This window comes from Drosophila miranda, chromosome XL (genome assembly GCF_003369915.1).
Source record: "Drosophila miranda strain MSH22 chromosome XL, D.miranda_PacBio2.1, whole genome shotgun sequence".
In the NCBI taxonomy this organism is placed as follows: domain Eukaryota; kingdom Metazoa; phylum Arthropoda; class Insecta; order Diptera; family Drosophilidae; genus Drosophila; species Drosophila miranda.
In genome coordinates this window covers 19,686,829-19,757,783 of record NC_046673.1, presented here as the reverse complement: position 1 = coordinate 19,757,783, position 70,955 = coordinate 19,686,829, and the positions used below count along the sequence as shown (strand labels likewise).

The 70,955-nt window shown below is 46.0% G+C and overlaps 5 protein-coding genes and 1 non-coding gene across 9 annotated transcripts in view; 4 read left to right on the top strand and 2 right to left on the bottom strand.

Moving 5' to 3' along the window:
- Nucleotides 1-5,954: 5,954 nt before the first annotated feature.
- On the bottom strand, nt 5,955-6,435 carry LOC108152014. Its single transcript, XM_017280994.2, has one exon. It carries the CDS (start codon nt 6,333-6,335, stop codon nt 6,072-6,074), a length of 264 nt encoding a protein of 87 aa, XP_017136483.1. The 5' UTR covers nt 6,336-6,435; the 3' UTR covers nt 5,955-6,071.
- Nucleotides 6,436-8,327: 1,892 nt separating this feature from the next.
- LOC108165148 lies at nt 8,328-9,780 on the top strand. The gene is made up of 2 exons (XM_017301215.2): nt 8,328-8,622; nt 8,825-9,780. Exon 2 carries the CDS (start codon nt 8,983-8,985, stop codon nt 9,580-9,582), a length of 600 nt encoding a protein of 199 aa, XP_017156704.1. The 5' UTR covers nt 8,328-8,622; nt 8,825-8,982; the 3' UTR covers nt 9,583-9,780.
- Nucleotides 9,781-25,671: 15,891 nt separating this feature from the next.
- Nucleotides 25,672-26,959, top strand: LOC108153178 (odorant receptor 1a). Its single transcript, XM_017283027.1, has 3 exons — nt 25,672-26,156; nt 26,222-26,825; nt 26,882-26,959. Exons 1-3 carry the CDS (start codon nt 25,672-25,674, stop codon nt 26,957-26,959), a joined length of 1,167 nt encoding a protein of 388 aa, XP_017138516.1.
- A 53-nt stretch (nt 26,960-27,012) lies between these two features.
- On the bottom strand, nt 27,013-51,103 carry LOC108165098 (homeobox protein 12). Of its 4 annotated transcripts, none has more exons than XM_017301152.2 (3): nt 50,994-51,103; nt 48,925-49,230; nt 27,013-28,521 (listed from the first exon to the last, which is right to left on the bottom strand). In XM_017301152.2, exons 2-3 carry the CDS (start codon nt 49,190-49,192, stop codon nt 27,524-27,526), a joined length of 1,266 nt encoding a protein of 421 aa, XP_017156641.1. In that variant the 5' UTR covers nt 49,193-49,230; nt 50,994-51,103; the 3' UTR covers nt 27,013-27,523. The 4 variants fall into 4 exon arrangements, with proteins under 4 accessions (XP_017156641.1, XP_033252666.1, XP_017156642.1 ...); XM_033396775.1 differs by having other exon boundaries at nt 48,925-49,227; XM_017301153.2 differs by lacking the exon at nt 50,994-51,103 and adding an exon at nt 50,776-50,971.
- A 952-nt stretch (nt 51,104-52,055) lies between these two features.
- On the top strand, nt 52,056-52,127 carry Trnag-ucc. Its single transcript has one exon. It is a non-coding gene; the product is annotated as a tRNA-Gly (tRNA).
- Nucleotides 52,128-66,103: 13,976 nt separating this feature from the next.
- Nucleotides 66,104-70,955, top strand: part of LOC108165004 (nuclear pore complex protein DDB_G0274915) — a 9,864-nt gene continuing 5,012 nt past the window's right edge. The window contains exons 1-2 of the mRNA XM_017301039.2: nt 66,104-66,246; nt 66,980-67,174. Coding sequence (XP_017156528.1) covers nt 67,161-67,174 — 14 coding nt within the window. The 5' untranslated portion in view covers nt 66,104-66,246; nt 66,980-67,160. The remainder of the gene's footprint in view (nt 66,247-66,979; nt 67,175-70,955) is intronic.

Here is a 70,955-nt window from a genome sequence, read left to right as displayed (position 1 = left end):
CACTGATGGCAGCTGAGCTGATGCTGGCATTCGGGTGGTGCAGCTCTCTTGGTCCAAGTTCCAGTCCGATTCAGTGGATGGGAAAGCGCACGCCGGAATCATCTCGACATTTGTTGCCGCCAAAGTTGTTGTGGCAGCGTGTTGCCTGGGGCATACTTTGCCAAATTGTTTTGTGGAAGAATGTTCGCTGCGGGTCTTCGGAGTCTCTCCTTTCTGTTTCTCGTTCTCCCGTGGCCTCTCTTGTAGATGCATTTGAAGCTGGCACAAGCTGCTTACCATTTATCAAGTGCCTGCGACACACGCGGCGTATGATTAATGCGCCCTGGCAGCTGGAAGGGAAGAAGTTCCTTTTGGCAATTAGATTGCATTGGGATGCACGCAACAGAGAGTGAGAGCGAGAGTGATAGCAATAGGATGACGTTGACGATGTGGACGGGAATGGGAATGGGCATGGGGATGGGGATGGGGGTTAGGGGTAAATGGCCAAATGACGTACATCAATCAGGGGCAGCTATCGCGCAGCTATCAAGCGAAACTTGAATGGGATTCGCCGAGTGGAGTATGCGTGATGCTAATAGCGTGCCATAAATTGTCAAATGCGCCCCATGCTGGCGACAACAACAAAGCGATTTGTGCGTGCTGGGGCCCTGCTATGCCCCTGACCCACCTCTAATCTCTAATCTCTGGGCACCTGATCCTGATCCGACCCCATTGATTCATCATTAGTCACTTGGCCAGCATCGGGGCCTCAGCGTCAGGAGAAGCCCTGGGAAAGCAGCACGAGAAACAGCACCAGAAATAGGAGTACGAACAGAGGCAGCCACAGAGGAAGCATGCCGCAAAGTGAAAGGAAGAGGGTCGAGATACACGCATAGGATATCATTAAGGACAGGACGAGTGGGAAGTGGGGGCCGGCACCCTAATTACACATTAGCATTTAGTCCTTGCTTAACGACATTGGGACTCTGCCGTCAATGTTATCCTCTTGGCATTGGCAATTGATGCCCCAGATGCCTGATGTCGATGTCGATGTCGTGCAGCATTGAGACTACAAATGGGGGACATCTCTGGGCGCCCCTGGGGGCCTTGATCCCCTGGCAGCTGGAAACTGGGCCACATTGGTCCGAGGGCAAATGAAAATTTGCTGGGGAGGAAGCGATGGATTCAGAAAATACCAAAATACCAAGAAATAAATACGTCGAATGAAGACACTTATCTAACTGTTCGAACAGAATAATCGAAAAATGATCGGAAAATGAATCAATTACCAGGATGTATCGACTATCAAAATATATGAAAAGAGAAGCTTACTTAAGGAGTCTACATACCTTGGTGGCACCGCCAAATGGCCCCTATCCAGGCTCACTTCCACACCACTGTGCCCCACATGACGGTCCAGGACCAGGACCAGCACCAGGACACTTGTGCATTGCTCGCGGCGATGCTTATCTGATGTGTCCCAGTCCTCCGCCTCTGCGTATGCCTCTGGCTCAACGCGGACTTCTCGCACTTGTGCCTCGATTTCGCATTTGGTTTCTGTTTCAGTTTCTGCCACTTCGCTGAGGATGCCAAAGAAGAGCTGCCATCCCCACCCTGCAGTGCCGCACTGTGGCAAAAGTAAGGAAGCTTAAAGAGCTTCAAGAATGCTTGACTCAACACATTTTTCGGAAAAACTCGAACTTTTGGATGGCTGGAGTAGGGGTTTTCTCTCAGTGCAGCCGTCAATTGCTGCTCGGAAGGCAGCAGCCGGAAATGGCTTGTTTGTACGCACTCACACGCGCTCTCACAGCGCCGCCACAGATACACCTTCGAGGTAGCACTTGCACGAGTGTGTGTGTGGGTGCCACTCGGTGGGTGTTTTGCCGTGTTTTGGCCGCCTTCTGCCCTCCGGCCACCCCAAAAACTACAGTCTGGTCTCCTTTTGGTTCCTTCCCTATTTGCAAGAGAATACCCTGACAGCGGTGAGTGTTACGACTATTCCCAGATGCTTGAAAACGTGGACAAATAAGGATCTCCAATCCCGCAGATACTCTCGATCTGAACGTACAGCTGAGTCACAGAGGACTGGTAGCTATAATACATAATGGGGATTTATCTTCCAGCGAAGCTACTTTCCCATACCCCCCATACGGAGTGGAGCGGTGCGGGAGATTTGAGTAGAATGATGCCCGATGATTTTGGGGCTGATGAAGCGGTTTAGCACTGAGCACTGCTTGACCTTGTCTTGGGGCGGATAGGCTTCCACTCCGTCACATATACACACGTGGTGTGTGTGATTCTGGGGCGCCTCCTTTGGTCCAGCGTTAGTCGTGTTCCCTGTTTCGCTGAGCCACGCAGTTGGGCGTCCCCGTCTCCGTCGCCACCTTAATCGCTTTATCATCAACACCTGTAAGAACTGGCTGGCCAGAGAGGGGAGAGAATGGGCTCTGCTCTCCACAGTACGAGTGTTGCCACCAGTCATGATGATGGCCAAGTGATGTGGGAGTCCCACATGGCTCTCGAGCCAGTCGATTCCGTTTAACACTGATGGAACTGACTCTTGTTTGGGTTCCGGTTTCTCTTCATTTTTGCATTGATATGTTTACTCAGCCTTGGATGCTAGTCCATGTGTGTGTGTTTGCGTGTATCTGTGTGTGTCCTGGCATGTATCTACGTGCTTTTGTGGGCTGTGTTTGCATATTTTTTATGCGCATTTCCACGCGCCTAAAATAACGCCAAAAACCGAACAATTTCACGGAGCCAACCAAACAGAGAGGAAGAGAGATACATGATGAAAGAGATAGAAAAAGAAGTGAATTTCCAATCATCATCCTCCCCATTCAGCGCCCATCCAACCGCACAAAGTCCTGGCAATTTGGCATCTTTTATCATTTACATGTAGATCCAACACGACAGGAGGACAGGCAGGACAGGCAGGACCAGGCGCTGAAGCTATGGCCGGGTTTCAATTTTCGAGCGTCATATTTATTTAGCGACTCGCTCGCAACAACAACAAAAAAGATCCACCGAGTAGTGGCTGCCCTAGCCCCGTCCCCGTCCCCGCCCCCGCCCCGTTCCATTTTTGTTGGAGCAAACAAATCCAAGCTGATGCCACAAAACGATGCCTGACTGCAAACACAATTGGAATTTAAAAAGGCATTTGGTATTGACAATTTAGCTCCATTTCGAATGAAGGGGAGCATGGAAGAATGCCTAGAATGGCAGGAGCCTGCCAAATAAATTACGCAATTAGCCAAGAAGCAAAGACAACGACAAAGACGAAGCCCTGGGGAGATATTTCGGATGAGTGGGGAATACAAATCGCTGCCGGAGAATGTAAAACATGGCTGTAATCAGTTGGAATCGTTTAGAGAATATTGTGGAACCGAACGGTAGCGAAATCATACTCGGATTAAATGGAAAACCCACACAAAAACAATCTACAGCTGATACTCCTACATTGGCACAAAGAAGTTCGTTCATTTGGCTATCCATTTCGGGGATAAAAATGAGTTTTACCAGGGATAAAAGATAGTTAAGGAGGAGGGAGGAGGGGGGCGTCTGGTCTAGGGTCCGACAAGTGGTTTAATGTCTGATTGCGCACCATTTGCTCGTATTTGTTAATTGAGAAAAATGGTGTTTCAAAGTGGTTCTTGAAGGTTGTCTCCCATTTCCATTTCCATGTTTTCCATTTTCTCGATTCCCACGGCTTTAAAGCGAACTCAGACAAAGACGACGACGACGACGAGGATGAGGACAAACAAGGAGGCAGCAGAGACGTGACCCAGTCCTCATCCCGTGCATTTCAATATACGAGTATTTCCATGTATATTTGCCATTAGCAACTGCTTAGATTGGTTGGGGGTCAGATCAGGTCAGGTCAGGACAGGTCAGGTCGCCAGGTCGGGTCGGAAAGGGTTGCTTTGGATTGGGTTAGCTTGCGTAGGGCTTGTGTTTCGGTTTGGTGCTCGGTTTTGGGTGAGCTAGGGTTAAATAAAAGGACTGCAGGAGCAGCTCTCAGACAAAGAAAAACGAAAAGCCAAACTACACAACCTCAAGGATTTATTAAGGGAGAAGAACAGGGGTGGGGGTGGGAGCACGTGCAACTTCATTGAGCAGGAAACTCGTAAAAACCGACAGCACCCAGCACCCAAACTGAAAGATACAATTTGGGATTAAGCCTGCTCCGGGCCAAGCCATTCATGAAGCGCCACTTGAAGGCTACCTCTCTCTCTCTCGAAGTAGGGTGGCTGGGGCGAGAGGACCTTCAACCTTTTGACTGCCCGCCCGAACAGAACCCAAAGCCCCACCGGGACGCAGACCCATACCCAGACCCGAGCTCGAGCTCGAGCTCGAACCTGGGATGGACGGACGGACGGAGGGACAGACACTGTTTGATTTGCGTGCGGAACGCGTTTTGCATTTTGTTGATTTTGCAGTGGGTTACCGTTACCTGCAGTCTGCGCCAGCCACCCCACCGAACCACTCAAACCACTCCAAGAGTTGCAATAAAAATGTTGGCGCCAGAGTGTTTTCCCCCCCTGGTTACTCTCTTTCGCTCTTTATCACTGTTTGGCCTTCATGGGCTTGGCCTGACCCAATGACTTGGTCTTATTTTTGGCTTGGCCCAGACTCGCTGGCGTCGCAAGGCGCTGGTCGGTTCGTTGCACTAGCCCATGGCCTAGTATCGGTGCGTTTATCGGGGGAATACGGAATACGTGCCTCAACCCCACAAACGAGTGTTTTGATTCGAAGAATTCGCGCCAAATCCATGAGAGCTCCCCCCCCCCAATAACCAGCAGCCAGCATCTGCCCACCCATCCTCTCCGGTGCACAAGGCTGGGGCTGGCGGGGGAGCGTGGGGTCCACGCGAACGCTTTTCATGCGCACAATCACACGGAAATTATATTGAAGTTTCCCCTCCAATAAGCTCCGACACAAACTTATTCAGCCGAAAGCTTCAAGCTGAGCTTCAATGTGAAAGCTCTGACAAGCAGAAATCTCCGACAAGCCGAAAGCTTATGGTGGTACCTATCCCAGATGTGTGCTTGTAGCACTTTAATCATGCATCTTGTATCTTTCTGTTGGCAAAGCCAACGAAACTTGAATTCTTGTACGAGTATCTTTCAGTTGCGAAAGCTTAAGCCTCAATAGGAGATCGGGATACCCATCTGTTCGCTGGAACTGGAAGCTAATTGTCAGCAAATGGTAGAAGATGCTCGTGCCACAGCCGGCTCCTACGCAGAAATCTCGCCATTGATGCAACTGCAACTGCAACTGCAGATGGGAGATGGGAACCAGCTCGCCCAATGCAACTGTTGGTTATATAATACGCGTCCAGAAGAGTACGTATATGTACATAGTTGGGTGTCCTAATGGAAACTGCCGACTCACGGCAGCCGCTACGACAGGTTGAGATGCCCCATTAGCCAAGCAAGCACTGGCCCGCTACTGGAAGATGAAGCAATAGAAGTGTGCCTCACTAGAGAGACCCACCAGCGACCCACTGAACCCGTCTGGAGTTGGTGGAGATGGTGCTGGAGCTGATGCTGAAGTGGGAGTTGTGGCAGCGATTGCATGGCCACATGCCACATGCCACAAATGCCGCACATCTCGAGGATAGTATAGTGAAACGACTTCACGAATAAGGCTTCAAAATGTCAAACTTTTAGCAGAGATTCCCATTCCCATATGAACAAGTACGAAAACGAATACGAGTACGAATACCCGTATCAGAGTGTTTGAAAATATCCATTTATTTACTGATTTCCAATTAGTTTTGCAAGCTGAGCGGAGGAGAAGAGTCAGCTTATTTTTTTAAGCTTTAAGCTTATTTCTCGAAGGACACGTCTAAGTACTCGGAACTATTATAGCAATAGATCCTCAACATATAATCAATCTGGGATTAAAGTTATCTAAAAAGTGAGTCCATCACTTACAGGAAGCAGAGGCATCACCATATCAAAAACCAAATATTTTCCAGCTTTGGGGAACTTTATTCAACCAAAAAAGGGCCACGACACTTGATCAGAGATGGATTATCCGTTGCTGGATGCTTGGATGCTGGCAGCGGCTGGGTGGACGACGGAGAGCTAATGCTTACTTTCAGCTGCAGCAGTGCCTCCTGTGGATTCATCGTGCCAGTAGCCGCAGTCCAGACTGTACCAGTTATCCTTCTGCTTGACGAAGCCGTACATCCAGGCCGCCGTTAGGGTGTTGTCCACGTCCAGGCGAACCTCCTCCATCGACTTGACCTCTATCTCAGCCACGTAGGCGACCACCTCCTCGAGGACCATCGGTCGGTGGAATACATTGAAGGCCTCTAGTATGTGGTCGGAATAAAGGTAGCGCTGCATCTCAGCAACGAAGATCTGACCCAACAGCCCCGAAAGTATCAGAAATTTTGCGGTGTCACGAATGACATAGTCCGATAAAGTTACTTGGCCTGGGACTCGTTTTGAAAAAAGTCTAGAAGTCATTCGAAGGGCAAGCTGACAGCCATATAAGATATTCATTTGGCTCACGGTCTTTGCTTTTTTCTCAACCACTCCACTCCTTCCCGGATGAAGGCCAGCCATTATTCTGTTTACGTTTAAAAAAAGTATTTTATCCCCAATACAAAGAGAATTTCCCAACCTCTTTTTTTAGGGGCATTCTACTGGACAATGAACTAAGTCGCTAATATAAAGGTTTATAAATACATTTATCCAAGAACCTTGAAGAATGAGGATTCAATACCTTTCAAATATGGGGGAATCATCTTTTGAAGGAAAAGCATCTAAGCTATTCCATAATATTTCCAAAAATAGTTTCAATTCACTAAAGAACATGGATCTTCTTTATGGATTTTCTGAATATCTCAGGGTTTCAACATTATTCACTTGGTATCTGCATCCATATCCATGCATTTATCTTCCTATTTATGCATTAGCATTTATATTTATATTCATATTTGTATCTTTGTATCTGCACATCCCTCGAATGTGCATATCTCAGCATCCATCGCCATTCGCCGGCACCGTTTGATTAGAGCGCCAAACAAATTAATGACGCAAATTGGGCATACAGCAAAAAAAAAGTACAAAAAATGACCAAACACCAGATACCAGAAACAACAAATACTATACTCGTAGCAACAGCAGCCACAGTAAGTGCCATGGAAGTAGCCACTGCAGTCTAGACAAGGCACAGACCAGACCACAAACCTGGCCCGAACTGTCGAGCGTCATTTGTGGCTTAGTCAGCGATCTTGGGGGGAGCTAATAGATTTGCATGCGACTGCAGCCAATTGGCAAGCACAGTGGACACAGGACACGGGAGAGTGATGCCAAAAGTACATAGAAAGGGAAGGAGAACAAGGTTGCCAGCCGGAAAAGATGTAAGATGCACGGTGAAAATTGTTAGAGTGATTCATCCTGTCGGATATACAAATATGTAGTTTCATCTTTGCTCCGTTCGCCCCACTGTGCGGGGGGTAATTTCAATCTATCCATTGAATATGCAAACAAGTCGCTGCTCATTGTCCATGCTACGTGGTCGCTGGACGGTGGTCGGTGGTGCGGGGTCCATGTTCCGAATGGTATTCGGGCAACAGGTTCTTGGCCTCTCCGGCTGACTCTTAATTATTTCCATATTTTTGTGATTTATTTGGCCTTTCCCCTGCCCTGTCGCTGCCGCTGCCTCTTGGCACCCTTTGGATGTCGAGTGCACAGACTTTTAATTGCTTTGACAGCCATTCACTTTTGTTAGCCGAAACCACAGCCGAGCCACAGCTGGGGCCGAACCTGAGGATCCTTTTGCAATCGCACGTCTCCATCGATTGACCAAGAATGTGTGGGCCTGAGGCCAGAGCTGGGTCGCTTGATCGTCGTTTCGAGAGGCGACTCCTTGGCATGCACACAACTTAATTAATCTGAGTGGCTGCGGCCCCCCCCCTTTGGGCATTGCCTAATTTACATATGTCCACCCTCTCTTTCTGCAGCATCTGGATGGTCAATCACCCCGTGAGATCATCTGATTGAATTCTAGTTAAATATTTGCAGGCTGACAGCTTGATATCCATTGACATTCAGTCTTGGACTTTCCAACACTGCCTTTGAGTGGAATAGGATGGCAGAATGCACGGCCCAACACTGCAATGCTGCTGTGAATGGCAATAAATGTCATAATAGAAGGAGGAAACACTCACTCGATGGAATGGCACTTCATTCTGAGACTTTCAGAGCTGCCCAAAATCCCCACAAATTTGGGAACAAATTTGCGGATCAAGTTGGCCGAGACCAGACATTTTGTCGAGGCGTCAGTGTCCGTTCGACAAGCCACAAAATATTTTTCCATAACTAGAATCGTGTCCGGACGACACACACGACACACAAAAAAACTCGGAGAAAAATTATTTTTCGGAAAACAAAAAATTTAGATCTTGTCAAAATTATAAGTAAAATATATTTTCCGAACAAAAATTTTTTCTTTCGGCTACATCGGTTCGCATTCGCGTACTCGAAATCTTTTGTACCATCGTATCGCGGTGCGCTTACGGTCGTCAAGTGGTGCTATCTAGTTCTAGTGCTTTCCATCGAGTGCGCTGCCTTGCAGGCTGTGAACCTTTCACCTTTCACGTTCGTTTCGGAGTTTCAGTTGCCGGTGAGTGCCATCTGTTGTCTTTTGAGCGTACAGTGTAGTGATGGGCGGAGCCCAAGGATTGCTAAGGATATTCTCATGTCCCTAAAGCATGTCATAATTTATTTAAATTTAAATTTCAATTTGTTTGAGCAATATTGCAAGGGTTGTCAAAACTATTGTTCTAATTGTTGTATATCCTTTATCCTTTTGTTTCTGTCCTTAGCAATATGCAAGCCTGGGGCTCACTGCACTTCAATAGCCAGTAATCGGACGAAGAGGGAAGACCTTATTGCAGACTTTATCTAGAGGAAGTACCTCGGAGGGCATAGCTAAGAAGTCGTCGTCTTCTAAGAGAAAAGAAGCATTCGTTAGCTTTTCGCCATGGGAAAGAAGGGCAAAGGAAAGAAGGGAAAAAAGGGAAAGAAGGGAAAGTCCATAGCGGTTGCACCGGTCGCGGCGGAGCCCTGTCCACCATGTCCCGAGCTACCCAAGGTCATGGCCCCGCTGGATCCATGCCCTGAGACCAGCGGCCCCCATGACGTGGCGCGGGCCCAGCCCAACCACTACCCGGCCCTCCTGCGCATCCCCGAGACGATGGCGGTGGTGGGGTCCGAGAACGGGTGCTACGACAGCATCTGCAAGCTGTTGCGCGCCGGCTTCCGGTGTGCGGAACGCGTCTTCGTGATGGCGCCCTGGGGCAACTACGTGGTCTTCCGCTACCACAACAACAGCGACTTCATATACTTCCTCTTTGACGGATGCACCTGCGACGTGAACCGATTCCGCTACTTGGACCTGAGCTGCGGCACCGCCGGCTTCCTCTACTTCGACAACATGCACGACGTCATCAGCTACATCATCCAGTCGCGCAAGACGCGCCTCTACCTGGAGAACCTGAACAAGATCGCCATCGACCAGATCGTAGAGGAGTATGGGGCCGTCACCTACACACAGAAGGCCAAGTGCATGCGGTTCGCATAGGGACCCCAATCCACACCTCCTCGACGGAACCGATCCTGACCTAAAACTGAACCAACCGGAAGAAGCCAGAAGAACATGAAGAATACCCCTAAAAAAACCTAAAAATTAATCGTCCGACGTTGAAAGCCGACAAATAAATAATGGAAATTGCCTGATTTGACAAGAAATATACCCTGAACATTAGAACAATTTATAGAACATTTTAAGCCGTAATCTTCTTTATTCTTCAGTGTTTGGCATGGTTACAGAAGATTCAAGAATGATATTGAATTCGGAATGTTAATTAATTGTATGGGTATGGGGCTTGTGTATCCGGGCACCGTATCCACTTGGTCGGTCAAGCAGTCCAAAGACATCGATTGCAGATTGGGGATTGGGTAAGAGAACAAAGCGCAAACAAATTACCCGGACAATGGCCAATGGTTTTCGTTTTACCCGCTGGCTGAACAGGCGCTGGAGCGTGAAAGCGCTTTTGAATCTGTACGTTTGTTCGGAGACTGCGGACTACAGACTGTGGAACAGAGTGTGGAGCCAAGTGGATAATTGTGTTGCTCCAGTGGATAGTGGATACTTAGAGGGCTCTATGGATCCAGGTGCATCTTGTGATTTAGAGTCACGCAACTGCGACATGCTCAAACGCACATTTTCGTTATCTTATCTTCGACGGTCACAGAAGGCAGCCTTGAGTCACTGTAAAATACACACAAATTGACCAAATTGTTGTTATTGGACACACCTTTCTGAGTCAGCGTGTTCTTTTTGCCAGGTGTACTGTTCCTCATCGAATTTCTTCTGCATTTGCTCCATAGGGGGACCATGTAGAATGGCATTTTGCCGTGCCTACCGCGGTGGATACGGGGAAGCTTACGGAAAAACTTTGGTGGCTTAATGTGGTAGGAAAATACGCGGAATATCAGGGGCCGTTAACTTCAAGAATCCCATGCTGGTTTAGTTGGTTCTTCATAAAGTCAAATACTTAACCGATGTTCCCAAAATACTCTTTGTCCCTGAGAGTTCTCTCTTGAAGCATATTATCGAAGAACTGGTGATTGCTGCTGCTGTTGCTCGAGCTCCTGATCCTACTCTATCTGCTTTATAATTTGCTCCTTCAGTTTGGACATCTCCCATAAATCAATCCTCATATGGCAGGTGGATCTTTAGAACCTTACGCTGCTCGGTCACCCTCGGCCAGGTCGCGGAGCTCCTCGCGGTTGCATCTGCGCGAATTTTTTGGGAGCTTAGCTCAGAAGAGGAGGCCCCACGAGCCTTGAGCAGTGGAGCTGGTGGAGCTGGTACCTGGTGGTACGAATATATTTCAATTCAATTTTACAAACAGTTTCCGAGTGACTTAATAAGTATTGTACTTTTACAGAGTTTTCAAGACGGAATGAGTTGGCAGTGCAATCTGGGATGAAAAGAGTTCAGCAGAAGAGTTCAGGGACGAGCGACGAACATCGTTGAACATCTCAATCCATTAGCTGCCACAGACGAGCTTTGAATCTGTATCTGCATCATCTTCTGCATCTAATGTACAATATCTGTATCTGTATCTGCTTCAGCTTTGGCTTTGGCTCCGCTGTGGGTTTCTTTCGCTTGCAAGAGCAACCTTGCAGCTGTCTGTCTGCCTCTCTGTCTGTCTGTGTGTCTGTCTGTCGCTCTGTGTGTTGAATGTGCACTTTTCTGGGACAGGGACAGGGACTGCCATGTAAAACCTTAATAAATAATTATCCAAAAGCAAGCAATCGCAGTCGGAGCTAATAAACAAATAGCATTTGGAGCAACAATGTTCAATGTCTCAAATGTCTTCCAAGCAGAGCCCCGCAGACAGATACCCAATGAAATCCGCACCGAAACGCTCAAGCATATCAGGCCCCGTCCGTCCGGTAGACGGGGCTTAGGAGCAATTGATTTCTTGAGGCAAGTCAAGCGGCGCTGAGCTCGTTAATTAAAACAACAATCACTGCACCATGGGACAAACGGCAGCAGGCAGAAGACAGATCACAGATCACAGATCACAGAAGACCTCCGATGGCCCAGACGAGGGACGGTTTGGTACTCGAGCTGCACTCGAGCTGGCAAACTGGCACTGACTGTTAGGCCGTTAGGCCGTTAGGCTGTAATTGAGAATAACTTGTTTGAGATAGATACTTATACTCGTAGTCCATTCGGACCCACAAACAGGCACAGACACAGATAGATACACAGATGCAGACGCAGACAGAGGCAGGCGCCTCTTCTCATTCAAAGCCCACTGTGCGTAGGATGCCTTTGGGGCTTCGGCTGGTGCTGGTGCTGGTTCTGCTATAGCAGCTTCTGAAACGCTGGTTAATTGCAATGATTTGCCGCACCACAGAAATGGCCATAAAGCCATCACCCAAGGCAGACACTAAATGCAAATTCAAATTCTGTTCTGCTCTGCTCTGCATCAAATGCAGCAAATGGAATCTGAATCCGAGTCCGAATCCGAATGTGCATCTGATGCCGAGTCAGACAATGTCAAATGTTTGCCACTTGATTTAGATAGAGAGATATCGCTGACATGAGCACGAATAACGAATAACTTGATTATGGAGTAACTAGAGGCAATCAGCATTGGATTCTGTTTCAGAAATGTGATCTGGAGAACTGGTTCAGCTCTTGTAAGCAGTTATTGGCGACAAGTTTGGACTTGGCTTAGAGCTGCAGCAGGAGCTTCTTCGTGTGTATCTTCTTTGGGGCTCTTTTCCACTCGGAACTCGCTTCTTTCGCATTGAACTGATGGCCGGCTGAAGATAAACAGCCTCGGCAAAACGGAAGCTCATTAGGCTTTGTTTCCAAACGAGACGTGAGACGTGAGACACGGCCCGGCCAGATGATCTCAGCTCAGCCACTGTCGCAATGGGCTAATTAAACATTTTTGGGGCCGGGGTTGGGGCTGGGGCTGCGGCTAGTCCCACGTCAATAGAAAATAATAAAATGGCAAATATTTACGCAAAGCGACCCGAAAAGACATTGAAATCCAGACAAAGCAAACACAACCGCAAACGCAAACAAGCAAACACACATTCAAAAATAAAACTCACAAAATACGTAAAAATATTACACAAAAAATACGAAAATTATTCAGCAGCATTTTGTTACAAATCGCGATAAGCGGCAGCCCAAACACGACGACGACAACGACGATGGCGACGATGCCGACAGACAGGCCACAGCGTTGCAGAGTTGCAGCGTTGAAATATGAAGAGCAGCTCTGTGGCATGCAACATGCAGCTAGCTTTGTGGTTTCTGCTACCATTGTGACATTGTGGTGGTGGTTTTATGCACTCGAAGAAAATTCCATGATCCTGTCGGTCGAACAGTGTCTACAGTTTTTGAAGACTTTCTTGGATTTATTTCGATTTTTCAGATCCAGGCGGGACTTCAGGACTTGTGAGATTTCTCGAGAGAACATTGCTTAAGGAGTTTCATGACCTAAAAGTAATTTTGTTTTAAAAACGCTGTCACGAAAAATATGGCTAGAATAAATAATATCTTCAACCATCTAACTTCTTTTCCGCATCTTAAAAATTGTTTCTTTAGCCTGTCGAAACTGCCTTTCCACAAAATCGTACAACATAAATTCAGAGAACATGGGCTTTGTTTGGCCAGTGTACTAAATGCTTTGACCGAGTGACCCAAGAGCCTGTGTTCGAGTTCGAGTCGCCATCGCAGTCTCTAGGTCTGAGTCTCCGAGCCGCACCTCTTGAGCTCACACTCTCCTAACGGCCTAGCGACAGACTCAATCTCGATCTGCAATGATTTGCAATTGTCTTTCGTTTGACCAGGCATTTTTGCTTTTATGCAAATTTATGCAGGAATTCTGCAGTTGCTGGACTTGTCCTTGACATGTGAGAGAGCGAGGAGAGGAGATGGCGACAGATGTTCCCCCGGCTATACTTTTGAGTTCACGCTCAGGCTGGAGCTCCAGAGCGAACCACGGAAGCTCTCGCAGCTGCCACATTTGGCTGCAACATTGTCCAGTAAATCTGTCATCTGTCCATCAGTTGGCCAGTCAGCGAAGGCGAAGGTGTCTTTTGGTATGCATAATAAATGATTGGGCCTGAAATTCTTGGCTGCCACGAGTCCACGAGTCGATTGCCCAACGCATTCAATTTTACAAATTCAATTTTTCCACAGAATTGGGGCTTTTCCCTCTCACTCTTCCTCTCCACTGAACCAGGGGTCTGGGTCTCATTCTGTTCGCTGCGTTGGCGTTGCGCATAATTTGTCTGCGAATAGTTTGTTGGCTCCGATTTCGTACAGGCGATTGGGGCCCGCTTCGCCTTGCTTCGTTTCCTCACTTGAAGTCGGGCCAGAGAGTAGCAAATTGCTTCCTTATTTGTGTGTACAATGCGAGTACTCGTACTCGAGCTGCCTCTGTCTGCGTACTGTACTGCTTAAATGGGGAAAAATTGAAACCAATCAGCCACCAACACATGCCTCAGGACAGTGGACAGTGGACAGCGGACAGCGGACAGCGGACATCGGCTCGGGGAAGTGTATGGAGTATGGAGGAAACAGTCGATCTGTTCAGGAAGTGCAGAAAACTATCCATATGGTAGGGTAAATCTGGAAAGTGAACAAAGAAGAAGTGATTTCAAAATGGAAGATCTGGTGCTCTAAGGAATACAAAATGAAGGGAAGAGTTGTCATCGAAGCACGACCCTAAAGACTGTTAATAATTAAAGGTCGACAATTGGAACGGATAAGCGGACACACCTGTTTTATGTGTTTTATCCTCCCATTTTCGTAGCACCCAAAACCACTGTGCCACAAAGTTGATCAGAGTTGAGGAATGTGTGGCCTGCACTTCCACATCCACATCCACATCCACTATCTGCCTCTTCCAAGCCATGCTGAGAGCTCTGGCTTCTTGGCGAGAGCTTGAGCTTGCTGCTGTGGGCGTTCAGTTTTGGTTCAATTCGGTTCAATTGGCTCACAGGCAACCGTTCGTTCGTTCGCTTTGGCCGCCCTCTAATCTTATCGCCCGAAATCGATCTCGAAAGCGGGTCCAAGAACCCCACTGAATTGTGGGTGCGCCAACCCTCACCCTCTGGCTCGCTCTCAGAATGGACAATGGACAATAGTGCTTGGTCGGATTGATTATCTCGCTCATCGAGTGGGTCTCAGTTCGGAGTCTGGTGTCCGGTGTCCGGTGTCCACTGTCCCATCGTCCATCAATCAATCACACTCGACTCGGCGATCAATGGGGGAACATTGTGGGGCTTGTCTTGTGGGTGAAAATCCAAGTACCGGGGAGGTACTCGTACTCGTACTCCTACCAGAACGCAATTAAACGGTAATGGAAACTTAGTTTAATGGCAATTGTTGGTAATTTGTTTGCCCGATTCGGGCTTTGTTTGTTTTCGATTCGGCTGTGATTCGGGGACTACTCGAATCTCGAATTTTGGCTCTCAGTATCGATATCGATGGCGATAATGCTTACCTTGAGATCATCGATGGCGGGGGGCTCTAATTGAACGGAGCAGAGCCCCTCCCCAGGCCATCGTGGGATCCGTCGTTGGGCTGTGATCCGTTTAAGTGTACAATTTGTACGGCATGTCCGATTGATTGACTGCAAATGTTTTTCTGGCTTCTTTTGTCTTGTCTATTTATTTATTGACTTTTGTTTCTGTTTTTATTACGACCGTACCAGTATGGCATGCCCGAGTCATTCAACTGTCTGTCCACCTCTATATATGTACCTACAATATGTACAATATGTGTCCAGCGCGGTTCGGTTCGCTGACATTTGGTTTGGTTTGAAAGTCAAGGTTAGTGTGCGGCGCGCAGTCGTGTAAGCCCAACGAAATTGTCAATTTGGCTTACACTGGGCATCGATCAATGATCCGCTATCTACGATCGGCGATCGACAATCGACCTGCGACCAGCGAGAATTGGAATCGAATTCTCCGCTGGCAATGCCATTTGGCCGAGCTGCTGCCACTGACATTTCGTTGGCATTTGACAGCCAGCTGTGACAATCTTAGGACATTTATTATGCGATCTGCGATCAATGATCACTGATCTCAGATCTCAGATATCAAATCTCAAATCCCCAATCTGTGTTCTCCAATCGGCAGAGGCAAAGGCAAACTGTGTGGGGCGGCTGCACATGGGGTACATGTCAATCGCGGGACCCAGAATGTCCGGCCGATTGATCTTTGCATCATTTGACAGATCATCATTGGATCGGGGGTTTCCTTTGAATTATGATCGGTGGTTGCAAAAACCTTATGACTTGCAAAGTTCAGCTGTCTGTCTGTCTGTCTTGATCATCTTGATCGGCTCGGCTGCTGGCTGGCATTGATCAGATCGATTCAAATGAAATTGTTCCCAGCTTCATGCAGCTGCGAACCTTGAGCCGCACAAAAGAGAAGTGGTATTCCTCAAAAACTCCAACAGAAAACCGCAAAAAATAAGAGAAGAAAACCTCTTGAGCGCCAAAAGAAAAGACCAAAAAAAGGGTACATTTCCGTGCCACACGAATTGCGCAAAACAGCGAAAAACATTTGCAACAAAGTGGCAAACAATTTGCCAGGCCACACGATCCGCCTAAGACAGAGGGCCGACGCGGGGATATGCACTAGGGATGGGACAAAGTATCCGTATAATCGATAATACTATCGCCAAATAAAGAGTGGAGTAGACGAGTATATTAATCGCATGAGATAAAAATACAAAGAAGAACGAAAAATACAGAGAGATGGACTGATGGACCTTGATGGCTGTTCGGGTGTGTAATAATCCCTTTTAATAGGCATTAAATCGATCGATTTGATCTATTTATTATGACCGTTATAATTAGTACTTTCGGCTCTGAATATCGGAATGATTTTCTCTTTTACCTTCTGCTGCCCTTAGGCCTCTCATCTTTCATCGAGTACCCTGCTCTTCTGTTCTTCTACCCCTACCACTCTCAGTGGGGGCAGGTCGTGTGCCTCATAACCCATTCTGTCTCGAAAAGTGGCTTGCCACCGAGCGGCATGCAGCCTTTTGGCTGAGGTTTCTTTGGCAATATTTTGACTTGACATTTGGCTCTGCCTGGCTCCAAAGCGAATGTTGCCGGTGTGGCAAGTGGCAAGTGGAAGTGGAAAGAGGCAAGTGACCGGCTCTGCAGATCCCCACCCCATCCCCCTGCCCCGTCCGATGCAGCTCCCTGGCCAGTCGTTCCTTTGTATTGTCCCATTTAACATTTTGGCACGCCGAGTGCCATCGAAGTGGCAACCAGAGCTGAAGCACAGTCTGAGGCATGGTCCCAGGCACAGTCTTAGGCACAGTCTTTGACTCAACTTCATGCAGACTGCGTTCCATCGATGTGAGACGCCAGCTGTGGTGGCGGTGGGGGCCCGAACGGGGGTGTGGTGGCGTGGGCGGGGGCGGGGGGTACAGACGACAGGGGCAACAGGAGGAGGCACGTTGACAGACAACGACGATTTTTTCTCCACTTGGAAGAGTTTGTGCCCTTTCACGTTTGCCGACAAATGTCAGGCTATCGGCGCCCGCACTGCCCCAGCCCACAATAGATTAATCGGAGACGCCTCCCTATCCCCTCCTGACCCCGTTTACAACCTATTCACATTTCGAAGATGACTAGCCGCGGAGTCTGGCAAGCAGCATTAAATTATAGCCAGGCCACCATCAAACCAAGCCACTAAGGAGGGGAAGCTACGTTTCGACGTAGATTGGGGCTGGGCCGCAGCTGGGGACTACTGTTGTTGCAGTGGCAAGCAGCAAGCAGCAAGCGGCAAGCAGCAAGCGGCAACCAGCAGCCTGCAACTTCGGTTCTATTGTTTTGGTTTCGGTTTCGTCCATAGATTGGATTTTTGGTTATTGTGGTTACCTTTGCCTGCTTTATGCGCTTCATGCAACATTAGTCAATGACACTCACCGATGGCTGCTTGGCTGCTTGGCTTGCAACATCATCTTGCGTCAGCCGCTGAAATGATTATATATATTCGCTTCTTTATTTCATCTTTCAAAGGGTACTTTGACTTTGAACAGAGACTTACCGCCAGCAATCTAGGAAAGGCCGTACATTGCAGAGACCCTGCTATCTCCCAGATTCCATATTGTATTCCATACTTGTATAAGGTGGCAAACAAATGTTCTGATCATGGAACACTTCATCCTCAAGGGTATCTAAGCCTCTCATTGTGGCTCTGCAACACTTGAGCTCTTTGTGTGGCAGGAAATACTATTTGGGGTTGCTGGAGATGGTGGCAACTTCGGATGGAAACGATGACAGTCGCTCATTCAAATGTTGGGCAACCCCAGTCGCTGAGAGGCGAGAGACGAGGGCCGATAGTTGAGGTAATGTTTATGTAGTAACAACCAACGGCAGTGCAGTAACAGTAGCAACAGAAACAGAAACAGCAACAGCTAATTAGCAACATCAGGCAACAACCGGTGCCACATAATGCAAATGCAAATTAATTGCACATTAGCGAAATGAAATCAAATGACAGGAAGCCAGCGACAACGGCAACACGGCAACAGCCACGGTTTTCTCTGATTCGTTCGCTGATGTCATCGAAGAAATTCAATGATTGCAAATTGTGAAAAATTGCTAACTGGCCACCACACCAGCACACCACCACACCATGGATCGGAGGTGATCGGAGGAGACTGCAACTACGACTGCGACTGGGATGGGATGGTATGGTATGGTAACCGGGTAGTTTACGCGCTTTTGGCCAACAGGAAACTCGTTTGTTACTGCACTTCCCTTGCACCATTCCCGTGCAAGACCCCTTGACGCAATGCCATGCAATCGAATCGTATCGAATCGAATCGAGCCGAATGCAGAGTCGAATGTAATTGCAGCTCTGTCTTTGTGCTTTCCTTTTCATGTTTCGCATTTCACTCCCTCTTGTCTTCTCTTTTCTTCCCTTTGCGTTGCATCTTTTCTCGCGTGCACTGAGCGAATAGAAAAGTCGAAATGTGGGTACTCGTATTTGGTACAGAGTTTGGAAATTCGAAAAAATTCGAAAGGCTTTCTAGCATGCCCCATCCCTCAGCTACGGTCGTATTAGTAATGGAGGAGGGGAGGAGATATAACAATAAATTGGAGCTGAAAGACCCAGGGGTGCAAGGGAGTGCGACACGTAGTGGTCACCAGTAGTAGGTGTCGTTCTCAAATGCAGCTCTGCTCGAAACTATCGGATGGCTCAAGAAAGAAGTAAAAGAAAATGTTGTATATCATCATCAAATCAAAATATTAAAGTATAAGCTAATTATCATCAAATCAAAAAAATAAAGTGACAATTAAATAAAAAGTAGTTCAGTCCCTAAAAATTTGGACCTCAAAGACCTCAAGAATACCTTTCGGCAAAGGAACATTCACGTTAGTCGCTTTCAATATATATACTAAAGCCCTGCCACCGAATCGATTCTGTAGCATCAATTTCAGAGACATGCGAAGTACACCCACTTGTATTTTAGTGGTTTGGGCTGATCCGAATCTGACTGAAGAAAGGATTAGCAATGATGGGAAGCATTAAAGAGGCATAGAGGGTTCTGATAGATACATCATCTTTTATATGCTGACTTCGTTAGTGCCCCAACGCATGGCTTGTCGAAATCGCTAATCCAAAAGATCTATGGTCTAATGAAGGATTATAGTTAAGCATTTATTTAGAAATCTGAAGGGGATATCTTCGGCATGTCGGACTCGTTCAAACCACTACGAGTAACATCCTATCTTTGATCGTTTTGATCCTTGACTCGTTTGTCACTCCGAGTTTTCTCCGAGTGCGTTGTCCTGGTTGACACATCTTGTCAATTGCCATGATTATGTTGTCTCTGCTGCTGTTGGTGCTGCTCTTGTTGCAGTTGTTGCTTTTGCACTCATAACTATGCCTGGCAAATGCACTGGACTGGCCGGCAAGTGAAATTGGTTTCGCTTTCCAGTAAAAGCGTGCGACTTTTCTTTTTTTGTCTCGAGTGCTTTCGGTTTTTGCAGCGAGAGCGGCAGCGGCAGCGGCAGCAACATTGATTTCCTCTTTCATGGCCGGTTGGGGCTGGAGCTGGAGCTGGTGCCGAGGCTGATGCCGGGCTGAAGCTGTTTCTGTGGCTGTTGAGGTTGTAAAATGTTTCCTGCTCCGCAGCAAATCGTGCGGGTACCCGTTGCCTGGGAGGGTATGGAGGGAATGCTGTTTGGAAATTGTCAACATTTTGGCGAGTATTTGTGCAATTTGCATGCCAACAACAACAACAACAACCATATCAACAACAACAATAAAGACAATTTCACTTTCGCTCTCACCGAACCAATGACTCTCATCCAGCATCCCAGCCGACATCTTTTGCCCAAATTGGCAGTTTTCTTTCACTCTCACCCTCTCTTAACATGGCTCCAGTACTCCAGTACTCGTACTCCTGCAATCTTTCAGTCTTACAATCCTTAAAAACTGGCAGCTGAAATGGCTACAGATATCTCTGGCATGGACATGTTCTCCAACCCTTATGGAGTGGGTATGGTATGTTCGTTGACAGTCAAAGGCCCAATTAGGTTATCAAACAATCTTTGTAGAGGCTGTGGAACTTTTCAAACTATCAACGACTGCCGATTGGTCAATAGGAATGCCTACACCCTTTTTTTATACGATACATTGTCGTAATAGGATATCATCACTAAGAAAAGATTTATGGGAGTCTGTCGGAGCCATTTATGATGTGTCTTTACATTCCTTAACGATCCATCATCATCGGTCTGAATATCCCTTTCCACCAATGAGAGCAACAAGGAAGACAGCCACTTTCCTGCCGGGCTTTTTTCATCTTGAAGCTATGTTGGGTGTGGTCCAAGAAACATCGGAGATTCGGGGGCTGTGGGAGTGTGGCTCACATGTACTTCATTTAGATATGGGGCGATAAGTCTTGTGGCGCAAACACAATTCAGGCAGAAAGTGAGCGAGAGAGAGAGAGAGAGAGACTGAAAAACAGAGTTCGTGTCTTAAGTCTTTCGTTTTGCGAAATTCCCTCTGTGTGGCAGTGGCAACGGGGCATCGGCTCGTTAAACAAGCGCAACAACGATCGACTGCTCCTGCCCCTGCCCCTGCCTCTGCCTCCGCCCCTGTCCCGTTCGAACAGACCCGCTTGCTATAAAGCATGGAGCATCTTCAATAAATTTCATGCAGCTGCCGCCGACAAGATAAAGCTGTAGAAATTATACAACAAAATCAATTGCAGTTGCTGTTCGGTGGCTGCAGCAGTATGCCTCTTTGAGGCTTTCGCTGCATGCCGACATCTGTCTTATATAATAATTGACATGAGTAATTATTATTATCGCTTGTTTGAACAATGACCATTAACACTTTGCCGCTTTTGTTGCACTCCGAAGAACTGGGCTGGGGAGGGGGCCAAATGCTTTGCGTAATGCCGTCAAGTGGATGAGGAACGGTGCTCAAGGAAGTGCTCAAGTGGAGCCAGGGGAAAGACTTCGACTCCGATCCGCTGAGAGCTTGGTTCCTTTGTTCGAGTGGAACGAACGCACTTTTCCATCGTGGAAGCCCGACACGTGCTGGCTGACTAAGCCATGGATTGACTTGACGGAATGACGGCAAGACTGCATGACTGCCTGACTGACTGACTGACTGACTCATTGACATATCAAAGCGGGCCCCAGTCACATGTCAAACTTCTGCACTAAGCGGACAAACGCTTTGCGAGTCATCGGAACATCTGCGACATCTCAAATTTACAATTCCAATTGCGAAGACAACAAACGATGGCAAATGGCGGCCAGTGCCAGTGCCTCTCGGTTCGAGCCACAAAGGAATGTGTTGCAATTGAAAATAATTGTTTATGCTTGGCATTAAAGTCATTACAAAACGACGACAAATACCGCAATTGTTTATCTGCCTCTGGGGCCTAGCTCTGACTCCGGCTGCGGCTCCGGATCTTGTGGCAGTTGCTGCTTAAAATATTTCAAGTTTCCAGCACTAACATTGACAGTCTACAGGAGAGGCAGCAGCAGGCAACGGCCTGCAAATGAGAACAGCAAAATCAACATTAAACAATGAACGGTAGCCGCAACAGACAGGGGCAAAAAAAGAAAAAAAACAAGCAACTAGTAAAATGTTTGAGCCACGGATCCACGAGTACGACTACGCACGCAAGATTAATAAAGATCCTCTCGGCCCAGTATTAACTTTCGCCGACAAATGGGAGAGAGTGATGGCCAAGGATATGCCCTACGTGAGGCAGCAGCAACTGGAGTCCATGGGAACTACGACAAATGTACGATAATCATTTATTTGCATAACTTTTTGATTGGTATATGAAACTAGAATAAAAGGTACCTCACACGGGGATAATCGTCACGAATACCCAGTTACTTGCCATCAGCACTGTTGAGGGATTGCCAATCAAGACAGACAGACAGAGAGACAATCGTTTCCTAGGCCTCATCTTGAACCACCACATCACAGGAATGACTCTGACGATGGCGGTGATGATGATGATGACGCTGGCTGCCATGATGACTAGACTGCGATGTCTAGTCAAGGCGCCCCGACAGAGTTGATGAGCAAGAGCGCTTGACAAGTGACTGGGGCTCACAATTTATTTGCATTAGTTGGCAACAACAGGCAGCCCCGTTGGCCACGTTAAATGCTCGTAGTACGAGCCTCGTACTATCGACTGTGAAAGGCACAGAAATGAAAATGAAGGAACTTCAAAGTTCGTTGGCAAACAGAAGCCGCCACCAGCAAAGAAGTCGTAGAATGGGAGATGAAGAGCCAGCCATCCAAAGCATGACTCGACTCGAGACAGTTCAATTGTTCCGCCAAATATTTACCATTACTTAGGGCCCTACCAAAGAGCCAAAGAAGAACTGAAATTGGAATGGGAATGATCCAAACATGATCCAAGGGCCATGCAGAAGAACACGAACACGGGCACTCGTAGGAGTGGGTCCAAGGCCCAAGGCCATAAGAGGAACTTGAATGCGACGCGGAGTGCAAGAATACTATCTCCGATCGTCTCCAATAGTCTCCAATGGTATCCAATAGGAATGCAAATTAGCATGATCTATCGACCAGCCAATATCTCAAATGGTAATCGCAACCGGAGCCAAAGACGAGCTGGGAAGGGATTGTGCATGATTCATAGATCTCAAGGAGGATCTCGATGGGGATAAGGATAGAAATAACTAGAAGGTGATTCATTTGAGTGAAGGCCATGGCATTCTTCGGCCGATATCAGTAACATACTCGTACTACACTTTTGGGCTAGAGGCTGTTATGCTGCATGGGTTGGTTGCCACATCCACCCACCGATACTCGATACTGTCAGTCAGCTGTCGCCGTCTGTCACCTTAATGAGCGCTTAAATGCTAAATTAATGACAGCCTGTTTGTTGGAGATGGGCGGGTCTCTGCCCCTGCCTCCTACCCGGCCACTCGGAGGGCTGCTGGCTTCTGGCTGATGGCTGCTCGTGACTCCATGTGGGCCGGCTCAAAATCATTTTCGGTTCTTTTTTTCGAGCCTCTCTCTATGCTCGTAGATCTCTGTGTTCTTTCGTGTCAAGTGGCCATAGCTTGGGCTTTGCCATAATTTTGTTTTCATTAACAATAAATTTCAATTAAGCTCACGATTTGTATATTCATAAAGTTTTCAGCGGCACGAAACGCAAATAGCCCAAAAAAACCAAAACTCAACCAAAATAAGGCCAGAAACGACGGATTCCAGTGCTGTGAAGTGTGTGTAAACCTTTTCTGTTGCTGTTTCGGTGTCGTTGACGTTGTCGGTGTTGGTGTTGGCTTGTCGCCAGATTTGTTCGAGTTGAAGTTTCTCAGCTGGAGTCAGAGAGTCAGAGATCTAATGCAGAGTTTCGTTTTCGTGGCCCGGGTTTATTAGCAACACGAGCAACCGTCGAAACAAGAGACCTCAGGCAGCCGACAGGCCAGGCCAGGCCAGGCCGTGTGGGTGTTCGAGTATTAGCTGTGTTTTTTCCTGCCTTTTTTCTTCTCTGGACATGGTTCTCCTATGGCATAGAGCACAAAGAATTTTCCGACTTCGTTTTCGGTTGTTTTCCATTATTTTAGCAGGGCGCGTTGACAAATGGCCTTAAAGAGCTGCCAGCAACTGTGCTATAGGAGTGCCTTGATATGTTACGAGTAGTACAAAGTACCCAATACGAGTACGGGTACGGGTATGCGGTTACCCTGTATGTAGTGGAAATACTGAGAAGGTAGACTCGTTAGCCGAAGAGGTCACCCGCCACTCTATTCATCTATTCATCATTTGCACACCTTTTTCCCATATATGTATGTGCATTAATCGCAAGTATAATTGCTGTGGATTGTGCATATTAATTAATTAAAGCATTTGCAAGTCGGATCCAATTGATTTGAATCGCTGGCCTAACCCATTAATTATCTTAAATACCACGCTGATTGAAGCAGCGCTTTCGAACAGAGGATTCGCCGCGGGGGGCGTCTCTTTTACACATATTTTGAAATATATTTTATAGGAAGAACCCCTGCATTATAGGCTGAGATTCCAGATTCCAGAATAAACTCTTGATTCTTGGATCAGTTCCGGATCGAACAAGTTACGAATTTTCCCACGACCCACCATCGAAATGGGCGGCAATTGTTGGCTAATTGAATTTCTATCATTTCCAGAGGCGAGCCAGAGCCCAAGCCCGATCTACAGTTTTCCATAATTAGTTTTGCCCAGTTAATTGAAATACTTAGCCAAACAGATCGGTGCAATGGAAGTGAGTGCCTGGTGCCGCCTGTTGCCCCCGTCGTACAACCAGATTTATCTGTCGGCATACGCACCAGCAGCAGCCTTTGCCTTCGCCGTCCGACAGATGGAAGTCGGGTCTTGGCTTTGGCATTCATACATACATATGTACATATGTATGTTTGTTTATGAACACTCGCACGAGTATGACTACGAGTACGAGTGCAGCCCCTACTTCTCTCCGTGGCTGTGGTGGGACTAAGGTGAGGCCGTAAATTAAGTGCCAGCCTCCAAATGTCAAAACATATGCCAAAGTCGGGAATTGTGCGATAAAGAAACGCATTCATAGAGCAGCAAGGCAGTAGCCAGCAGTCACCTTCTCAATCAGCAGCGGCAGTGGTAGTGGTAGTGGTAGTGGTAGCCCACGGCTGTAAGAACCGCTAGCGGACAATGACCATGACTGCGACTGCGACTACGACTGCAGTGGGGGCATGCAGCAAAACCAGCAGTGGGACCAGTCGTAAGACCAGCAGTAAAGTGTTACCGTTAACCATGACGAGCGCACAGTGGGACAACTGTGTAGTGTGCGAGCCTTGTACATCTCCCGTACAAGGAGATACAAAAACGAACGGCTAACATGAAATCTCACCTAGAAAACCTCCATAGAGTCCAACGAGTTGCATGCCTTGTGGCATCAACTTCTTGGAATGCAACTATGCGATCGTCGCACCATGGACGCCACCTGAAATGGGAATGCACCCCTCTTGAAGTCTTTTTTCAAGAAGAATTGCTATGGGGAGTGAGCAAAGAAGAGATATTATGATAGATTAGTAATTTGATGTGACGCATACATGCCCCATTGAAGCGGCTCGACACGAAGAGAGCCGGGCTTGAGATTCATGCAGGCAGTATGATGGATATGAAAATGCATCAATTCAAAAGAGTATTTCTCGAAAAAGAGTGTATGGTGTTGTGTATGTGTATGTGGTTTTTGTCAACCACTGTGCCCCAAAGCTGGAGGGCGGAGCGACGCGGGAGCTGTGCTCCGGTGCTGCGGTGGTGCTCTGTTGGCCTACGTTTAGACGTTTAGACGGACAGACGCCTCGGGCGTATAATTAAATCATTTTCCAGGCCTCACCATGCCGCACCAGAGCAGACCAGGCCCAAACCCGACCGGGCGGTTTCATTTAACCAAGTTTATCCGCTGTCCGGGGCGTTAACGAAGGCAACGCAAATTAAATGGTATTTATGGCACTAATTAGGCGATTGAGTTTTCCAAACTTTTTCAACTTGCTACCCCAATTCCAGCGATTGCCGGAAATTCTTTTGACACCCTTTTGTGAGGTCTACTCAGACCTCATTTGGGATCGAAATGTTCAAGCTACTGGCAGTCTCTCTCGCGGATTTGTGGACGCAACGCTTCACCTTTGCCCGCATGGGCATCGAACTGCAACCGATGTCGGAAACTGGTGACGGGGCTCTGCGCCGCCCCATCCTGTACGGTATTATGGTACTGGCCACCAGCTTCGAGCTGTGTACCGTCTGCGCTTTTATGGTGCACCACCGACACCAGATCGTGCTCTGCTCGGAGGCGCTGATGCACGGCCTTCAGATGATCTCTTCGCTGCTTAAGATGACCATCTTCCTGGCGAAGTCCGGCGACCTGATCTCGCTCATCCACCAGCTGCAGGAGCCCGTCCCCAGCCGAGTGGTCCGTCGCGGCCAGCAGCTGGCAGCCATCTACTTCCTGATGTGCGCCGGGACGAGCGTTTCCTTCCTTCTGATGCCGCTGGCCCTGACCATGGTGCGGTTCTACCAAACGGACCGGTTCGAGCCTGTCAGCTCTTTTCGTGTGCTGTAAGCGGGAAAGTAGGGGAGAGCATGGCCATCAGCTCAGATCTGAGATATTTGTTCCTCCCCAGACTTCCCTACGATGTGACCCAGCCGCATATATATGCCCTGGACTGCTGCCTGATGGGTTTTGTGCTGACCTTCTTTTGCTGCTCCACTACGGGAGTGGACACACTATACGGCTGGTTTGCCCTGGCCCTGAGCTCCCACTACCGCCGGCTCACCACCCAGCTGCAGTTGCACTTGCTGCTATCCGACCCCTCCCGACCAGACCTGGGCCTGGGGCACCTGTTTGCCCAGCACGCTCGTCTCCTGGCTCTGGTCGATCGCTTCAATGCGGCCTTCCGGGAAATCGCCTTCGTCGAAGTGCTGGTCATCTGCGTGCTCTACTGTTCCGTCATCTGCCAGTACATCATGCCGCACCCGGACCAGAACATTGCCTTCCTCGGGTTCTTCTCGATGGTGGTCACCACACAGCTGTGCATCTATCTCTTTGGCGCCGAGCAGGTGCGTCTCGAGGCGGAGGGCTTCTCGAGGCAGTTGTACCAGCTAATGCCATGGCAAGGGCTCTCCCCGAGCCATAGGAGGCTCCTTCTGCTGCCCCTGCAGCGGGCCCAGGGGGACATGGTGCTGGGCGCCTACTTCTTTGATCTGGGGAGGCCTCTACTCGTTTGGGTGAGTAAAAGATGTATGATGTATGAATTCATCCCTGTTGTAATGTGCGTAAACAGATCTTCAGGACAGCGGGCTCCTTTACCACACTGCTCAATGCTCTCTATGCCAAGTATGAGACTATGCCGACAGCTTGATGAAAGGAGGAGGAGCACCTTCGAAAATAATATTCATATCCGAGTGTTTTTATTTCGTTTTTATTTAGGTTTAAGATTACATTTAACAGCTGATTGGTTTTGTCGATTTCTCGCTTTTATGTACACACACATAATAAAATTATGCTCAATTAGACAAAAAATACATTACATTAGATACGCATATAAGATATATAGAGATATAAAGTATAGTAGACTAAGGGCTAAGATTACGAATTAACAACAGGAATGATGCAGGACAAACAGACAGACGTAAAACAACAAAAAATATAAAGATACATTTGGATTGGAGAACTGTTGAGGATGTTGAGTAGGGGTGGCAGTGGCAGTGATTGTGGTAGTGGCATGGAATGAAGCACAAAATTTGAGGGAACTTGGGGGGCTCTTAAGAGTAAGACGCGATTGATTTATGGGCGGTGTGGGGGTTTTTGCATTTGCATTCATCTGGAAATAAAATAAATAAATCTAACAGTGGAGAGAAATGAATATGATTCGCCGGCCGGCGCACTGCGGCACCATTGAGTGCACCGCACCGCACCGCACCGCTTAGCTGAGGGCCAGCAGGGGGTCCAGGTCGAGCGGGTCCGACTTGGGACTCGCCTTCTTCCGGTACTTCTTCTGCAGCTTCGTCTTGGCCAGCTTGGTCTTCGACTTGGAGGTGACCTTGGCCTGGCCACCGACTTGGCTTGGTCTGGCCGACTGCTTCTTGAGGGCCGCCTCCTCGAGGGCCTTTTCCCGGTCGAGCAGCTCTAGCTGCTCAAAAATGTTCTTCGGATGGGGATGCGTGCTGGGGGCGGTGGCATTCTTGGCCGCATAAACCACCACGAACTGGGAGAAGGCCGAGTCCGCAGGTGTGTTGATGTCGGCAAAGTCCCGGAAGTTGGCGAACTGTTCCTCGGGATAGGTGTACTTCTGGACGAAGCCCTCGGTGGGCCGTCCGTGTCCGTTGTTGGCGTCCCCGTAGATGTAATCGCTGTTGTCCTCCGGATGGTAGGGCATCTCCTCCTCCGGGTAGAAGGTGCCACCTCTCAGCACTCCAAAGTCCCCGCTCCCCAGGATGGTGGCATCGAAGTTACGCTGCTGCGGATGCTGCGGCTGCTGCTGGGGATGGGGATGTGGCTGGGGCTGCACCTGCTGCTGCTGCTGTCCAGGGTGCTGTCCAGGCGCCAATAGAGGTAATGGGAGCGACAGGGGTGTGCTCTCCGAGACGGATCCGTGGCCGTGGCTCACTCCAAAATAGGGCCGCGAGTGACCCAGCGGCGGTGCCTCATGGTAGAACGGGGGATAGAAGTTCTGGGCCGCTTGGCTGTGCGAATCGGCCCCCACATCGGAGCGTGCCACCAGCTTCGTGTTCGGATTGGCAATGGGTCGGAACTGCTCCTGCTCCGGCTCCTGCTCCTGCCGGATGGGCGCCTGGAACTGTCTGGGCTGCAGCTGGGTGCTGGGCGGCATGTGGAAGTGCTGCTCCTGGGATCGCAGCACCGTGATCGGGGTAAACTCATTTGGCTCCATCAGCATGTCTCCATCTTCCTCCGGGAACTCAGCTGCAATAGAAAAGAGAAATCAGCTAGAGACTCGGCTGCAAAGAAAAGACTTCAGTGCTTCACTGCTTCAGTACTTCACTGCTTCAGTGGGTTGGGATGTGGATGTGGATTTTACGGTGGATGGATGGTGGATGGATGGTCTATGGGCCAGCGCCACTCGAGTCTCGGGAGAGTGCGGCCACAAGAGCTTTCTGCCTGCGGCGGCTTTGAGTGGTGCGTGGCGGCGCAGCGGAAGACCCTTAACGTCTTTGTATGATGTTTGACATCAAGTGGTGAAATGTGTTGCCGAACATGTGTTTTTGGTCCACCATAACGATGACTGAAACTACGAAAGAGGCTGACGCTCAGGCTGAAAAGGAAACGAAAGTCTTTCGACACTATTTCCGGTCAGGTGAAGACCTTTAAGCACGAGCCTTCAAAAAGAAAATAAACCAAAATCCTTTTAGACAATTTCGTACTCGTACTGATCAATCTGTCTCACTGATCAATCAATCCAAACGATATCCTCAGTAGGCATTCTCTATAAGTCGTTACTAAAATTGCCCGGAGGCTTACAAAAAAAGTAAAATATTATTTTTTGTAGAAACTTTTGGGAGAAAAACGCTTAATACTTTCATAATTGCTTTTGAGATCTAAAATGAATAATTCCACTGGATTTTTGACGGTAGGAAAGCGAACAATTGTTAGAATGAGAATATTCAAAATCAATAAATGGCGGAGGTTGTCCATACCCAAGTACATGCCGGAAGGAAGAAACAATCAATTGGTGAAACTAAACCAGGATCTAGGTGTAGATCCGAATATGGTGGTGACTCGCGATCAATCAATACGGAATCTAGATCTAGATTTAGATCTAGATCTGAATATGGTGCTGACTCCCGCTCAATATCAAGAAATACGAGAATTGCTAAAGGACATGATGGAGGAAACGGTGTATCATAAGATTCCGAAAAAGCTTCTATGTTTCGTCCTAGCTGGGATACTGACTGCACTCGCAGGCAAAGTACTCCTGCAGAATTCCTATGTGACGGTACTGCTCCAGGATCCATTTAAATGTCTAAAAAACATATTTTGAAATAAATAAACCAAACGTTCTATTTTGTAAAGTCTTTGCCCTTTTAATTTTTGAAGGTAAACAAAAGGTCTCAGAACCCTTTGGAATTCTCCCTTCCCATCCGCATTAGCTTGTGTTCTTGTATTTCCTTTTTGATTGAATGCTTGTGACCCATATCCGACGATCCTTCGCGAGTATGGTAATTGAAGCCTGGAAGTTTATATAGCTAAATGATCTGATTGACAAGGCATTCCTCTACTTTTGGATTCAGAAAAGCATTTTGATCCAACCTGTGGACATTTTCGAACATTGCTAACATTCTGAAAAATATTTATTTTCAGAGTGCAGTGGAAGACTGTTGATCCTTGGATAATTTGACCAACTTCCAACAATTTTCTTTGTTAAAATTATCCCATAAGGAACCCCCCGTGTGTTTGACTCTTTGTAAAATTCTTGGGGAAGTGACAGTGGCAGACCCAGACTCCACTCGCCGAGCCGTATGCCAACTCAATTACATTCGTCCAGCGACATGTTCAGCTCTGGCTTGCCTCTGAGTCTGAGTCCGAGTCCGAGTCTAGTTTGGGTCTGGGATCCGGAGTCTGGGGTTTGGGGTTCGGGGTCTGGTGAGCAGTCAAATGTCGTATCGATAAAAGTCGATAATAAAGTGAGCCGGGCAGCTGGCATAAATTGTAAGTCGCCTGTGTTCTAGGCATAAATGTTTTGGCCCCTCTCCACTCGCACCAACCTCTTCGGCCCCAGGCCCCACTCGGACCCCACCCTCGGCCAGGAGCCGGCCTTTCATATGCTGCCTGCCTCCACTCAATTTTTGTTTCAACACAATTTTTGTTGCTTGTATCTTTTTTGGTGTTTCTGTCTTTTTTTGTTTCTTCTTGTTTTGTTTGGAATTTTTCAGAGTTTTCACTGCATGCAATGTTGGCGGCAATTTCTTGGCCTGACACCCGCTGGTAGTTTCCATACGCTTTCGGAGGGTCCCATGGCATTATGAAATGTTTCACCGAAGAGAATGAAGCATTTTCCAAACCAATAAATAGAGTATTTGCAAACTAGTGCTAAGATTATGAGGATCTGAAATTCCTCACGGGTAAACTTTGCTTCAGTGATCTCTTAGAATGCAGTGTCGCATCACAAAAATGAAGTGGGCAAATGAGGATATTCTCTTATGGACAGTATCGAGGGGAAGGAGGTCGTAATTCATAAAATTAACTTTCTGTCTTTTATCCGATAGAAAACACACATCATAGGATTTTTAGATGTAAATAAATCAAATTGGACCTGGGCCAAGGTTCTTTATCATATATCTGCCATGATAAGTATGGGTCAGCAAGGGTATTCGACACTTCGACCTCTCGGAGCGAGCGTTCCTATAATGCTGAGGTCTGCGACCGGCAACCGCTGAACATAATGAGTTTGTTAAGTGTAATTGGGTAGTGCTTTGGGTCTCTAGTCTCTGGCCGTCTCCGAATCGGGCTCCTGGCAAAAAGTACGAGTACGAGTACGAGTATTTTTGGTTGGTTTTTTCGAGCGATGTCTGATAGTGTTCGGCCCGGGTACGGGTCCGCTGCCAGAAATAGGTCAAACACATCGAGCGATATGTCGTGTGGTAAGTATAGATTACTTTATTATTATTTATTTGCCTTGCATGGGGCTGGGGGCTGGTGGCTGCTGCACGTTTCGGCCATTCGATTTGGCTAATTTAGAAAATTGCCTCGTTTTGTGGCTGGTGCCGCCTGGTCGCTGCTTGCTGCTTGCTGGCTGGCTGGTGGGATCCGAATCTGGCCAGTGCCACACATAATCGATCAACAGATACAAAAGACACCCAAAACAAATTGGAAAGCCATCGATCTGTGGGCATTTTCCATGCATCCAGAGCAATAAGCAGGGACGGGGACAGACATTCCCGTACAGTGCGGTACCTTTATTGTAATATAAAATCATACAAAATTGTTGGGCTCAAAGCATTCAATCGAATCCATTTGGAGTGTCTGTCTGTCTATTTCAGTGGATCATCAATCATCCATCATTCAAAGCGAAAAGATTTGCGATTGAAGCGAAAGCTCCACGGCTTCAAAATGCAATAAAAAGTGGATAAAATAAACAAAAATCCAAAAACAAATGATATGAAAATCAAAACAAATAAAACGTCACGAGCTCTGGCTTTCTCCACTCTTCCATTCAGCTCTTTCTCTATCACTATCTGTACCTCCATTTTCATTTCCCCATAAGTATCTTTATCTATCACTCTGTTTACCTCTGTCTGTATTTGAGTATAGATGCTCTTCCGCGACTCTTTCTCCAAATTTGTTTGTATTGGATTTTGGTGAACGGTAACAATACTCGTGTGTGCAACTGACTAGTTCACAATTCGGGAGCCGTTTACAAAATATTGAAATATTTTTTGGATAAGCACTGTTACAACAAATTGATTTTTTCCGTCGAGCTCTTTTTGTACGAGGAAGACTATTATTAAGAACTAAAATATTCGAAACCAATAGATGGGAGAAGTATTCCATTCCCAAACACAAGAAAAAATTACAACATTTTCTGGATTTTCCTGGCTGGGATCGTGGCTAGATGCACGGCGAAAGTACTTGTTCAGAACCCATACATGACGGAAGGGTTCCAGGATTCACTTAAATGGCCAAAAACATATTTTGTTAATAATAAACAAAACGTTATTTTTTGTAAAGTCATTATTGCCCTTGTAATTTTTTTTGAAGCTTTACACAAGGTCTCAGAACGCTCATACTTAATTTATTAACACCAAATTTCCGACGAATTGTTGATTGTTCAACTTTCTTTGGGGAATTGTTTCATGTTGACTTAGGCATTTGTTATTATTGGATCCGAAGTTCTGCAAGTGGATTCCATTTACAAGATCTACCAGAAATGGCCATTGGCCAAACTAAAATGTAAATCTCACTGAGCGCAGCCCCATTTCAACTGTGGCAATTCATCCATCCACCCGAAACTCCAGAGCTATCTAATTAATACGAGTTTTTTATTTGCGCTACGCGAGTTATGAAAGTGCTAAAAAGACAAAGCACCTTAAAGTTTGCCAAACGGAAAAGTGGAGTAAAACAGCGAGAGAAAGGAGAGGGATTTCAAAAGAGGAAAGCATGAGGCATGAGGCATGAGGTGCATGAGCGATAGATACTCGTAATTATATATACCCAACTCGTACAGACGAAACACGAGTGGGAAAAGAGGAGGAGCAGTAGGGGGCACTTGTAACATGATGACCCTGATGACGATGTCGATGTTGATGTTGATGTGGATGTCGATGTCGATGCTATTGCGTCTCTTGGCACGACTCTGCTCCACTCTGGCCGGGTACAATGGGGCGTATGCGTTAAATTGAGCGCGTCGTGCCCACAACAATCCCATGGGTGTCTGTTCGAGTGTGCTCTGAGTGTATCTGTATCTGTGAGTGTGCAAACACCATGACATGGACATGTGTTTATTCATTTACAGGCCACAATCACACAAAACAAAATTGCACATTGCGATCGTCATCGTCATCGTCACCATCCCCTCCACATCGTCATGGCGGGCTTTTCTTGATGGGACTTCTTCAATTTCAGTTCGCTGATTGTATCTGATTGCTTTCAGCGGTGGGCTTTGGCTTCGGCTTCGGCTACAGCTACGGCGTGGGCGTCAGCCGTATAATTAACACATTGTTATTGTATCTCTGTGCCTTGCCGTATCTGTATCTGTTGCTGTGACTGTCTGTTTCTGTATCTGTGACTGGCTGTATCTGTGTATTGCAATGTTCGCTAGTGCTCGGCTGAGTAATGGGGCAATGGGGGATCGTGCCTAAGTGGGCGTTAAATGGCCGCCTCAATGCGTCCATCATTATCGTCATCATCATCATCTCCGCCTGCCTCTTGGGTAGGCCCACTTATCGCCTTGCACAAAGCTGACACACGACAAACGATCGCTGAAGAAACGTAGATGCAAATGAGAGTCCAGGAAGAGCCATCCAATCAAACTGTAAGTATTTGGCATGCCCAAAGATTGAATCAGAGTTGAATCAAAGTGGGAATAGGCTAACATTTAAAATACTGAAGATTTTGAGCAGCGACGCCCCAGACTCTTATAACCCCATGAGGAGGGATAGCCGCTAATAACCCTTCAAATTTATTAGAATTTTGAAATCTAACCCACTCTGTGCTTCGCTGGTGGTACTGTATAACCCTCAAGAGTTGTGCAAAAACATCCGCATCATCGAGTTTCATCTTCGGTAACTCTTCTGGCGATAATGCACTATCCCTGCTCCTCTTTCGCATTCCCCCGTATGCCATCCTCCAATCCTCAAAAGACATTCGCCAACACTTTCGTTGCATTTCCCAAGCCTCTCCATCACTCACAGTTCATATTCATTTCAATCTTATCCGTTTTCACCATCGCCGCATCGCCTGGAGCCGACTTGCGGCTGCGGTTGAGGCAGAGCAGAGACAGGGATAGAGACAGAGGCTGTGGGGCACTCCCCAGTCAAAGTCTCCCCGCTGCATTCCCTGTGGCAAGTCATCAGCGGCTCTATGAAATTTTCCGGCACTTTGCTGGCACTTACAGCACCGCATGCGTGTAAACACACCGATCAGGTCGTGGGTTGTTTCGTGTCTGTCTTCAAGTCTATCTCTGTCCTGGTTGCCGTCACCATCACCGTCTCTGTTTCTCACTATCTCAGCTGCTGTCTCAGTCTCTGTCTGTTTCTGTAACTCATAAATTTCAAAATAAAAAAAAAAATAAATGCAATCGTCACTTTCACTGCTGCACCGATCCACAACAGGTTGGGTGTTCAACATAATTATGGAGTCGAGGGAGAAAAGTACGAGTATTATTCGTGTCTATGTCGCTTAGCTTTGACCTTTTGTCTGTCAATGTCAGGCAGCTTTCCTCTCCTCTCCACTCAAGCTCCAGCTCCAATACCAACCAATACTTTGACAGATAACTTTCACTTTCCTGCGAATCAGCAATCCAGCAATCACTGTGAGCTGGTTTTCAGTACCTTTGAGTACCTCACAACCTTTGATATTTGCCCATATTCTGGAGTAGTACTGTATTCGTAATCCGGAACGTTAGTAGTGCCCATACTCCACACCAGTTGGCGGCGGGGAAGACTGATAGATGGTATAGTATGGGGTCTCTTGCAATGACAACTGTCGTCGGTCGTCGGTCGTCGTGTCTGGGTTATTTATGAGGTCGTTTCAGAGTCTTGCATTCATAACGAAATGTTGGCAATTAGCTGCTTTTTATGTTACACTTTAATGACAGTTTTGTCTCCGTTTCTGTATACCACGAGTTAGTATTGGTATTTTTCTATTTTTTTCGTGTCATGTTTTCCGCATTGAGATTGAGGCGACCCAACCTTGAAGTCGGAGCTGCAACTGCAAGCCAAGCACTTCATTTGTCTTCATTTGCAATTCGATTGCACTTGACTGTTGGCCGAAAAGAATCTGGCCAGAAGCAGCCTCAGTCGCAGTTACAGCATCAGCTTCATGATGATGATGATGATGATGATGACGATGATGACGATGATGACAATGATGATGATGACTCAGCTGGAGCTGAAGCTGAATCGTAGCCGGCCGGCGATGCAGGCGGTCAATGTCAGTTTGGTTCAGGGTGGGAGGCCCAGAGAACATATGCACATACGAGTGAGTATGCTTGAGAAAATCCAATCGGACGAGTTGCCGAGAATCGCATTTCAAGACAAACCACTTGCCAGGCAAGCGGCTAACAGCCTCAGCCGGGCCAAGCACATGCTGCCCATTAATTGTCAATAATAATTGCTGACTCTGAGAGATGCGGCCCGGGGTCCACACGGCGCATGCTCGATGCTCGATGCTATAAATTACGAGGTGAGGGTGAGGCTGTTAGTGAGGCTCTGACTCTGACTCTGAGGTCTGGTGTTCATTATGCTAGAATATATGGTTTCTATGCCATGGTCTGGGACAGCCTCAGCCTGGCACTGTCGGAGTGACACCAAAAGCCAAGCACAACCAAATTAATGAAAACTGAACAGCTGAACAAACGAACAAGTAAACTTGACTGCCATTTAAGATGTCTTGTGTGTTGTTCGAGCATAATTAAATTTGCATTTTTCTCATCGCTGTGAAAATCCGTCGGTCGAGGTTGCAGCCAACCCCAGCCCCAGAAACGGGGCACGCCCCAACTACAACGAGTATCTACAACTATTCGTACTCGCGCCCGTGCTCGTGCTCGTACAGCGAAGCATTACTCATCTCGAGACCATCTCGAAGATCTCCATGGCTATCCATCATCGGCTTCGACTTCTGGCTTTGGGAGTGCTCCGGTTTGGCCATTGCCAAATCATTGCTTTCCAATCAATTCCTGCTTCCGCATGGGTCAAAGGCAACATACGCGATGTGCGGGCGACCCAACCCTGTTGGCTGGTAATACATAAATTAATATCCATAATTGCTAGGCTCTGTCTATGTACACTTGAACTTTAAAGTTCAGAGCGAATGGAGAGAATGACATTTAATTTGACCAGCAGAAGAGGCAGAAGAATTCTGTGCGAAATGTCATGCCGGCGAAACAAAAGAAACAAAAGACTCAAGACACGAACACGACAACAACAACAACAACAATAACAGCAGCAGCAGCTGTTGGCTTGTGGCATGGGAGTGGCCTGACACTACTGCACAATCGTATATCGAGTATCGGATCGGGTTGTATATGCTGGATCCATCTTCAACTCGATTCCGTATTCAGCAAAGCAATTGGCATTCGCATTCAATGTAGAATTGGGTATTTCAGCTCAATGCTAGACCTCATTTATGTGTTCATAGAATGTCTTTGTCTCGATTTGGTTTCGGTTTTGACTACGTTTTAGTTTCTGTTTCAGTTTTAATGATTGCTCTCCAATTATGCCCCAGAAGAAGCAGCTGAATACTGGCGGCGCATGATAAATGAGTCCGCTTCGATTTGAATACCTACAACATGCTCTAACTTTAGCATTGGAGCTAATTTCTACACACGCTGCAATTAGCCATCTTTTAGCCATGAACCAAGTTAATTTGATTTCGGTTTCCATTTCCATTTCAATTTGAGTTTCAGTTTCGTTCGAGCTTCGAGCTCCGTGCTCGGCATGCCAACATGATCTCCATAAGGTACGAGTATGCATAAGCGATTCGATTTTATGTGGTCTGCGGTACGAGCACTCGTACATGCCCCGACTGAGCAACGCGACTATCCCGAGAGAGACGGTCCCTATAAATCTTCCACTCAACGGTTTGCTGGCTCATTGATTTATGGGTCTGTGGCGGTAACGGGGGGCCGCCTTATAAATAGCATCCATCCGCGATCCACCCCCTCTTTCTGGTAGCGCAAACACAAACAAATGCCTTTATTTATGACAACTTCAGTGCGAAGCCGCCTGCACTTAATTGAGTTGCCTTGTGCGCTCAATCTACGGGTAGATCGCTCAATGCTGGCTCCGCTACTGTGACGCCGTGGCTGGGAAAATAAGTAATATATTGTCATAAAATGCACTCGGTTTGTTCGCGTGGAAAAAGTGGAATGACTGGAAAGAGTGGAAAGAGGATATGCTCTCAGCCAAAGCCAAAGTTCCTCAAGGTTATCGTATTGTCAAGTCAATGAAGAACCACAGCATTAGCATGTGCCTCAGTTATTCTTTTATTACGAATACTTAAATAAATTTATTCCTTAAATTCCCCAAAACGTACATCACTTCTAGTTACTGCTCTCGATCCGTTTTGAAATAAAAGCATTGAATCAACCGGATTCACCTTCCAGATTCGATCAACCACTATCCCCCCACAAGCGATCTAGAACCTTTTCTATTCTTATCTCAACCACTATATAGCACCAACTAATCCATGAATTCATGACAATTCCTTTTTTGTGGAGCACTTGGAATATATTTCCGTATAATTTCATATCAAGCACAAGAAATATTCAGTCAACTCTGACGCCTCGAGCATTTGCAAAGTCGAAGGACAAACGAAAGTAAAGGATTCAACAGATAAACGTGATAATAGGGTCTTGGGTATCTTTTAACATCTGTATCTGTAGCTGTATGACGTGTTATCCCTTTTAGAAGCAGCAGCAATCAATTAACTTGGAAAGACAGCAGAGTCGCAGACAGCTGATGTAAAGAGTTGGGAGAGAGTAACGGAAAAGAACGAATGCTTCCTAAAGGCAAATATTGGTTGACCGAACATTTATAGCATTTGTAGCTTAGCCTATCTTTGGCTATCCCAAAATAGATAGGTCAGAAGACCGGATGCTAGGACCATTTGACCCTATACCTTAAATAAGGGCGGTCAGTTTCTCTGCATATTGTTTTCGTCAATGGCATAAATATGTACAGCCTTTTGACTTCAGGAAGTATATTTCTACTTGGGTCACACTCAGCTCCAATTACCAGTCTCCGTTCTCCAGTTCTCATTAACCTGTCGCTTGGGTTACGCGTTTCGGCTCAGAGCCCCGTTTGTGTTATCATTAAATTGACTCTGACTGTGACCCCGGCATCGTCATTGAAATGATTCATTAAGCTGCAGTTTTACGCCAGACTGAGTTTTGCTTGTAATTAGAGATCGTTTCGGCTGGGACTAGTGCTAGGGCCCCCCATAGGGCATATTTCCGGCTGACATCAGGGCTATTGTGTTGGTTAATGGCTTACAATGCGTTAAGTGTTGTAATGACTGTGACCCGGGGCTGGGCCATGAGTTGGGCTGGAACCGAAAATGGAGCTGGAAATGGAAATGGAAATGGAGCTGGAACTGGATCTGGGGCACCTGTTCTGTAGAGCCACCTGATGCTCTCATGCCCCGCTCAGGCGTTCGTTCGGCCATAACTCAATTTGTTAACACAATTCCCCAGCTGACAGAGTGAAGCGTTGCATGCCACGTTTCAGCCGCACCATTTGCCACACGTCAACCGGAGACGGGGACTGGGACTTGAACTGGAGACGGCGACTGGGACTGTGACTGAGACCTGAGACCTGAGCCTGACATTGGCCGCCCGATCGACTAATTGAACATGACATTTTCCAATAAACAACAATTACTTAATGTCCGCTCATTCTTTGCCTGACCTTAGGCAGAGACTCTTTTCGAAATCGTTCAGCTTCAGCTTTAGCTGGAGCTTCGACTTCGGCTTCAGATTGTGTTTTAGATCTGTGAAAATGCCATAAATTATTAGCAGAACAAACCGCAGCAGTGCTGTCGAACGATCTCTCTGTACTTGGCTCTGCGATGAGCTTCAATGTCAAAACCAAGCCAAGAACAACAATGCAGAACAGCTAAATGTCAAACATTTTGCTGGCGAATTCTTGGCCAGCATCTGTTCTCTGTTCTCTGGCAATTGAGATTGAAATACTCGTCGAAATGATTTGTTATGGCTTTTCACGAACATCAAAATGCCAGCAAGCCAGCAGCCAGCAGGCAGGCAGCCAGAAGCTAGCAGAGAACAAGGCACATTAGCTGTTCCATACGATCTGATAAATCAAATTTGTTCTATTCCAAATGCAGTTAGAGTCAGGCTACTGTCGGGGTCACCACTTGGCGGGGCCAGCATCGTATAGATCCCCTCGATCGTAATCCCCTTAGCATTACAGACGTAATAAAAGGGTCACAGACACACATTCCAATCAGTGCGCATCAAAGAATCCCATCAGGTTCAGCATATAGTGGGGTCACCAATGTGCTATAGAGATTTCAACAAGTACAAAAAACATCAGTCGATGAATAGTGTGTCCAATTAACCATATCGTGGTACTCAAGCAAGCAAAGTAGTTCATGAACAATCCTAATGGGTAGGAAACTCTAAAAAGAACGCACACAATATGAAGTGCTGATGTCGCAAGGACATGTATCTCATGACGGAATTTTATAGATCTACTCCCCTACAAATCCCGAGAGCGCGGTCACATCAGATGCTGATCCGGCGTCATATAACACAAATAGCCACGAGCGCTCCAGCTGTATGGCGGGGGATTCCATACTGATTCCATTTGTAATTGACATTTATACCATACTTCGACAGTTTGGGTATAATAGGGAGGTATATTCCATTTTATTGAAATATTCAATGTGGTTGATGGTGATAGTGATTGGCGCTCATCCCTGTTAAGGATATGGGTTTGGGATATGGGAAGAATTTTGCTGTTTTAGAGCGTGTTTCATGTGCATGGGATTTAGTTTTAGGTACCTATATTTAATGGGGTCTACATGAATGCAGGGTATCGTTACAGGCCTGCTGGCTGCCTCCCAAAACGTTGGCAATCCGCTTGCCAACCACTTGATCTGCCATTATGTGTATTTGTTACCATTATTAATCTAATGAAACTGCCAGTTAGTCACTCATTCAGTCGCTGGCGATGGCTGGCTCACCAAGTTGGCTCAGTAGCTGCAATGCTTGGCCAAGAGCAGTTGCAATGGCAAAAGCTTTCCTGAGTGCGCTCGTTTCTGTCTCAGTCTCAGTCTCAGTCTGTGGGTCTCCGTCTACGTCTCCGACTTAGTTGCTGGCAATAATAGCATTTAAATGGCTCTTTTAAATATTATTTATGACTTTGCTAACTGTTGCATGACATAAATGTGTGGCTCGGGCTGTTGTTCTGTACCGCGCTGTGTGACCCTCAGGCTCAGGCTCTCTTCCACACATAAGAACATGGCCGAGGGAGTTACAGACAGACAGCCAGACAGACGGACAATTACCTTATTTGTAAATTATGTTTAGATCACATCAAATACGAGTACTCTGTGCCAATGCATGGCCACGTATGTGTAATAAATTACTGTATCGTAATCATTCTCGAGAGAACTTTTCCCATCGTTAAGTCTCATTAAAGTTGGCTGCCTTTGTCTCTGTCTCTGGCGTACACCCGCTAACGTTCTTCCCTATCGCCATCGCCATCGCCATCGCCATCACCATCAACAACATCCACATCATCAGTATCTGAGTATCATAGTATCTGAGTGTTTGAGTATTTGAGAACGAAGAACGAAGAATGAAGAATTTGTTGAAATAATTATATATAATGCTGACTGGCCAAGGACGGGCTAGTTAGTTGCGTTTTGTTTCTGAGGTTTTCCCATTTTCATACTTTTTTCTACTGACTGACTAACTGAATGACTGATTGACTGAATGACTGTATGACTGACTGACTGACTCGTTGCATGCCTCACTGATCATTGTGCAGCGGCTGAGCGCTTCGGTGGGCATCGCACTTGTGCGACTCTACTGCGACTGTGAATGTAGTGTATCTGTGTCTTTATATACTCGTATGAGTACAATGTAATGTTTGTACGAGTGGTATCTCCATTCTATGCTCAGACCTACGAGTATTCATGTACTTCTGATTGCTTGTGCAATGCATTGTGCTGCGCCTTCGAGTGGGTGCTGTCAGTCAGGCGCGGATTTGGCGTCCGATTCTGAGACAAAGACAAAGTCGTCTCTGTGGGTGCGGTGTGTGATGGTTGCGGATGGGGCAGGGGCAGGAGTTGAAGTTGTGGTTGAGGTTGAGAGTGGGGTCTCGGGTCTGGGGGTTGGTGTTTGGTGTTTGGGGCTGAGAATCAATGTGCTTGAGTGTGGCGTGTGGTGCCAGCTACAATGAATGCGTCCGTCTCACATATGATTGCATGTGGCAGCCAATCAAGTGTTGAAACAGATGTGGAATAACCCGAATGCGGTTCACTTCACTTCACTTCATTTAAGCTCAGTGTTGTCAAGCAAACAAAGGTGCTGCTTAGGCACTTCACAGCACTGTTTACCAAATAGGTCATCATATATGAGAAGATCAATGCCGAAAGTAGTGCCACTGGATCTATAAGACAGTGATAGAATGCTCGGATATCATGTTTACCAGCCACTTATTATCAAATACCGATAGAAAAACATCAAGTTTTGGAAAGAATCGTCAGTTCTTCAGGAAGTACAGTTTATAGTCCAGAAGTAGTGCAGGCGCGTGCCGCTTGAATCACTCACAAAGAGATTCAGCCAATCGGCTAATTACAAGAAAATGGAAAGGCAAAGGCAAGGGAATCAAAACCGTATCAAAAATACATCACAATAAATTCCAAACAATCAGACAGCCACAGCCACAAGTTCGAGTACGAGTACTGTATATGTATTTTCGATATGATCTGTGCAAAAAATCCAACTATGATTAACGATGCGGCTTTGATTCCGATTCCATTTGATTTGATTTGATTTGATTTGATTTCAGTTGATTTGATTGGCTTCGACGGCTGTGTCTGTGGCTCGGTCCGGGGCTCGACCCTTTCAAAATATTTACAGACAAGGGCGAACGCGCCCGCGCCCTAAGATTGTGAGAGTCGAAAAGTGTTTATTTTTTTGGCAACATTTGACGGTCACTGGCAGTGCGAGTGGGAGTACGAGTACGAGTACGAGTGAAATGGAGGCAAATCAACTGGAATGAAATGGGAAAAATATCCATTCCCATTAACATTACCATTACTATTGGCAGTTCAATGTGTTTTTGTGTCTCTCTGAATGGCTAATTAGGTTGCAATTGCACACTTGGCGTATGCGTGATATATCTATGATACCGAGTATCTCTGGCTGTGCCGCCAAAAGCATTTGGAGCACTGAGTCAGCACAATGCGGCCGCAAACACGTTTCCAGGCCAAAAGCCCAAAACTGGCAGCGGCCCGGCCTGGAACCTGGGGGCCATGGCACGTACAGCGTACACCACACAGCGGACGGCAGACAGTGGACGGCAGACAGTGGACAACGGACAACGGACAGAGGAAGGTAGACAGCACTCAATGTGCAGCAAACGTTTACACGTAATTCGTTTGGTTTTTGTGTGTCTTTTTGGCCAACAAGGTGAAGGTTAGGCGACAAAAGCCCCCAAGCCAAAACCGAAACCGAATACTCGTAGAAAAAGCAAACCGCTAAATGCCAAAACTGTCGCCAAACTGCTGCCTCAATGCTCCGTGACCGATACCGACCACCGATCTGTAATGGATACCCGATACCACCCGATGCCCGATGACTGATGCTCGATGTTAATGCTGCTCCATATAAACCTAAGTCCAATCTCTAAGCCACTCTCATGCTCATGCAAATTGCACCTTTTTGGCCTGCCAAAAACAATTTGCTGTCCGAGTGCGGGGCAATTATTTATTTTTATTAACCTGCAACTTCTATATAGTACTCGTATAAATGGGTATGTGCACGAGCTTTTTATGTATGTATATACCTGAGGCATGGCATGGTACTTTTTCCGCTTCGCTCTTGTGGCATTTAGTGGCAATTTGTTATGCAATTAATCTAATGGCCGAGCGAAACAGAGCCACGAAGTTCAGAAATTCAGAACCAAGTGTCGACCAAAGATCGACAAAGATTGCAGTTACAAGATGGCTGGATAGATGGAGCTGCTTCTAAAGATTCAAAAATATGATATCAGATCATATATGTTTAGATCAAAGGATCGTTGCGCATTAAGAATTCAAAATTTTGGTCTCAAGCTCTTTGATCCGTGTTTTGATTACCCAAATTTGATATCACACTCAATCAACCCAAAGGAAGCACTCCAAAGTCGGGGTTTAACTGCTGATTGAAACAATCTCAAAGCCTATTTAATTACCAGCAATCGGTAGGCTTCGATCCGATCCAACCCGATCCAGTCCCTTTGCTTCCCCTTTATTAATAATGATGTATTTTTAGGTGCTCTTTGGAAACATTGTAATCAGAGTGGAGCGCACTTGATGCCACAGCCACAGTCAAAAGAAAGAGGAACATTAAAACAACACTTGGGCCAGAGGGCAGCCATCATCTGTCTGCGCAGAGCCCTGAAGTGGCAACATGCCACAAAGTACAATCGCAATCACCGGACTCTGTATTGGAGTCGGAGTCGGAGTCACAAGCCCAATCCCAATCCTGAAACCAATCCAAAATCCAAATGATGGCTGACATCTTTGAGCGGCAAGCGGCAATGCAAACAGAGGCCCAAATGATTGTTTACTCAATGGTTGGCTCATCCTCCCTCCGGTTTCGGCAGCTGCTAAACTGATGTCTGATTGATTTTCGGTTGAGACTGGGACTGGGACTGGGAGGGGGACGGGGACGGGTCCCCCTGGTCTGGGGTCTGGGGTCTGGGGTGATTACAAAATTCCCTAACTGATCATTATGGGCATAACGCAATTTGCATTTAAGCGTTCAAATCTGTCTGTCTGTCTATCTCTCGTTTCTATCTGTCTTGTTTCTGGCTTTTGGGAAATGGAACGTTTGTTGTGATTGATTGCAATGGCCAATGGCCAGCGGTGCGTGTCGAAAATGGCCAAAATGTCCAATGGGCCCTGCGCTGGAGCGATCGGCGCGATCTGAGCGGTCAGAGCCGAGCAATTACGTTGTTTTCACTGCGAAAGCGAAAGAAGACATCATTAAGTTCGAATTAGTCGCTTGCCACATAGCCACATACACACGCACACGCGCACACATACACATTCATCCCCCATTTTGTTGAACAAATTGCGCCAAATATCCGACACATAAAGGAATAAATCAAATGAAACACAGCATAAGCCAGAGTTTAACGCTTGTAACTGCCTGCGATCACATTCGAAATGTTAGGACGAAAGCGAAACACACAAAACGCAATTAATCAGCGGCCGGACCTTCGAATGAAAGTCACCAAACCGAAGCAGCATTGCTCTTTTCGAGGGTAATGAGCATGCTTTAGTGTTGCCTGGATTGGATTACTCTTTTGGCACTAAGAAATACCCAGCGATCAGTCGGGATCACTATTGAATGACTCGGGAACCCTATGGAACCCTATGGAACCCTATGGAACCCTATGGAACCCTATTGAACCCTATGGAACCCTATGGAACCCTTTCCTGTTTTACTAAACAATGCCAAAGCAGCACATCCAACAGAAAGGGCTCTAGTAATACTAAGTTATCCATCATCTTTCACATCATCTGTAGTCTTACATACATCCTCCAATCCCAAATCTAGTATCAAACTTAAGACGATATCGCTTGTACCCTATCGAAGGGTATTCGTGGTCAATTTATGTATAAATCAAAGCCCAGCATGTCGCACATTTTCATTAATTAATTTAATGTTGCAAATAAAATGCAATATGTAATAAAACGAAAGAAAAGAAATACATATCAAATGTGCCGCTCCGCTCTATTTTGTGGCTCGCTGTGGATTTTGATTAATTTGTGCCCGCCCGGCACTTTCGCCCAATGTAGAGCAGATCGGGGACGGGATCTGATCCGTGTGATATTAATGAGTTCAGCTAATTATGCATCCACCTCCAACCACCCTCTCCCTCTCCCTCTCCCTCTCCCCCACCCGCACCCGCACCCCCACCTGCTTCGTATTATGTAAGCGAAGCGACTCATCGGTACTAAGCTGGAGTGCTATCGATCGTTCGATTTGCATAACTCGATGATCTACGATCGATTTAGTTGACTCCAATCGCATTTGGGTTGTCGCTACCGTACGGCGATGTCATTTGTTTTCCTTGTCGATTGCCCAATTGAGTCTTGCCCTGGCTGATGGATGGCGGCCTTTCTTTCAGCTTCATTCAGCGTTTTATTAACGAGTACATTTTGATTTGGATTTCGATTTCGATTCGCATTACTCAATAACGAAACGCAAACGCAGCGCAAACACAGCCACAGCCAGCCCCAAAATGTGTGTAATTACACACAGCCCGTCAGTCGGGCCCACTGAGGACTGAGGACTGAGGCGGTCTCCATTCAAACAGTTCGCTGAATTTAAAGGTTAAGCCTCACCATTTAAATTTAACAGCCCCAAACACAATGCCCAGCCACGTCAAGCGATAAACGAAATGGGGCTTTGTTCCAATTTTATGTAGTACTTAGTTTGCAGTCGGTTTCTGGCCTGGCCAAAGTTCAAAATGTTAATTGCTGGCAAGAGGCAAAACGCCTTCACGGCAATGGTCAGGAAAGCAGCCCACCGCACAGAAACACCAAAACTCCAAAAAAAGCGGCAACCAGCCACAAAAAGTCGATCAAGAGAACCGCAAACTTTGAAATACGTAAAGGGCATTTGGCTTGAGCTGGGGAATCCCCAAAAGCCCCGCTTCTATAAATATGTATGCTTGTACAATTGTACGGAGTATTGACTGCCAAACAAAGCTCAACAAAGTGAAGTATTTTACCGTGATGGAAATTCAAGGAAGCTCCTGGGAATTCCTCAAGGAAAGGAAGCTATTAATGCGGGCATTAGATAAAGGAAATACACACGGTAGAACGGAACGGAATCTTTTCTCACACATTTTATACTTTACAAAGTGTCTCTCTAGATCACAATATCACTACAACACTCGGGATGTGTCCGCCAAAACTCCGTTGCACTTAAAGGCCTCGCTCGAGTATCGTATCTCGTCACACACAGACTTCTCACCCTATCGATTTTCCAAATACAAGTTCAATTTGGGGCCAGCTCTCTTCTGGACACCGCAAACGCCCACAGGCCCTCGCCCACGCCCACGGGGTCCCACATCTGTGAACAACGAACAACTATAAAAAGCTGCAACTGGGGACAACGGCAAGAGATACTCGTACTCGTACTCGTACAATAACAGCCACAGTAGCCCCAAAATTAAACTCCAACGGTAGCCCAAGAATAGAAGTGGAGAAAAATGTGATACAAAATACATGAAAGAAACACAGATACTTTGGGAGGCGCCGAAGCTTGTATGCTCTTGTTGTTTTCTAGAGTCACAATTACCTAAGAATCTCAGAATGTGGCCATCTGTGGAGAGGGCTAGACGGCGTTCAAAGTGGTGCATTGAGTTGTTTATCAATTTGTATTATTAGAGGAATGTTCTTTGAATGTTTGGGTGGTTGGAAAATGTTTACTATATCCTACATATTTGTATGTAATGTATGCTTAGGAATCATGCGATTCTCAATTCCATTGCGATATTTTCTAAAAAAAAGAATGCAATTCTTTCATTCACAATTTTGGGGGTATGCCGATGCAGTCTGTGTGCGTGTATCCGTGTATGTACCCCCTTTAAGGGTATGTGTCGTGCTCGCTCGTAAAAACGGAGCAATTGACAGGCCCAGATCTGTCTCCTTCAATGTGGGCCCCCGGGCAGCCGATCGGCAGTCGATCGGCAGTCGTCGTCGATACTCATAAATTGGATAAATAATAAATTGAATATTGTACATATGTATGAATAAGTATAAGAAGCATGTGTGCGAGAGTACATACGAGTACTTGTAGCACAATACTCAAATAATGTTGCATGCAACATCGATTATATGGCTTTGGTTTCGGCGCTCGCTCTACCTCTGTCTCTGTCTCTGTCTGTGGCTTACGTTATGGCCAAGTATATACGATGTTTTTTCTCTTTTTTTTGGGGCCTTTTCACTTATTATTACTTATTATTTGTATTATGCGAGCCGCGCTCATTAAATTTCATTCATTGTGCAAATGAATGGCAATTGTTTGGCTCGTTTTTCGGATTTCAGTACCGAGCATCTGCGCTGAGCGTTGATATAATGCGCGTTGAGGATGGTGGTGGGGGTGGAGGTGATGTGATGTGATTATTACATGTCTGAGGCTGAGATCTAACCCAAATTGGGGGGCCACCTCTTCTGCACTGCCGTTCCCCCATTCCAACCATTAACATCGGCCCAACATCGTGGTGGCTCTTTGACAACTCATGGCTGGGAAAACTGTCACAAGGCTTGCGGTTGGGCTGCTCTGTGATGCAATCTGAGGTCTACTTGGGTTTGACTTTGGTTCAATGAGTTGCAAAATGTAAGTGTACTTTGAAGATATATCCATAGTGTACCTATACTCGTGTACATCTCAATTCTCTGTCTCTTGGAGAGCTGATCATCTTCAAAGCCATAGCCATCTTCCTTTGATTACAACACACAACCAAATGAGCCGGCCGAATCGAGCATTGAAACGTAACTAGGCATTGTTTTGGCCCGAAAGCAAAATCTGGCAAGTCTGGGAAAACTTTTAGCACTGGATGTTCACTCGAACACTCACTGTGGCACACTCACTCACACTCGCTCAATGACATAATGACACAGAGACAGCAGCAAATGTTTTGGAAAAAGCCAGTTGCGAATGCAGATGGAGTTGTCTCGGAGTCGGAGTTGGGGTTGTGGTTCGGGGAAGACGCCACAGGCACCGGTACAGACACAGACACAGGCACAGGCACAGGCCATCCATGACAAAGAAAAACATACGGAAGCAAGTGCAAAATGCGGTCTGTGGGTCCCCAGTCCCAGCTTGAACCTCTCCCCTATTCCAGTAATTGCTGAAGATGTCGTAAGCGCGGCGAGATGTCTGGGAAAATGTTATTTGATACCCGCCTTTGTCTCGGGGGTCTGTCCCGACTCTCCATGTCACAGCTCCCCCTATTCGGCTCTGCCTCTGGCTCTGGCTCTGCCTCTATCTTTTTCTTTTTCTTTTGATTAATTTTGTGCCTTTCTTTGATGCCATCCGTCTGCTTTCGCCCTTTTGTTATATAGTTAGTTTGAGTGTTACTGACAAATTAGCAAGTCTTGGCGAGGTTTATGTAGTTTTCCTCTCGCTCAACACCTTCCCTCCGCGCGTGCAGCCACCTTCCCCTCTGTGCCTCTACTGCAGCAGTGTGGGGCATGTGAGCATTTAATTGAACGTAACTGGCTGACAAATGTTTTAATATCCATTATCCATAATGAGGAACCCGTACTAATACATACCTTGACCTTTCCGTGGAGAATTTAAAAGGCTTTAGGAGCTACGTAATGTGGAATATAGTACTCTCTATACCTGTTAAATTCTGTTCTGATATTGTGGTACTTCAATTAAAATACATTTCATGCAAAGCTACCGGGTTCCCTTAGCAGATTTTGTAGCCATTTATCTCTGATTTCATAGAATTAGTCTTTGGCTGAAACAAGTTGCCTCCGAAATCGAAGCAGCTACTACGAAACCTGGCCAAAGTGAAAGCGGGGCCACAAATCAAAGCCAGCAGCCGCAGCCAGCAGTCGCAGCCAGCAGGCAGCAGCGGAGCTCAACTTGACACTGGCCATTGGCCATTGGCCGCTGATGGTCGACCATCAGTCGACGGTTGACGACTTTATGCGCCATAATTCTCGGTTCCGAAGACAATGCTCAGAGATCAGCGGAGAGACCGCGCGAAAGGTAAATAAATAGAGACGGGTCGGAATGGGTCGGGACGGGACCGGACGGTGATAGAGATTGGGGGGATGCAGACGGAGATGGAGAAAGAGAGTTTCACTTTCGCAGACCGCGTTAATTAAGTCGCAGATGCAGATGCAGGGGTGCAGAAGGTGAGGCAAAATGATTGGACTTACCATTTTGAGTGGCAGCTGGCGCTTCCTGATGGGGCTTGCCCATCACCAGGGTTGCCAGGGACAGCAGAATGAGCACCAGGCAGCCGCCGACCAGCAATCGATTTGTGGCAATCGATCTTGTGGCTGCTGTTGCTGTTGATGGTGATTTGAACGATGATATTCCTGATGATTTTCTGCTAATGGGAGATGAAGATGTTGCTGGGGATATGGATGTGCTCTGCCTGCTGCTGCTGCTCCTTGGGCATCTGCTCCTTGTTTTGGCTATCATTGTAACTGCTTCGCTCTGTCGCTTTTGGTTGTATTCTGCTGTAGAATGAATGCTCGTTAAGGTTAGGCTCTTCACTTTTCAAACTGATCGAAAAGCAAGTTCGAAATTAATGACAACAGTTGCAGCAGCCAAGTGGCAGGGGCAGCTGCAACGGCAACAGCAACAAAAGACAACTGCAAAGTGAAATTTCACTTTCGTCGATTCAAGTGGATTTGGCGCTGCAGAGTCCAAGAGCAAGTCGTGCCACAGACACACACAGCAGCCCATATACATGTACCTCCAGCAGCGTACATATATGGGTATATGTGTGGGGTCACGCACTCCAACAAATCGGGGGGATACCCTAACTAGCCGAGAGTATGAACGAATTTATCAATACAAATATTCGGAGCCCTCTCTCCATTTAAATGAATTAAAAAGTACATCAACATAAATACTTTAAGATGGAACCTTTGATATGGAAACCCTATTAGAAGAATATGACTTGGGAATCTGAAAGAACTCTCTGAATTGGATATGCTCGACTAAAAGATTCTTAGCATATTCTTTGAGCTCTTGGTACTTTTCAGAATTCCGATGTATTGAAATATATTAATTGAAAATATACTTAAAATTCATTCTTGGAATCTGCTAATTGTAGACTGGAAAGGGCTGCCATCGAAGTGGAGTTTTTGGAAATGTGTATCATTATTCTTTTATAAAAAACTTCTCTTTGGAGGATTTGCTCAGCGATTGCTAGGGTATCCCCCACTTCGTTGCCACAAGCCACGTTTCTAGTATCCACAATCCTTTGGCCATTGTGTTGTAGTTGCAGTGGTTGCATTGGTTGTCGTTCCCGTTATTGTTGTTGTTGTTGTTGTGTTTGCTATTGCCGCTGCAGGTACGAGTATGCTCGTGTGGCTGTCATCCTATCGGCTTCGCATAAAAGTCATACAAATAAAATTTATTTTGTTAAGCAGCAACCACAGCAAGTTGACTTGCAGCAGCAGCTGCTTGCCACCGCTGCTGCTCCCTGCTGCCACATGCAACGCCAGGCGGCCAGGCGGCCAGCCAGCCAGCACTTTCGCAACAAATTTTATTTTGGCCAGTTTTCTAGTTATGGCCGTTGCCATTGTTAGTGCCGCTGTGCAGGAAACTATTAGCGCGGAACACACACAAAATCAAATCCAATTCAAATCCGAATCCGAAACCGACTCGGACTCGGTCTTGGAATACAACAACAACAACAGCAACAACACGGAATATTAGTATTCCATTCGGTTATTTGTTAAATTGTACTGTAATTAATTTGCATTTCGTTATAGTTTCGAGTGGTGCTCGTTGTAGTAATTATTTTTTGTTTTAGGTGTTGTTTTTTCTGCTGTTTTTTCCACTTCTTCGGATTTTGTATTATTTTGTCATAATTTTTCGATCACTTTTTTCTCTTTTGGGCAGTTCCTGAAATGCGGAAATGGCGCGTAATCACGAATTCGACTTCAAATGGGAAACACTCCAGCAAAACAAAACAACAAAAAAACAAATAAATAAATGATTCAATAACAACAAGCAAAGAACGGGAAAGAGGAAAGCAGAGCAAATGCAACCTGCAAACGCTTTCAAATCGCACTGCAAACCGATTCTAAGCGCATTAAAATCGCGCCGAAACCGCCTCGCGCCCAAAAACCGCTAACAAAGCGCCTAACAATCGCACTCGAAACGCGTGCAGGACGCGGCGGACGTTAGTGTCGCCTGCTGTTGCAGCTTCCCATTTCCGCGCTCCTCACACAAACACTCATACACACGCAAAGTTAGAAGCTCTTACGAGAGGGGGGGTGGGCTGTTGGGCGGGGGGCCGGCGATAACGAGCGAACGTCGATCGGTCGACGGACGATGGCGGCTAAAATCGCGACGTGTGCCTAGCGCTCGCTTCGAACGCGGTCTGAACGGCGCGCAGGCGCCGACGTAAGCTTTTAAGGCAAATGCGGCAGCGGCAGTGGAGAGCGCGGCAGAGAGAGATATAGAGCGAGAGAGAGAGAGAGAGAGAGAGAGAGACATGACTGCCACCGAGAGAGCCACTGCCGCTTGCTGCATTCATGAATGAAGCACGGAAAAGAGGCAGGCATCGGAGACAGAGCCAGAGGGCAGAGGCAGAGGCAGTGGCAGAGGCACACTCACTCGATCAGCTGTGGCAGCCCCTCAGCTTCTGCGTCAACGTCTGCGTCTGCGTCTGTTTCTTCTCGTGCCCCATAAACCGGTAAATGTTGTACAACTGTTTTGTGCGGCTACTGCTGCGGCGGCAGCTACCGTTATTGCTGCTCTGCTTTGATCTGCTGCGGTCAGCACGTGACGTATCCGCAAAAACAGAACCGCTATGGGAAAACTATGATGTTGACAACGGCTGAAGAGGGAGGATACGAAACCAGGAAGACACGTTAAAGAGAAGGGAAAAACCAAGAGGAATAGAAGAGAAAACAACAAAGATTAACTTCGAATGTCCGAAGGGCAAGCCTCAAAGATTCGTTATCGATTTATACAGACAGATTTATATTTATTACAAGTAGCAAAGTGTGTTTTGGTTTTTATCAGGTGTTTATGCAGTGCTCAGAGAAAGAATTTCAAACGCCATTAACAGTACATCTTATATATGTACATATGTATATCGAATAGGATATGACTATCGCTAAGATCTGACCACCATATCATACGAATCATTCCAAGTGCCTTTTTTATCGCTTCCAAATGAATATTATTCCTGATTTGACAAAAAAATTCTAAATTCAAAATGTAAAATTACACCAGGAATTGAACTTGCTTTCTATGGCGAATCCTCCTGAAATCAGATCAGGGACATTAAGTAGGGTACAATTCCCGTTGCGGCTAAGGGGCATCGGTGGTGTAATGGTCAGCATAGTTGCCTTCCAAGCAGTTGATCCGGGTTCGATTCCCGGCCGACGCACATTCAATTTTTTTTTCTTTTTTTTTCTTTTTACGAATCTTTGGATGCTTCTTTTTGGAGTACTTTTTAATGGTGGCTATTATTATGTATTTTTGAGGCAGAATAAAATATTTTCAAAATATTTAGTTTCATATGTTTTAGTGTGTTATCTGATTCTTTTTTATTATATTTATATTATTAAATTCTACAATACTGTAAACAATAATTGCCTTGTAGTTGCATTATGGAGTGATGTCCCATCTGCAGACTGTGTCTCTGTCTTTTATAGTACCTGATATCCAGATCCTTCCTCGGCCTCTGGTTCCATCTATTCTCTTATTCTGCAAATGTACATTTATAACATACGTTTTTTAGTTGTCGGGCTCTCCTTCTAAAGTTCTATTTCATTCTTCGACTGGCAAATGTTTCCCAAGTCCGCATTCCATTTCTCAAGACCATCTGTTTCGCCTCAAACTATCACCATTGCCTAATCCCCAATGAAGCCCCAGGCAGTCTTCGCCATTCCCCCCAAAATCTGCTTAATTTTGCTCACTCACTCTCACTGATTCACCGATTCACTGATCTGTTCCCGCCCCGACCCTATGAATGTGCCCTAAGCGAGATGCGTCTTGACAGGCACATAAACCAACACGCAAGACCGACGAACGTGACAAACACTTGAGTACCGCCAAAAGGGACAAGCTAACAGGCCTGCCAGGTTGGCTAGCTTTTGCACAAGATCTGGGCCCGAATCGATGGCCACAACGAGCCAGCGACGAGCTAATTGATTGGCCCACGACAAGGGCGGGCAGAAGAGTAATTAATCGGCTAGCCCGGGGCCGCGGTTGCTTTATCTTTATCTTCAAATTGGGGCCGCGAAATCATACTCAGCTTGCAGTTTTCACGCTGATTACACACTCTAGATGAGCATCGGACTAGCATTGGACTAGTTGCGGTGCTATGAGAACTCCTTATTAAACTCTGCTCTGACTAGATACCATTTCAGCTAGCTCTACTTTAAACTCAAGCAAATCGCCCAATACAAATCATTGTTCATTGGAAAAACTGTTCAACTTTCTTTCCGATGATTCCCAAATAGGGAGTACATTACAAGCAAATCTTCTGCCTACCTTCTGAGTAAATATTTCCATCCTAATTTAGCCCCCCTAAATTCTACCCACACCCAAAACGGGCGTTACCTGTGCCCTTTCAAACGAACTCCGTTTCTTCTCCTTATCTTGGGTACACATTCTTAGGAATTCCGATTATTCCTGCCTCAAAAAATAATGTCTCTTTTGAAGTATCTTTCGGTTTTATCTGACTGGATTCTTGCTTGCCTGTAAATTATTTTTCTCCGCTAATATATAGTGTCTTCTATAGTGTCTTTGTACCTTTTGAGTGGAAGTTTTAAGCCTGTCATTTCCAGAAATTTTCTTTTCTTCAGGTTTTGCCTCTTTGTCTCTTGAATAACTATGTATCTTCCTTCCTCTGTGTGTGAGAGTATCTCAACCTCCAGCTCATACTCGTACGGGTATGTGGGCGGTCTGGTGTCTGGTGTCTGGCGATGTTGGTCTTTGAGATACCTGGCCGGCGACATGACGAAGTCAGTCTCTTCCGCCAAGGCGCCGCCGGCTCTGAGCTCTAAGCTCTGATCAGCCCAGCTTTTGGCGCTAATAGTGGGGCATTTTCCACTGTCGGGTGGGAATGGTAACGGTAACGACGGTGTAATGGCAGGCAGAGAGGAGCGCGCGGAATGCGGAGTGTGGGGAGTGTGTGAGGCCAGGGCGTGCCTCAAATCAGGCTTAAAAAGCAATTACGCACTCTTCGCAGTTGTCGCCGATGTCGATGTTGGAGTCGACGCGACTTCCTGCTCCAGGCCTCGCGAATCGCAAATGTCTTTTTGCCATTTCCCCCTCCTTTGCAGCCAAGCCAACCCCTTCCTCACTAAAACCCCATTCCACCCCATTCCCATTCCCGTTCCACATTTGGCCTGTCATTAAAAAGATAGTTTTCTACTCTGTTTTGATGTTTTTCTTCATTTTGGCTCCAGAAACGACAAGTTTTCCTCTTGTCCCCTTGGGCTTGGGAGGACCGCGGTGCCTGGTGCGCTTCCCATGGGCCATGACCAATGGCTGACAAATGCATATATTTACAGACATATGTACATACTAGCATATTTGCTTCTTTCAGTCTGTCCTAGGCACCAGAGAGGCAGAAAGAAGGAGTAGAGTCTGAGATTTATGAGTCTGCATAAGATATTAGGCTCAAAGTTGGGGCCACAGCAAATTGGCAGAAAAGAGTACCATGAATCAGTCGCCCGATGGCGGCGAATGGGCGTGGGGCGTGTGACATGGGGAATGACTCTGGTAAGATCCATTTTGAGGGGAAGTGAAAACATCTCCATCTCCATCTCTGTCCCCAAGACGAAGCACGGCCCGGGCCGAAGGAGGAAATCCATCGAACAGGAATCAAACTGCAATCGAAACTGCAACTGCAATTAAAGCGCTGCAATGCGTGTGTGTGGCATAATCAAAATCACGTCCAACCTCACCCCACGGCATCCTTTTCGCAATCGCCGGGTCCACAAAAAAAACGAAATATAAATAATAATTGTGGCAGAAATTAATGAACGCAGATATAAAGATCGAAAGATATAACGATACGGTCGAATCGGGTCAGGCCTGGGGAAATTTATGAATTACACGCCGCCAGGTGAAGCAAGGCATGGTTTCATACCTTTTTTCTATCACTAGATCGGATTAGAATCAAAAATGGAATGGATACAAAAGAAGAAAGATGAGTTGAAGTCGTAGAAAGAAGAGAAAGAGAGTGAAAAAGAAAGTGAAGATAAGTAAAGTGAAGATATTCAAATTCTTCCACTGTCAAAATTTGTCAGTTGTCAAAAATGTATGGTTTTATTAAAAATAGTTTGTTAAAAAAAGGGTAAAATGTTTGTTTTAATTTTTTTAAACAATGCGAACTTAGCCAGCACTAAAACGCTAGGCTGCTATCGATTTTTTTGCTCCAATCGAACTTAAGTCCAAGGCGGTAACAGTGCTGACGCCCCCACCTGGCGTACGCTTATTTGAGGAACTAACTTTTAGCCGAGACCGAACCCCTTAGCAAATGCATACACCAGAGATCGAAGGCTTTAGCAAATTCACCCACCAGAAGAATTTAGTACGCAAAGTGTTATACCGTTTTGGCGGCGCGAAGGTTGATCGCCAAACTAATGTTGTTTAACATTGTGCGGGGAGTTTCGTAACAGAGTCAGCAACAGAAGTTGTTAGAATTGTAACTTTGACTCCTTTTTGGGAAATAGAGAGGAACTCCACGAATATTCGATGGCCATTCTCCTTCCCGAACCATGCCTTATGCCTTATTTCCCCTAACCATCTCGCTAACTAGCTTGATACGCTTTTCAAAATCCATTCACTTTTCCACAAGTGATCCATCGATCTATCGATCGATTCATGACTCATGGGCAAATCCTCTGGCACCGCACCGAAGTTCTTATACCCTCTCCATTGACTATTCAGTCATGGTCCGCTTTTGCACTGACAGCAGCTGCACGTACTCGTATTGTAATCGCTGTAACAACTGCCGCAATGGCAACATCGGGCATTCTGGTCGCCAAGTACGACGACAACAGCTGTGCAACAGTTATCCAAGTGCCCCTGTGCCTGCCCTGCCCCGTCTTCCCATCTCCCTGCGTATCATTGCATGCCACACTGCACCCACACACTAACAGACAAGAAGAGTGACGGGAAAGCGAAACAATAGCTTTAGAGGTCGAATATTGGAATACCCTTGCAAAACAATCGCTTCTATCGAAGCAATAAGTATGATTCAAATATCTGCAGAAACTAATAAATACCTTATCTAACGAACGATCGTTTCGAGAGCCGCGAATCGGAAATTAAATATTTGTATGGTCGGAATGGCTTTACTCTCTACGTTTCAAACAACTTGTCAAAGTCATCGAACCTTTTGAGAGTGTATTGAGATAGGGACACACACAACTAGAGATAGAGACAAAGACAGCGCCTCCATGATTCCCCATTCCATCTGAAACTGTGCCCCTGCCGCATGCCTTATGCCTTCGCCACCTTCTTCTCCTTCTTTTCTGTTTCCTATTTTTTTTGGGTTTTCTTTTGCGACTTTTTCGAAATTCGAAACATTAACGGAAAGTCTGTGGAGGTAATTGGACGCGTTCAAAAACGGTGCGTGATCGAGGGGGAGTATCAAAGAGTGGTTCCGTGCGAGAAATGGATGAAAGTCCCAAACTTAAGGACCCCTCTACAAAACACAAAGAAAAAATTGAAATCAAATTTCGGAAAAGTGATGAATTGCACAACCCAATTGTTTGGTATTCTTTCGGTTGTTATTCCAATATTTTGCCTTCGATTTTTATTTAACTAAAAATATATATAAATCTTTTTATGTTATGTTTCCAAATTTTCCGAAATATTTTTGTGCTCTTCGGTTATTTTCTCATACGAGTATATTCTGTTTTCATTTCGGAGTCTAGTGTTTTGTCCGAATAAATTATATTCTTCTAGTATTTGTTTCTCTTCGGTTCACAATCGATTTTTTTGCATTTATGTATAATATTTATGCTATGCAATGTTTTTTCCAGAGTGGCTCGATTATTTCCAATTCATTTCAGGTATTGTTTCTTTTCTCTTCGAAACGTGTTTGTGTTTTAATTTCTTTTTCTTTGGTTGTCAAAAGTATCAATCGGCTTAAGTTTTGTATTATTTCGGTTCGTTCAGGAAGTGAAAAGTGACCAATGTCCAAAACCTAAAATATGACCGTGTTTTAATGTTGTATTAAAATGTTGCCAAACCTCCATTCAAGGCAGCTGGGGGGGACCCCCCATGAATGGACTTGTGGGTCATTTAAATAGACAAAATTCGTTTCATTATTCCTTGTTTTCATTATCATTATCATATGTAAGTACTAGGTCAAATTGATTTGGTAACTAGGTCTAATCTGATTTTATTGAAAAAATATGACATAAGAAAACATATGGGAAAATTTAGAAGTGAGTAGTTACTTTCCCTTTATTTCTTCTACTTATATATTCCTCATTATAGATAATGCAGATGCAGATCATTCAGCTCGCTTGTGTTTTCCAATCAGCGGAATTCTTCGGTACAGAGTATGTATCATAATTCGCAGGCTTCTTTCTTTTGATGGGGTACGTATGTATATACATATGTACATAGGTGTTTCTGTGGACCCCTCAACATCCATTTTATCCAACTATCAACGGAAAAACGATTGGCCTTTGGCAATCCTCTTCCACATACTACTTACGTACATACATACATAGATGCAAGTATCGAAATATACACTCGTATGCATTCATTGTCCATTGTTATTGCTCCGATCCGATCCGATCATTTCTTTGGATTTTGCGAATTTCCAAAAGAAAACACACACACTAAAAGACAGAGACTTTGGCGATTGTTCAATCGTCGGACGAATAATGAAAGTCGTCGGTCGCATTGTTTGTTGTTTGTTGTTTGCTGTTTGCTGTCGTTGTTCGGGGGCAAGTAACAAGTTTTCCAATCAACAATAGCAACATTGACATTATCATCCACAACAGTAGCTAGAGTGGCAAGAGTGGCAGTGGCAAGATCAGCAGAGCCTCGATCAAGGCTAATTGTGGCAGGAAAAATCATCATTCACTATCTGTCTGGGGATGAGTGGGACACTTCCCCTTTTTTGGCCTGAACAAATCTGGTTTGGCATCAGTGATCAATGATCTGTGATCTGCGATTGATTCCGAGTTATGCCTTCGCTGTCATTCCGAGATTTCTTTGGGTGAATGAAGACATCACAAATGATCACAACAAATAAATAATAATAAAACCAGAAACGGTTTCTGTTGTTGCTTGCCAAATGATCAATGATCGTTAATCGTGGATGGCCGATCGTCGATCGATTATGACTGATCTATAGTTGAAGTGCAGTTATCTTTCACTCATGTTATGTCTGGGTTATCCCTAATTGATGTCAATTCGGTCCCAAACATTCGACTCTATGTGTTGGCTTCACTGGGACTCGGACTCGGACTCTGACTGGGGGCTCATCTTTCCACTTTCATCGCAATTAGATGTGGCCAGATACATGCACTTTCTATATCGATCCCTCTCTGTCTCTCTCTCTCTTTCTCTCTCTGTGTGTCGGTCTCGGTCTCTCTGTCATGCTGCTCACACACAACGATAGAGATGGACAGACCCGGCCAAAACAGATTTAGTGCCCTTCATTTGGGACTTACGTCAGCAATCGAATGAATCGCTATAGGCAACGGCTTCGTCTTCGACTCGGAGCTCGCATAATTAGTTATCAGTGTGCTCCGCATGCCAAATGCATAACTGGATCCGCTGGATAGTGGATCGTGGATCGTTGATCGCTTTGGCTCGACCACTTAACCCAAGCGAAACCGAACCGGAACTGCTGAAAAAAATCAAGCCGATCGGGGCTTGTTGCGTAGGTGTTGACAAGTAGATCACGAACCTGATCACGATCACAGACCACTGATAGCTGATCGCTGGTCGAAGCTTACTCGCCAGAGCACCAGCATCAGAGCCATCAGTTCTATGAGCCCACCCCTTGGAGAGCGCCTCCGAACCTCTGAACCATCGAACCACTATCCTCGCAGAAGAGAAGACCGGATCATCGCCTGAATCTAGTCCAACTACTTAGTTAGCATATGACCAGAGCATACGATTATTGGGCTTCGATCTGGCATCGATTCGGGCAAGGGGGTCTTGGCCTTGAGCGCCTTAGTATTTGCCGGCCATTAACAGCGATCATAAAAAATAGACCGCTGAGCGACAAGCGATCACTGAGAGTGGAGTGTTGTTGCCCAATGCAAAATAGCAAACTATTTAATAAAGTTGTCGACAAAGTGCCTGACTCTGACTCCGACTCTGACTCTGACTCGGAATTTGGTTTCGATTTCAATTTCAATTCGAAGAGTTATGCAGCGCTCGTATTGCTGTTAGATGATCAATGATGATCGTCACTACTAAGGCCATAATGTCAAAGTGTTAAAAGCCAAAAGAAAGGTGAAGCGAAGGCAGGGAAAAACATAGCCAACACGAGCGGGATAGGGATAGGGGCCATGAGAGACGGGAGAGGTGAGAGGTGAGAGGAATAGTGAATGGGAGAGAGAGAGGGAGCTGAAAAAATGTTGTTCACCTTTTACGAGTACAGTTTTGCTGGGGTCTGAGTCTGACTCTGTCTGTCACTGCAGTTCAGGTTGCTGTTCACCTGATCGCCAACCAACACACACACACGCACACACACACACACAGAGATGCAGATACATTCAGGCATAATTACAGCTATGGATACAGATACAGATACAGGGAGAGACAGATACACGCACACACACTTGTATGCAAATGCCAAATGGTTGTTTCGTCTCGGTTGCTTCAGGTTTTTGGCTTAAACCCTCGCCATCTCGCCATCTCCCTGTCACCCTCAGGTGCCTCTTCTCCGCATCGTTTTAATGCCAATTTATGTAACTTTTCGACTGCGCTGCTATCCGCCACAGCTTCGATCTCTGTCTCCCTCAGCCCCCCGCCCCACGCCCCCAGTCTCTATCTGTCGCTCTGCAGCTCGGCCTCTCTGCATCTCTGCCACTGGCTCTGCCTCTGCCACTGCCTCACTGCCTTTATACGTACCTCTGCGTGACTCAATTTCAAGTTAAACAGTTTAAAATTAAACAAATTTTCGTAATAAAATAAAAGCCGCCGTAACAACACCCAAAACTCAAAACCAAACCCAAATCCAGCCAAACAACCCAGAAAGGCTGCTTTGAAAGGTCGTAGCTAGAGATACCCTTGCAGATCGATCGATTCTATAGCTCTATAGATACTATATTTCCTACTTTAATAGATCTTGTCGGTTCCCCCTTCATGGGTATGCTTTATCTGCAAAAATACATCCAGAAGCCTCCACAATTGAGAGACTAGTTTGTATAAAAACAGAATCTACTGGGGATATAGCCCCTTTTGGATATGGATCCATAGCACGTCCTTCGGTGTAATGCCACCAAACATCAGTGTACCCTCTCAAAGAGTATAAAAACCAATCAAAGTGGGTCAAAAATTATTACAAAAATAAAGAAAAAAAATACTGAAAATACAGAAAATAATATTAAAACTTTACAACTACAAAACTTGATCATAATTTAATCATCAAAATGTGATTTCGGTATTTATCTCGGTCTGCCTCGGGTGCAGGGTGCAGGGGACAGGGGGCAGGGGTCTTTGAGTGGGGCTGGGCCACGCCACAAAGCAGCATAATTTCAATGGCGCTTTGATTGATTGATGGATGGATGGATGCATGGATGGAATGACAGCCATGGGCAGGGTCAGTCGGGGGGGAACTGCGATGCAGACTTCACTTTAAGGAATTTATGGAGAGTGTTTTCATCAACAGAGTTTTGAATACCCTGAAAGATAAATCATTAGCCAGAGTGAGGATTGGAAATTAGACATTGATGGAAAGATAACAGACTGTAAATGTTGCCAAAACATTAAAACTGGTTTATTAAAGAGCGTTTTTTTCATGAAAGATGGAAGATGTTAAGGTGGCAATCCTTTCAAATAACCAACCACAAAGTGGCTTTGGAACGAGAATATTCAAGGAGGAGACTGCAAGTGAGTCAGAGACCAAAGGAAATACATACATCCTTGAATTTCCTTGGAATGTCCCCTGAAATGGTTTGATTATTTTACTCATTGTGGTTTCAAGGGCTCTTGTGCAAACAAGTCTGGGAAAACAGTCTGAGAGAGATCTAGCTTTGGTAGAACATTCAAGAACATATCTGCAAAATCATTGATCTCGACCCAAGCATCGCTACTCGATTTGTATCTGTATCAGCATCTGTATCTTTAGCTACATCCCAAGCTCAATCCAATGAGGAAGCGTCGGGCTCCACCTACTGCCGCCCCCCCTCCCATTGAAAGACAAATGATCGCGACAATGTTGCACTCGAACCTCAAGTCTCGCTCTAGAGCGACTGCTACTTGGGATTCGTGCTGCCATTTGTCGACTTGATTATGCATGCACCGACCGATCGATCCATCGGTGGAGAACCACTAAAAAACGGTTTATTCAAGCCGGAAATTGTTGGAAGGTCGCCGGCTCGGGCTCGGGCTCAGGGGCTGTTCAAAGTTCTCAAAAGTGGCGGAGCGGAGCGTACAAAAAATTGTCCATGTGAATCATTTCGTTTAATTGCAGCCTACGTGGAAGCCATCATCATCATCATCATGACCATTGAGGTAATGCTGATCAGATCGTGATGATGATCGCTCTGGGGCTCTTGTCATCGCCATAATATTGGAGGAGGCGTTCTTGAGGCCACAACAATTGACGTACATTGAACCTGAAGTTGGGTCTGGCCTGGGGTCTGGGGTCTGGGGCCTGGGGACTGCTGACTGGGGGCTGGGGCACTCCTCAGAACCGATCCCCAGAACATTTGCGGCGAAAAAAAAGAGGTAGAAGGCGGAGGCCTACAAAGCCATCAAACAATGAGTGACAAAAAAGCATTAAAAATATTTTCACTAACCAACAAACGACGAGAAGAGAAGTTAACACGAAGCGGTAAAAAAAATAACACTTCTTACCAGAGTTCCTCTGCTTTGGGCTTTGGGAGGAGTGGCGGTCGGTGGACGGTGGTCTGGAGAGACGTGCTCCGATTATGCGAGTGGCTCGGTTCGGTGGCTACAGGTTCGTAGGACAGGAGGTGGGACAGGAGCGGCGGAGGCGGTGGCGGTGGCGGTGCCAGTGGTGCGAGAAGTGTTTATAGCTTTGGCTTTGGTCGTACGTACAGTATGGATTCGGGTATTTCCTGATTGCCTGGCGAGAGGAGTCTCCCTCTCCCTCCCTCCATTACCTCTCCTCCCAGGCACACACAGCTCTTGCATAATAATTGACAGTTATAAATTTTACTTGACTCAAACATGCGCCCAGGGAGTGACTCCAAAATGGGTGCAAGAAAGACAGACAGAGATGGCGATAGAGAGAAGAAGAGAGAGATGGAGATGGAGGTGTGCCTAATTCTTTTGGCTGTTGTCCAGTTTTCGGACCCCACTTAAGCTCCCTACACTCCACATTTTTGACAGACCCATCGGACCCTGGAGCCCTATGCAAAAGCTCACGTAACTCCCAGGTCGGTGTTCAGGGAGGGGAGTCAAAGAGAGCTAGAGAGAGAGAGAGAGAGAGAGAGATTCGGAGACACAGAAACACACTGATGGAGAGACAGCCTACGTGCAGAGCCTCTTGGAGCAGAAACGCCAACGATTGCAGCCGCATTAACATTCCGCGTCGGCCACTCCTGTTTGCGCACATCTGTATGCAGATATGGCCACATATACTCGTAGCAGTACGAGTACGTACAGGTACCGAACCGAGCCGAACCGAACCGAGTACACACTCTTCGCCTTCGCCTTCGGCTTCGGCTCTGGCTTCTGCCAGCACTCGACGGTACATGTTGAATAACAGTTGTTGTTTTGTACGCTTTTCTCGGTTGCTCTTCTGTGCTGTGTGATTTTATTACAATTTTATGATTTTTGTACAATACATGAAAGAGTTACCTGGTACCTGAAGTGTCTTTGTCTGTCTGTCCCTCCGTTCAGCTCTCTCTCTTTCTTCCCGTCCACATCTGTGTCTCCGTTAAGTATTGATATGTATTCTCGTACTTGTACTTGTACTTTTCTTTATTGTCTTTAAGCTGTCGTCTTTATTTTCGGCTCATGAAATGGCAAACGCAACAGGCCCCATTTGAATGTCAAGTCATAGGCTGGTTTGAATTGATTTGAACTTTTGCAGCTAGCCCAAAATGGCAGCGGATGCGTCTGGGGTGCCATCGGCGTGACAGCACAAAGATTGGGAAAAAATGTGAGGGGATGGGGTCCCAAAAAACGGAGCACAGCTGCATCTACGACTCTAAAGACTCCTCTAAGAGCTAGAAATCCTGGCGATGTCCTTGAAAACAATGGGAGTCCTGAACCACTTCTCTGCATCTTCACGCTCAAAACTCTATTTTATGAAATTACCAAATTGCTCACTAATGAAGGGTTAATCATCATGAGATCCTTATTATCATCATCACGAAGATCATTCCCATTATTGTAACCTCCATCTGTCTTTCGAGACGATCGAGCCCCCTTCCATTACAAGTAGTCCCCGTTCTGTCCTGTTCTGTTTTTGCCGCCTCTCAACTACTGACCTCGGATCGCTCTGCAACTATCCAGTCAAAAGCCTTCCACTCTCTCACTTGGCCTTCTTCTTCACAGGCCACACGTCATACTCTTCCAATAGGTACTATGATTTATCTCTGAGGTATTTCTGAATCCTAAAAAACACACATACTCGTACGTTATTTGGAACACCATGTCATGGAGTTACCATAGGGACTAGAAAAATGCAAGGGTATTTGAGGGTTCGGCTCCTGAAGATAGCCTTCTTTTTTCTTGTTTTATTTTGGTTGGGCTTTTTGGGATTTTTATGTCCGGATCGTGGCATCCATAGCAATGTGCTTGGATCGCTGGTAACTTGATCAACGTGACCTCGGGATCGCTTGACTCATTCTTCTTCCTTCATTGCAATGTCTTCCTTTCCCGCATTCCCGTAGTCCCGCATTCCCTCTCAATTCTTCTCTTGAAAATTCCCCATCAAGAGCCTCTGCGCCGACGATCACTTGAAACTCAATCAGTTCCTGCAGCTGCTTCCAAAAAATCCCCAAGGCCAGTCGAGAAGGGCCCATTACGGAAAGGAGAGACGGCTGAAGAGAAGCCTGATGGAGAGGTGCGGCTAAAGGGTGTCCCTAATTATATGGACCTCCCATTAAGGAACACTCGTCTGTACTTCCCGGTTCGCTGCACTCTCGATCGAGGAAAAAGATTTCCACAAGACAGGGAAACAAACAAAAGTAAAAACAAAATACGAAAATACTGCGTTCCAGTTAATCAATCAATTTTGAAATATACGTTTTTTTGTGACATCTGACAGGAGTGTGAATACCAAATTTGGTTTCTCTAGCCTTAATAGTCTCTGAGATTTGTAGATGTACCAGATTTTCGTTCTTTGCGGGGGCGGAAGGGGGTCTGGCGAAATTCTGAGACCAAACGGTCAAGGTCCGATATCACAGGAGTGTGGATACCAAATTTGGTTGCTCTGGCTCTTATAGGTTCTGAGATCCTTGAACTCACATTTTGCAATTGGCAAAGCCGACCATGAAACCTGTGTGTTAGAGAGAGACAGAACGAGAGAGAATGAAATTGTTTTTTTTATTCTGGCTATAATATTATACAGACGCACAGACAGACAGGGCTCCATGGACTCGGCTATTGATGCTGATCAAGAATATATATATAATTTATGGGGTCGGAAACGATTCCTTCTGGACGTTACACACATCCATTTCCACCACAAATCTAATATACCCCAATACTCATTTTGACTATCGGTTATAAAAACGATCGATCGCTCAGTCGATCAGCGAGAAAACAAAAACCTAAGGAAGAAACTAGTGATACTAAAAAAATATAAACAGAAATGGATAGGGATAGACCAAGAATGGGATGCGAGGAAAAACATGACAAGATTATCCCCAAAACCACAACGAAATCAAGGCATTACAAAATGTGTCAAATAAGGGTTCCACCGTTCGGCTAAGAGATATCCTATACTCTGACAGTTTGAGTGCTTTCTGTACCGTTTTATTGTGGAATTGGTAGTATCCCTATATTCCAACTATAAATCAAAAGATATTGTGGCTAAATTGCGGCTGTATACTAAGCCAGATAAACCCTATGCGCTATCAGAGAACTCCAGAGCATTCCTGCACGAGTTAACGATTATACTAAGAGTAGGAAAATACTTAATAGAGTCGAGTAAGCCCTTGGAATCTCCAAGTACAGGTTATGAAAAGGTGTCACTTGGACGCAAGCCAAACCCCCGTCACACAGGGTGGAGTCCCCTGTCGAATGAACTGTTGATCCGAAAGCTGCAGTACAAGATAGACACTATGAGCTATGCGTTGAGTGGACCAGCCCGAATCGCCCGGCCACATATGTATGTACATATCTCCCATGCGTTTGGTGGGGAGGGGGGCGAATTGCATAAATACGCAAATGAGCAACGGTTAATCAATAAGCTCACAGATTGGATAATACTCGTAATATCTACATCCGCAGCAGCAGCAGCCACAGCAGCAGCAACAGCAGCAGTCGAAGCGGTGGCAGAGGGAAGGGAATGTTGTGTGCCCTGCTAATTGCAGTTGAGGCGGCCAAAACGGCCGACGCGGCCAACGCTGCGTATGTGTAATGCGGTTAATCAACAACAGACGACGACGACGACGGCGACGCCGACGAACGGCCTTGAGACCAGCTGCCAACCAGTTTTTGGTCTTATGAAATAGCCAAGAGGAGATCAGCAGAGAAGCGGCCAGACCCAGAGCCAGAGCCAGAGCTACTCGTAGAGAGTGTGAACGAGATGGCATCCCCAAATGCAAGTGAATGTCGATGTGGTTGTGGATGGGTTTTGCCCCGGCATGGCCCGGCCCGGCCCGGCCAGTCCAGGCCCAAACCCGAAACCGAAACTAGTGCAGTTTTTTTGTTTCACACTTTATTTCTCCGAGTTTTAAGGTGAACTTCCTCGTTGCCAACGCCATTGAAACGGGCCACGGCAGGTGTGAATGATTTAGTGTTAACATGGCCATAAGCAAAGTATACTCCTGCTGCTACTCGATCGGTCGATCGATCGATCGATCTATGGCCCGTTCGTTCTCTGTCTCCTCTGCGGCCGACCGACCCACGAACCGTAGTCGAAGTTGCAGTGGCAGCAGCACGAAGCCCAGTCGGGTCGAAGTGGCAGTCCCCGAAGCCCCAGCGCCGCAGTCGACGCTGCCATCGGCTGCCATCGGCGGGCAGCGAACGGTTTTCAATGGTTGAAGCGTTCATCATTTTGCCATTTCACGTTCAGCTGGCAGCGAAATCGAAAGTGACTGCTCTCTCAATATCCCAGACCCAAGCGGAGACCGAGACTGAGACTGAGACCGGAGACCGGAGCCCCCTCGAAGACGACCAAGAGGCGACATTTCCAGTTCATGGTACCCTCCACATATCCTACGAAACAGCAACTACATCTGCACATCTGTATCTAAATCCATGACTCCGGGTGTATATGTGTGCTTGGACAGGAGTGTGTATGTGTGTGTGTTGGATTCATAGTCATATAAAGACAGAGGTCCATACGGATCATTCCATGCCTGTCATTCGAAGAAACAATCGGGACCGGCAAAAAGTGCATCGAGAAAATATTCGAGTATATGTATGTTATATCTTTTTTTTTTGCGTACATTTTTGTTTTTCAGTGTTTAATTCAGTCACACACACATATTTAAGGCCACCCATCCACGCATATATGCAAACACCCACACAGGGATGCAGAGATAGTTATAGATATAGTTATAGGCGCTGTCAAAGAAAAGAAATATATACAAAAGAGCACACAAATAGCCCCAACGAGAAATAAAAAGTGAAAAGTGAAAGTGCAACTCAAAAATGACCAAAAGTGAACCACATTTACAACCAGCAATAGCAACAGTAAACCGTAAACCGTATACCGTATACCGTATACCGTATACCGTACACCGTAAACCAACAACAACCATGCGAAGTGTGGCCAATATTTAAACAAATCAAAAGTGCATAACAATTAACAATCTTTTCGAAAATCAATTTCTGTCATTCAATTTCTGTCTGTCTTGCGCTTGTGTTTTTGTTTTTGTTTTCGTTTTTGTTTGTTATTTATTTTCCACACTTTTTTATTTTCGTTCGAAGCTGAAGCCAAAAAGCTGTTGACTTTCAAAAGTGTCAATAAAATTTATGTTAAAAAACAAGTTGATTGAACAACAACATTGAACAGCAACATTGAACGACAGCCAGCAACAACCAACAACAAGGAGAGCAACCAGCAACCAGCAACAGCCACAAAAGTGAACCGCCGAAAGGAGCCACCAAAATGCTGCTCAAAATGTAAGTATTCAAAACACTGGCATTAAAAAGTGAAATTTTACAAAACTACTCATTAAGCGGCTCAAGGTCAAGATGAGTTTTAGCCCGATTATGCAATATTTTCATCAAGCCCAATATCATATTCATATTCATATTTTGGGAAGTAAAACTGATTGCAGAATGCATACATACAAGCGATTATGTGTTTGGGATATCCAAAATTGTGTTTCCTCAGTTGTAAACTACAGAAGGAATAAATAAGTTAAGCTCAAAGAGGCTGAGTCCGAGATCTGTGAGGAAATTCTTCATTTAATTCATTTATTCCATTATTGAAAGCTGAGATCTTGAGCTGAGTTTCTTACTCGAATTGTTTTGCTTTCCCTTTCTTTAAATGCTCATTCTATTTCATTGAAAAATTGAACCAATTTTATTCCTTAAGCTATTTTATTTCCGTGCTAAATTATAGCTCAGTTCAAGTTCAAAGAAGTGGACTTTTTATAGACCAGTTTCCCATTGAAAACATTTCATTGCTTTGGTACATTATATTCTCCATCCTCTGCTTTGAAGGCAAAAGAAGTCATTTATTTTCTTGATATAATTCCAATGCTGAATAGCTCTAAAGGGAATCACATCATCTTTGCGATCACTTCATCGTTCAAGGAACTTGTCAGTGATCGGATCATCTGAAGAAATGTTTTAGATTGCAATTTGTGTCTGCAGTGATTGGACGACACTTCCCGGGTATCACTATCAGATACTGCTGATCAGCCGCCAATACAGATGCAGATACAGATACAGATACATTCATTGGAATTCGGCCTGCAGCAGAGTGTTAACCTTGGCCAGCCCGTTGGCACCGCATTCGCACTCGCAGTTGGTATGAGTATGCTCCGATCTGATCTGGTCTGGTTTTGGTCTGGTATGGGTCTGGCTCGATGGCCGATCTGGTGTGGTCATTGGGAGACAGTCAGTCAATCAGTCAGCTCAGTTGCTGGCCGAGTTAGTCGGCTAATATGCATGAAATGTGGCCTAGTCGAGGCGAGACGAGCGGAGCCGAGGCGTGGCAATGAAGTTGGTTTTTATTCATACGCTTTTAAAGCCAAAGGTCAGCCCAGAGAGGCTGCGGCACGGCGCGGCGCAGCGATCTCTCTTTTTCGGAAAGGTCAGCTATGCAAAAACCCAAATGAAAAATAAAAAGAGGTAAAGTCAACAAACCTTTGACGACGCATCCACTTAACAATGCAAAATTTATTTTACTTTACATTTCATGGCTGCTAATATTGTTGCTATTTCTTGGCTGCTGGCCAATGTGGCTGCTGTTTTATTGTTATTACCGCTGCTGATGCTGCTGCTTCTGCTGCCGTTACCGTCTTCAGGTTGCCGCTTCACTGCCTCTCGACAACGTCAATGGCCTGAAGCTGAAGTTTAAGTCGAAGCCGAAGTCGAAGTCGAAGTCGAAGCCGATGCCGATGCCGACTCTGCCGCTGAAGCACTCCACGCATGCGCCAAACGCCAAAAACGTTTCCATCTTTCTTCGTCTGCACAGAGACATGCATTTGGCCGGGCAGATCTTTTTTGGCTCAAATGAATTGCCAAATTACAATACAAATAGCATGCCACACCCAGACAGCACTCCTTTGAGCAGTGCAGCAGCAGCACCATCAGCACCGACATGGCCTTTCCAACGCGAACTGGCCAAGACAATGGGGCAGATCTGAGAGGTGGATGCGAATGAATCACTCATTCAGTCAGTTAATCAAACCACAATCGCCCACCATTTGGTATGGATACTCATAGAGTACTCCACATGTTAATCATAGATGAAGAGTCGTTTTCTTTTCTTAGCTGATCAGCTGTCATGGGATATACTATGCAAATTGATCTCCATTGCCCCTAGAACAAAAAGCAGTCCTTTGCTTTATATGTCCTTGGTTTCTGTGGCAGCTACATTATGTTGTTCTTTGTAATTTCCATTTACATATATACTTTTCATGGAAACCGAGAAGCTTCAAGGCTCAATCGATGGAATAAGCGAGTAAGATATATGCTTTATAGGATCGCATATTATTCTCATTTGGAAGGTACTAAAATCTAAAAAGAAACAGCAGTTGTGGTGCTTTATTTTATATAAAGTTCACATTGATTCCCCTGGCGGAACCAATTATTTCTTTTTGAGTATTACAACATAGTTCGGCATTTAGTTCAGGGGACTTACCGATAATTAAATTCAAGGCAAGCCTGCCCTGATTGAAACTGAAACCCATTTCTTGGAACTGATTTCGCACATTCAATGAATCAGAGATAGGTACCAATGCGAATATCTGACCAAGCTTGGACGCCTTAATTGAAGCTAACAAAGTCGGTTCGATTGGACATTGAATGAGTCAAAGAGTGGAAACAGCTAGTTCTCAGTTCGGTGGAGTATCTGATCAACGATCAAAGATCACCGATAGATTTGTGAACAGGTTTAAGCGGAACAAACTGAATTTCTGAATTGAATTAAACAATGGGGCAAATATATTAAGTTAAAGAAGAATCAGAAGAGGTGTAGCTACTATTCTTGATCAGAATTAGCATACGAGACGATATAGCTTTTATGGTCTCTGTCCTTCTATTCTTCTTGGTGCTTATATAGCTCTCACAGATCTGTCACTCATTCTGAAATATAGTGCAAGCGAACAAGCTTCCTCTTTGATTCTTTAATTTGAATCAACTTTGAACGGCCTTATGAAAGCTTTTATCTGTTAAGCAATGCAGTTTAAGGATCCAATTATAAAAAAAAATCAAGTCAAGTAAATGCTCTTCCTCTCTCCCTGAATTCCCACCTGAGTTGGGCCGAAGATAAGCTTCACTTTCAACCTTCCAACATTTCAACTTATGACGCATTAGCGCAGATCAGCTTCATTGGTGGATTGGGGGATTAGTTTGATTGAATAAGACTTGGGTGCCTTTTCAGCCCACTTCCTTGGGACATCTTTCAGTGGTGTGGTTGCTGCTGGGGCTGGTGTGGTTGCTCATGGCTTCACGAGTATTGCTGCAATTGCGAATGGATGTGGTGTGTGGCGATGTGCGCATTGTCACTTCATGCATAACATGGCCAAAGTGGCAGACCCTTGTCCGAGAAGACACCAGCCAGCCACACCGGCAGTGGGAACATCAACGGCAACTGCTTCTGTTGATGTTGCTGCTGCTGCTACTGCTGTTGGGGGCTCCGTTGGCAATTTGCACGATGTGGCCATAATTATAACTTTTCTTGAATCCACAGCCATAGCCATAGCCATTGTTGGGCAGCCCGTTTTGGAGCTGTTGCAATTAAAATAAGTTGAAGTTGTCTACCTTTACAGCCAGCAACAGCAACACCAAGAGTCAGCAGCAGCAACAGAGGCAGCAACAGCAACAACAAGGTGTTGCCAGTCTTGTGGCAGTCCCAAAACTTGTTCGACTGAAACAGCATATAAGAAGAGAAGCGATGGGGAAAAAAGCGAACGGCTTGGCATAAGATTTGAACATTTGCGACTTGCACATAATTCAAAATGTTAAAAGTTATCGTCAAGAGCGCAACGGTCTTGGGCGATCGGATCGGGAACTGCTGTAGACTGAGGACTGCGACTGGGACTGTGACTGGAACTGCAGAGACTGTGACTGTGAATATCGAACACCCGGGGCCCGGTGTCTGGTGTCTGTTGTCTGTTGTCTGTCGTCTGGGGCCTGGTCTTGGGCTCGGTCTCGGATCTCGGATCTGGTCGGGTTTTAGCGTAGTGCTGGGCTTGCCAGGCCAGATATTGAAATGTGTTAACACCTT

What these genes read in the sequence shown, in the direction of transcription:
- LOC108152014 (XM_017280994.2), bottom strand. Translation starts at nt 6,335, where the DNA reads ATGCAGCGCTACCTTTATTCCGACCACATACTAGAGGCCTTCAATGTA.
- LOC108165148 (XM_017301215.2), top strand. Translation starts at nt 8,983, where the DNA reads ATGGGAAAGAAGGGCAAAGGAAAGAAGGGAAAAAAGGGAAAGAAGGGA.
- LOC108153178 (XM_017283027.1), top strand. Translation starts at nt 25,672, where the DNA reads ATGTTCAAGCTACTGGCAGTCTCTCTCGCGGATTTGTGGACGCAACGC. An exon ending in GTCAGCTCTTTTCGTGTGCT is followed by an intron (nt 26,157 to 26,221) that starts GTAAGCGGGAAA and finishes GTTCCTCCCCAG; the next exon opens with ACTTCCCTACGATGTGACCC. An exon ending in GGAGGCCTCTACTCGTTTGG is followed by an intron (nt 26,826 to 26,881) that starts GTGAGTAAAAGA and finishes GTGCGTAAACAG; the next exon opens with ATCTTCAGGACAGCGGGCTC.
- LOC108165098 (XM_017301152.2), bottom strand. Translation starts at nt 49,192, where the DNA reads ATGATAGCCAAAACAAGGAGCAGATGCCCAAGGAGCAGCAGCAGCAGG. An exon ending in GCCAGCTGCCACTCAAAATG is followed by an intron (nt 28,522 to 48,924) that starts GTAAGTCCAATC and finishes TTTCTATTGCAG; the next exon opens with CTGAGTTCCCGGAGGAAGAT.